Source organism: Phyllobates terribilis, unplaced genomic scaffold (assembly GCF_046119375.1).
Source record: "Phyllobates terribilis strain yellow unplaced genomic scaffold, ASM4611937v1 Scaffold_13__5_contigs__length_258822181, whole genome shotgun sequence".
Taxonomy (NCBI): Eukaryota; Metazoa; Chordata; class Amphibia; order Anura; family Dendrobatidae; genus Phyllobates; species Phyllobates terribilis.
This window is the reverse complement of record NW_027362773.1, coordinates 89,595,028-89,667,116: the sequence shown is the minus strand read 5'-3', so window position 1 is coordinate 89,667,116 and position 72,089 is coordinate 89,595,028.

Sequence of the window (72,089 nt, the reverse complement as noted above, 5' to 3'; positions counted from 1 at the left end):
ATTGTTAAACATCAGCGGAATTCAGAGAACAATGGAAGAGTTCCAAAGCATTTTGAATTTTCAGCGGAATTCCGAGAACAATGGAAGAGTTCCAAAGCATTTTTAAACTTCAGCAGAACTCTGAGAACAATGGAAGAGTTCCAAAGCATTGTTAAACTTCTGCGGAATTCCGAGAACAACGGAAGAGTTCCAAAGCATTTTTAAACTTCAGCAGAATTCCGAGAACAATGGAAGAGTTCCAAAGCATTTTTAAGCTTTAGCAGAATTCCGAGAACAATGGAAGAGTTCCAAAGCTTTTCTAAACATCAGCGAATTCCAAGAACAATGGAAGAGTTCCAAAGCATTGTTAAACATCAGCAGAATTCCGAGAACAATGGAAAACTTCCAAAGCTTTTTCAAACTTCAGCGGAATTGTGAGAACAATGGAATAGTTCCAAAGCATTTTTAAACTTCAACAGAATTCAGAGAACAATGAAAGAGTTCCAAAGCATTGTTAAACATCAACAGAACTCCGTGAACAATGGATGAGTTCCAAAGCATTTTTAAACATCAGCAGAATTCCGAGAACAATTGAAAAGTTCCAAAGAATTTTTAAACTTCAGCAGAATTCCGAGAACAATGGAAGAGTTCCAAAGCATTATTAAACATCAGTGGAATTCCGAGAACAATGGAAGAGTTCCAAATCATTATTAAACTTCAGCAGAATTCCGAGAACAATGGAAGTGTTCCAAATCATTGTTAAACATCAGCGGAATTCCGAGAACAATGAAAGAGTTCCAAAGCGTTATTAAACATCAGCTGTATTCCGAGAACAATGGAAGAATTACAAAGCATTTTTAAACTTCAGCAGAATTCCGAGAACAATGGAAGAGTTCCAAAGCATTGTTAAACAGCAGTAGAATTCCAAAAACAATGGAAGAGTTCCAAAGCATTTTTAAACTTCAGCAGAATTCCGAGAACAATGGAAGAGTTCCAAAGTATTTTTAAACAGCAGTAGAATTCCAAAAACAATGGAAGAGTTCCAAAGCATTTTTAAACTTTACAGAATTCCGAGAACAATGGAAGAGTTGCAAAGCATTGTTAAATATCAGGGAAAATCCATGAACAATGTAAGAGTTCCAAAGCATTTTTAAACTTCAGCAGAATTCCGAGAACAATTGAAAAGTGCCAAAGCATTTTTAAACATCAGCGGAATTCCGAAAACAATGGAAGAGTTCCAAAGCATTTTAAACTTCAGAAGAATCCCAAGAACAATGGAAGAGTTCCAAAGCATTTTTAAACTTCAGCAGAATACTATGAACTATGGTAGAACTCCAAAGCATTTTTAAACTTCAGCAGAATTCCGAGAACAATGGAAGAGTTCCAAAGCATTGTTAAACATCAGTGGATTTCCGAGAACAATGGAAGAGTTCCAAAGCATTATTAAACATTATCGGAATTCCGAGAACAATGGAAGAGTTCCAAAGCATTGTTAAACATCAGCGGAATTCGGAGAACAATCAAAGAGTTCCATATCAATTTTAAACTTCAGCGGAATTCCGAGAACAATGGAAGAGTTCCAAAGCATTGTTAAATTTCAGCAGAATTCTGAGAACAGTGGAATAGTTCCAAAGCATTGTTAAACTTCTGCGGAATTGCGAGAACAATGGAAGAGTTCCAAAGTATTTTTAAACTTCAGCAGAATTCCGAGAACAATGGAAAATTTCCAAAGCATTTTTAAACTTCAGCGGAATTACGTGAACAATGGAATATTTCCAAAGCATTTTTAAACATCAGTGGAATTCCGAAAACAATGGAAGAGTTCCAAAGCATTTTTAAACTTCAGCGGAATTCTGTGAACAATGGAAGAGTTCCAAAGCATTGTTAAACATCAGAGGAATTCCGATAACAATGGATGAGATCCAAAGCATTTTTAAACATCAGCAGAATTCCAAGAACAATGGAAGAGTTCCAAAGCATTTTTAAACTTCACATAAACTCTGAGAAAAATGCAAGAGTTCCAAAGCATTTTTAAACAGCAGTAGAATTCCAAAAACAATGGAAGAGTTCCAAAGCATTTTTAAACTTCAGCAGAATTCCCAGAAAAATGGAAGAGTTCCGAAGCATTTTTAAACTTCAGCAGAATTCCGAGAACAATGGAAGTGTTGAAAAGCATTGTTAAACATCAGCGGAATTCCATGAACAATGGAAGAGTTCCAAAGCATTTTTAAACTTCAGCAGAATTTCGAGAACAATTGAAAAGTTCAAAAGCAATTTTAAACATCAGCGGAATTCCGAAAACAATGGAAAAGTTCCAAAGCATTTTTAAATTTCAGCAGAATTCTGAGAACAATGGAATAGTTCCGAAGCATTGTTAAACATCAGCGGAATTCTGAGAAAAATGGAAGAGTTCCATAGCATTTTTAAACTTCAGCAGAATTCCGAGAACAATGGAAGAGTTCCAAAGCATTGTTAAACATCAGCGGAATTCCGAGAACAATGGAAGTTTTCCATAGCATTTTTAAACTTCAGCAGAATTCCGAGAACAATGGAAGAGTTCCAAAGCATATTTAAACTTCAGCAGAAATCTGTCTGAGAACAATGGAAGAGTTCCAAAGCATTTTTAAACTTCAGCAGAATTCTGAGAACAATGGAATAGTTCCAAAGCATTGTTAAATTTCAGCGGAATTCCGAGAACAATGGAAGAGTTCCAAAGCATTTTTAAACTTCAGCAGAATTCCGAGAACAATGGAAAATTTCCAAAGCATTGTTAAACTTCAGCGGAATTCCGAGAACAATGGAAGATTTCCAAAGCATTTTTAAACTTCAGCAGAACTCGGAGAACTATGGAAGACTTCCAAAGCATTGTTAAACATCAGCGAAATTCTAAGAACAATGGAAGAGTTCCAAAGCATTATTAAACATCATCAGAATTCCGAGAACAATGGAAGAGTTCCAAAGCATTGTTAAACATCAGCGAAATTCCAAGAACAATGGAAGAGTTCCAAAGCATTATTAAACATCAGCAGAATTCCGAGAACAATGGAAGAGTTCCAAAGCATTGTTAAACATCAGCTGAATTCCGAGAACAATGGAAGAGTTCCAAAGCATTATTAAACATCAGTGGAATTCCGAGAACAATGGAAGAGTTCCAAAGCATTATTAAACATCAGCGGAATTCCGATAACAATGGAAGAGTTCCAAGGCATTGTTAAACATCAGCAGAATTCCGAGAACAATGGAAGAGTTCCAAAGCTTTTTTAAACTTCAGCGGAATTCCGAGAACAATGGAAGAGTTCCAAAGCATTTTTAAACTTCAGCAGAATTCTGAGAACAATGGAACAGTTCCAAAGCATTGTTAAACTTCTGCGGAATTCCGAGAAAAATGGAAGAGTTCCAAAGCATATTTAAACTTCAGCAGAAATCTGTCTGAGAACAATGGAAGAGTTCCAAAGCATTTTTAAACTTCAGCAGAATTCTGAGAGCAATGGAATAGTTCCAAATCATTGTTAAATTTCAGCGGAATTCCGAGAACAATGGAAGAGTTCCAAAGCATTTTTAAACTTCAGCAGAATTCCGAGAACAATGGAAAATTTCCAAAGCATTGTTAAACTTCAGCGGAATTCCGAGAACAATGGAAGATTTCCAAAGCATTTTTAAACTTCAGCAGAACTCGGAGAACTATGGAAGACTTCCAAAGCATTGTTAAACATCAGCGAAATTCTAAGAACAATGGAAGAGTTCCAAAGCATTATTAAACATCAGCAGAATTCCGAGAACAATGGAAGAGTTCCAAAGCATTGTTAAACATCAGCGAAATTCCAAGAACAATGGAAGAGTTCCAAAGCATTATTAAACATCAGCAGAATTCCGAGAACAATGGAAGAGTTCCAAAGCATTGTTAAACATCAGCTGAATTCCGAGAACAATGGAAGAGTTCCAAAGCATTATTAAACATCAGTGGAATTCCGAGAACAATGGAAGAGTTCCAAAGCATTATTAAACATCAGCGGAATTCCGATAACAATGGAAGAGTTCCAAGGCATTGTTAAACATCAGCAGAATTCCGAGAACAATGGAAGAGTTCCAAAGCTTTTTTGAACTTCAGCGGAATTCCGAGAACAATGGAAGAGTTCCAAGGCATTGTTAAACATCAGCAGAACTCCGAGAACAATGGAAGAGTTCCAAAGCTTTTTTGAACTTCAGCGGAATTCCGAGAACAATGGAAGAGTTCCAAACCATTTTTAAACTTCAGCAGAATTCCGAGAACAATGGAAGTTTTCCAAAGCATTGCTAAACATCAGCGATATTCCGGGAACAATGGTAGAGTTCCAAAGCATTTTTAAACTTCAGTGGAATTCCGAGTACAATGGAAGAGTTCCAAAGCATTGTTATATATCAGCGTTATTCCGTGAACAATGGAAGTTTACCAAAGCATTGTTAAACATCAGAGGAATACCGATAACAATGGATGAGATCCAAAGCATTTTTAAACATCAGCAGAATTCCAAGAACAATGGAAGAGTTCCAAAGCATTTTTAAACTTCACATAAACTCCGAGAAAAATGGAAGAGTTCCAAAGCATTTTTAAACAGCAGTAGAATTCCAAAAACAATGGAAGAGTTCCAAAGCATTTTTAAACTTCAGCAGAATTCCCAGAAAAATGGAAGAGTTCCGAAGCATTTTTAAACTTCAGCAGAATTCTGAGAACAATTGAAGTGTTGAAAAGCATTGTTAAACATCAGCGGAATTCCATGAACAATGGAAGAATTCCAAAGCATTTTTAAACTTCAGTAGAATTTCGAGAACAATTGAAAAGTTCAAAAGCAATTTTAAACATCAGCGGAATTCCGAAAACAATGGAAAAGTTCCAAAGCATTTTTAAATTTCAGCAGAATTCCAAAAACAATGGAAGAGTTCCAAAGCATTTTTAAACTTCAGCAGAATTCCGAGAACAATGGAAGACTTCCAAAGCATTGTTAAACATCAGCGGAATTCCTTGAACAATGGATGAGTTCCAAAGCATTTTTAAACATCAGCAGAATTCCGAGAACAATGGAAGTGTTCCAAAGCATTTTTAAACTTCAGCAGAATTCCGAGTACAATGGAAGAGTTCCAAAGTATTTTTAAACAGCAGTAGAATTCCAAAAACAATGGAAGAGTTCTAAAGCATTTTTAAACTTCAGCAGAATTCCGAGAACAATGGAAGAGTTCCAAAGTATTTTTAAACAGCAGTAGAATTCCAAAAACAATGGAAGAGTTCCAAAGCATTTTTAAACTTCAGCAGAATTCCGAGAACAATGGAAGAGTTCCAAAGCATTTTTAAACTTCATCGGAATTCCGAGAACAATGGAAGAGTTCCAAAGCATTTTTAAACTTCAGCAGAATTCTGAGAACAATGGAATACTTCCAAAGCATTGTTAAACTTCAGCGGAATTCTGAGAACAATGGAAGAGATCCAAAGCATTTTTAAACTTCAACAGAATTCCGAGAACAATGGAAGAGTTCCAAAGCATTTTTAAACTTCAGCAGAATTCTGAGTACAACGGAATAGTTCCAAAGCATTGTTAAACATCAGCGGAATTCCGAAAATAATGGAAGAGTTCCAAAGCATTTTTAAACTTCAGCAGAATTCCGAGAACAATGGAAGAGTTCCAAAGCATTTTTAAACTTCAGCGGAATTCTGAGAATAATGTAAGAGTTCGAAATCATTTTTAAATTTAGCGGAATTCCGAGAACAATGGAAGAGTTCCAAAGTATTTTTAAACTTCAGCAGAATTCTGAGAAAAATGGAAGAGTTCCAAAGCATTTTTCATCTTCAGAGGAATTCCGTGAACAATGGAAGAGTTCAAAAGCATTGTTAAACATCAGCAAAATTCCGTGATCAATGGTAGAGTTCCATAGCATTTTTAAACTTCAGCGGAATTCCGAGAACAATGGAAGAGTTCCAAAGCATTGTTAAACATTAGCGGAATTCCGAGAACAATGGAAGAATTCCACAGCATTTTTAAACTTTAGCGGAATTCCGAGAATAATGGAAGAGATCCAAAGCATTTTTAAACTTCAGCAGAATTCAGAGAACAATGGAATAGTTTCAAAGCATTGTTAAACTTCAGCGGAATTACGAGAACAATGGAAGAGTTCCAAAGCATTTTTAAACTTCAGCAGAATCCTGAGAACAATGGAATTGTTCCAAAGCATTGTTAAACTACAGCGGAATTCCGAGTACAATGGAAGAGTTCCAAAGCATTTTTAAACTTCAGCGGAATTCAGAGAACAATGGAAGAGTTCCAAAGGATTTTTAAACTTCCGAGGAAATTCCGAGAACAATGGAAGAGTTCCAAAGCATTGTTAAACATCAGCGGCATTCCGAGAACAATGGAAGAATTCCAAAGCTTTTTTAAACTTCAGCAGAATTCCGAGAACAATGGAAGAGTTCCAAAGCATTTTTAAACTTCAGCAGAATTCTCAGAACAATGGAAGAGTTCCAAAGCATTGTTAAACTTCAGCGGAATTCCGAGAACATTGGAATAGTTCCAAAGTATTGTTAAACTTCAGCGGAATTCCGAAAACAATGGTAGAGTTCCAAAGCATTTCACTGAAGTTTAAAAATGCTTTGGAACTCTGCTATTGTTCACAGAATTTCGCTGATGTTTAACAATGCTTTGGATTCATTTTTATGCATTGGATTCATTTGGATGCATTTTTAAACTTCAGCAGAATTCTGAGAACAATGGAATAGTTCCAAAGCATTGTTAAACTTCAGAGAAATTCCGAGAACAATGGAAGAGTTCCAAAGCATTTTTAAACTTCAGCAGAATTCCAAGAACAATGGAAAAGTTCCAAAGCATTGTTAAACATCAACGGAATTCCAAAAACAATGGAAGAGTTCCAAAGCATTTATAAACTTCAGCGGAATTCCGTGAACAGAAAAAGAGTTCAAAAGCTTTGTTAAACATCAGCGGAATTCCGAGAACAATGGAAGAGTTCCAAAGCATTTTTAAACTTTAGCAGAATTTTATGAACAATGGAAGAGTTCCAAAGCATTTTTAAACTTCAGCGGAATTCCGATAATAATGGAAGAGTTCCAAATAATATTTAAACTTCAGCGGAATTCCGAGAACAATGGAAGAGTTCCAAAGCATTTGTAAACTTCAGCAGAATTCTGAGAACAAACGAAGAGTTCCAAAGCATTTTTCAACTTCAGCGGAATTCCGTGAACAATGGAAGAGTTTCAAAGCATTGTTAAACATCACCAGAATTCCGATAACAATGGATGAGATCCAAAGCATTTTTAAACATCAGCAGGATTCCAAGAACAATGGAAGAGTTCCAAAGCATTTTAAACTTTAGCAGAATTCCGAGAAAAATGGAAGAGTTCCAAAGTATTTTTAAACAGCAGTAGAATTCCAAAAACAATGGAAGAGTTGGAAAGTATTTTTAAACTTCAGCAGAATTCCGAGAACAATGGAAGAGTTCCAAAGCATTTTTAAACTTCAGCGGAATTCCGAGAATAATGGAAGAGTTCCAAATCATTTTTAAGCTTCAGCGGAATTCCGAGAACAATGGAAGAGTTCGAAAGTATTTTTAATCTTCAGCAGAATTCTGAGAACAATGGAAGAGTTCCAAAGCATTTTTCATCTTCAGCGGAATTCCGTGAAAAATGGAGAGTTCCAAAGCATTTTTAAACTTCAGCAGAATTCCGAGAAAAATGGAAGAGTTCCATCAGTAGAATTCCGATAACACTGGATGAGATCCAAAGCATTTTTAAACATCAGCAGAATTCCAAGAACAATGGAAGAGTTCCAAAGCATTTTTAAACTTCAGCAGAATTCCGAGAAAAATGGAAGAGTTCCAAAGTATTTTTAAACAGCAGTAGAATTCCAAAAACAATGGAAGAGTTGCAAAGCATTTTTAAACTTCAGCAGAATTCCGATAACAATGGAAGAGTTCCAAAGCATTGTTAAACATCAGCAAAATTCCGTGATCAATGGTAGAGTTCCATAGCATTTTTAAACTTCAGCGGAATTCCGAGAACAATGGAAGAGTTCCATAGCATTTTTAAACTTCAGCGGAATTGCGAGAACAATGGAAGAGTTCCAAAGCATTTTTAAACTTCAGCAGAATTCTGAGAACAATGGAATAGTTCCAAAGCATTGTTAAACTTCAGAGGAATTGCAAGAACAATGGAAGAGTTCCAAAGCATTTTTAAACTTCAGCAGAATTCTGAGGACAATAGAATAGTTACAAAGCATTGTTAAACTTCAGCAGAATTCTGAGAACAATGGAAGAGTTCCAAAGCATTTTTAAACTTTCGCGGAATTCCGAGAACAATGGAAGAGTTCCAAAGCATTTTTAAACTTCAGCAGAATTCAGAGAACAATGGAATAGTTCCAAAGCATTGTTAAACTTCAGTGGAATTACGAGAACAATGGAAGAGTTCCAAAGCATTTTTAAACTTCAGCAGAATTCCGAGAACAAAGGAAAAGTTCCAAAGCATTGTTAAACATCAGCGGAATTCCAAAAACAATGGAAGAGTTCCAAAGCATTTTTAAACTACAGCAGAATTCCATGAACAAAAAATAGTTCAAAAGCATTGTTAAACATCAGCGGAATTCCGAGAACAATGGAAGAGTTCCAAACCATTTTTAAACTTCAGCGGAATTCCGAGAACAATGGAAGAGTTCCAAAGCATTGTTAAACATCAGCGTAATTCCGAGAACAATGGAAGAGTTCCATAGCATTTTTAAACTTCAGCGGAATTGCGAGAACAATGGAAGAGTTCCAAAGCATTTTTAAACTTCAGCAGAATTCTGAGAACAATGGAATAGTTCCAAAGCATTGTTAAACTTCAGAGGAATTCCAAGAACAATGGAAGAGTTCCAAAGCATTTTTAAACTTCAGCAGAATTCTGAGGACAATAGAATAGTTACAAAGCATTGTTAAACTTCAGCAGAATTCTGAGAACAATGGAAGAGTTCCAAAGCATTTTTAAACTTCAGCAGAATTCTGAGGACAATAGAATAGTTACAAAGCATTGTTAAACTTCAGCAGAATTCTGAGAACAATGGAAGAGTTCCAAAGCATTTTTAAACTTTCGCGGAATTCCGAGAACAATGGAAGAGTTCCAAAGCATTTTTAAACTTCAGCAGAAATCAGAGAACAATGGAATAGTTCCAAAGCATTGTTAAACTTCAGTGGAATTACGAGAACAATGGAAGAGTTCCAAAGCATTTTTAAACTTCAGCAGAATTCCGAGAACAAAGGAAGAGTTCCAAAGCATTTTTAAACTTCAGCAGAATTCTGAGAACAATAGAATAGTTCCAAGGCATTTTTAAACTTCAGCGCAATTCCGAGAACAATGGAAGAGTTCCAAAGCATTTTTAAACTTCAGCAGAATTGCGAGAGCAATGGAAAAGTTCCATTGCATTGTTAAACATCAGCGGAAATCCAAAAACAATGGAAGAGTTCCAAAGCATTGTTAAACTTCAGCGGAATTACGAGAACAATGGAAGAGTTCCAAAGCATTTCTAAACTTCAGCAGAATTCCGCGAACAATGGAAGAGTTCCAAAGCATTTTTAAACTTCAGCAGAATTCTGAGAACAATGGAATAGTTCCAAAGCATTGTTAAACATCAGCAAAATTCCGTGATCAATGGTAGAGTTCCATAGCATTTTTAAACTTCAGCGGAATTCCGAGAACAATGGAAGAGTTCCAAAGCATTGTTAAACATCAGCGGAATTCCGAGAACAATGGAAGAATTCCACAGCATTTTTAAACTTTAGCGGAATTCCGAGAATAATGGAAGAGTTCCAAAGCATTTTTAAACTTCAGCAGAATTCAGAGAACAATGGAATAGTTCCAAAGCATTGTTAAACTTCAGCGGAATTCCGAGAACAATGGAAGAGTTCCAAAGCATTTTTAAACTTCAGCAGAATCCTGAGAACAATGGAATTGTTCCAAAGCATTGTTAAACTACAGCGGAATTCCGAGAACAATGGAAGAGATCCAAAGCATTGTTAAACATCAGAGGAATTCCGAGAACAATGGAAGAGTTACAAAGCATTTTTAAACTTCAGAAAAATTACGAGAACAATGGAAGAGTTCCAAAGCATTTTTAAACTTCTGCACAATTCCGAGAACAAGTGAAGATTTCCAAAGCATTTTTAAACTTCATCAGAATTCCGAGAACAATGGAAGAGTTCCAAAGCATTTTTAAACTTCAGCGGAATTCCGAGAATAATGGAAGAGTTCCAAATCATTTTTAAACTTCAGCGGAATTACGAGAACAAGGGAAGAGTTCCAAAGTATTTTTAAACTTCAGCAGAATTCTGAGAACAATGGAAGAGTTCCAAAGCATTTTTCATCTTCAGCGAAATTCCGTGAACAATGGAAGAGTTCCAAAGCATTGTTAGACATCAGTAGAATTCCGATAACATTGGATGAGAGCCAAAGCATTTTTAAACATCAGCAGAATTCCAAGAACAATGGAAGATTTCCAAAGCATTTATAAACTTCAGCAGAATTCCGAGAAAAATGAAAGAGTTCCAAAGTATTTTTAAACAGCAGTAGAATTCCAAAAACAATGGAAGAGTTGCAAAGCATTTTTAAACTTGAGCAGAATTCCGATAACAATGGAAGAGTTCCAAAGCATTGTTAAACATCAGCAAAATTCCGTGATCAATGGTAGAGTTACATAGCATTTTTAAACTTCAGCGGAATTCCGAGAATAATGGAAGAGTTCCAAAGCATTTTTAAACTTCAGCGGAATTCCGAGAACAATGGAAAAGTTCCAAAGCATTGTTAAACATCAGCGGAATTCCAAAAACAATGGAAGAGTTCCAAAGCATTTTTAAACTACAGCAGAATTCCATGAACAAAAAAGAGTTCAAAAGCATTGTTAAACATCAGCGGAATTCCGAGAACAATGGAAGAGTTCCAAACCATTTTTAAACTTCAGCGGAATTCCGAGAACAATGGAAGAGTTCCAAAGCATTGTTAAACATCAGCGTAATTCCGAGAACAATGGAAGAGTTCCATAGCATTTTTAAACTTCAGCGGAATTGCGAGAACAATGGAAGAGTTCCAAAGCATTTTTAAACTTCAGCAGAATTCTGAGAACAATGAAATAGTTCCAAAGCATTGTTAAACTTCAGAGGAATTCCAAGAACAATGGAAGAGTTCCAAAGCATTTTTAAACTTAAGCAGAATTCTGAGAACAATGGAAGAGTTCCAAAGCATTTTTAAACTTTCGCGGAATTCCGAGAACAATGGAAGAGTTCCAAAGCATTTTTAAACTTCAGCAGAATTCAGAGAACAATGGAATAGTTCCAAAGCATTGTTAAACTTCAGCGGAATTACGAGAACAATGGAAGAGTTCCAAAGCATTTTTAAACTTCAGCAGAATTGCGAGAGCAATGGAAAAGTTCCATTGCATTGTTAAACATCAGCGGAATTCCAAAAACAATGGAAGAGTTCCAAAGCATTGTTAAACTTCAGCGGAATTACGAGAACAATGGAAGAGTTCCAAAGCATTTCTAAACTTCAGCAGAATTCCGAGAACAATGGAAGAGTTCCAAAGCATTTTTAAACTTCAGCAGAATTCTGAGAACAATGGAATAGTTCCAAAGCATTGTTAAACTTCAGCGGAATTCTGAGAACAATGGAAGAGTTCCAAAGCATTTTTAAACTTCAGCAGAATTGCGAGAGCAATGGAAAAGTTCCAAAGCATTGTTGCACATCAGCGGAATTCCAAAAACAGTGGAAGAGTTCCAAAGCATTTTTAAACTTCAGGGGAATTCTGTGAACAAAAAAAGAGTTCCAAAGGATTGTTAAACATCAGCAGAATTCCGAGAACAATGGAAGAGTTCCAAAGCATTTTTAAACTTCAACAGAATTCCGAGAACAATGGAAGAGGTCCAAAGCATTTTTAAACTTCAGAGGAATCCCGAGAATAATGTAAGAGTTCCAATTCATTTTTAAACTTCAGCGGAATTCCGAGAACAATGGAAGAGTTCCAAAGCATTTTTAAACTTCAGCAGAATTCCGAGAACAATGGAAGAGTTCCAAAGCATTTTTCAACTTCAGCGGAATTCCGTGAACAAGGGAAGAGTTCCAAAGCATTGTTAAACATCAGCGGAATTCCGATAACAATGGATGAGATCCAAAGCATTTTTAAACATCAGCAGAATTCCAAGAACAATGGAAGAGTTCCAAAGCATTTTTAAACTTCAGCAGAATTCCGAGAACAATGGAAGAGTTCCAAAGCATTTTTAAACATCAGCGGAATTCCCATAACAATGGATGAGTTCCAAAGCATTTTTAAACAGCATTAGAATTCCAAAAACAATGGAAGAGTTCCAAAGCATTTTTAAACTTCAGCAGAATTCCGAGAACAATGGAAGAGTTCCAAAGCATTTTTAAACTTTAGCAGAATTCTGAGAACAATGGAAGAGTTCCAAAGCATTGTTAAACCTCAGCGGAATTCCGAGAACAAAGGAAGAGTTCCAAAGCATTTTTAAACTTCAGCAGAATTCTCAGAACAATGGAAGAGTTCCAAAGCATTGTTAAACATCAGCGAAATTCTGTGAACAATAGCAGAGTTCCAAAGCATTTTTAAACTTCAGTGGAATTCCGAGAACAATGGAAGAGTTCCAAAGCATTGTTAAACATCAGCGAAATTCCGTGAACAATAGAAGAGTTCCAAAGCATTTTTAACTTCAGCGGAATTCCGAGAACAATGGAAGTGTTCCAAAGCATTGTTAAACATCAGCGGAATTTCGAGAACTAAGGAAGAGTTCCATAGCATTTTTAAACTTCAGCAGAATTCCGAGAACAATGGAAGAGTTCCAAAGCATTTTTAAACTTCAGCAGAATTCTGTGAACAATGGAATAGTTCCAACGCATTGTTAAACTTCAGCGGAATTCCGAGAACAATGGAATAGTTCCAAAGTATTGCTAAACTTCAGCGGAATTCCGAGAACAATGGAAGAGTTCCAAAGCATTTTTAAACTTCAGCAGAATTCCAAGAACAATGGAAGAGTTCCAAAGCATTTTTAAACTTCAGCGGAATTCCGAGAACAATGGAAGAGTTCCAAAGCATTTTTAAACTTCAGCAGAATTCTGAGAGCAATGGAATAGTTCCAAAGCATTGTTAAACTTCAGCGGAATCCTGATAACAATGGAAGAGTTCCAAAGCGTTTTTAAACTTCAGCAGAATTCCGAGAACAATGGATGAGTTCCAAAGCATTTTTAAACTTCAGCAGAATTCTGAGGACAATAGAATAGTTACAAAGCATTGTTAAACTTCAGCAGAATTCTGAGAACAATGGAAGAGTTCCAAAGCATTTTTAAACTTTCGCGGAATTCCGAGAACAATGGAAGAGTTCCAAAGCATTTTTAAACTTCAGCAGAATTCAGAGAACAATGGAATAGTTCCAAAGCATTGTTAAACTTCAGCGGAATTACGAGAACAATGGAAGCGTTCCAAAGCATTTTTAAACTTCAGCAGAATTCCGAGAACAAAGGAAGAGTTCCAAAGCATTTTTAAACTTCAGCAGAATTCTGAGAACAATAGAATAGTTCCAAGGCATTTTTAAACTTCAGCGCAATTCCGAGAACAATGGAAGAGTTCCAAAGCATTTTTAAACTTCAGCAGAATTGCGAGAGCAATGGAAAAGTTCCATTGCATTGTTAAACATCAGCGGAATTCCAAAAACAATGGAAGAGTTCCAAAGCATTGTTAAACTTCAGCGGAATTACGAGAACAATGGAAGAGTTCCAAAGCATTTCTAAACTTCAGCAGAATTCCGAGAACAATGGAATAGTTCCAAAGCATTGTTAAACTTCAGCGGAATTCTGAGAACAATGGAAGAGTTCCAAAGCATTTTTAAACTTCAGCAGAATTGCGAGAGCAATGGAAAAGTTCCAAAGCATTGTTACACATCAGCGGAATTCCAAAAACAGTGGAAGAGTTCCAAAGCATTTTTAAACTTCAGGGGAATTCTGTGAACAAAAAAAGAGTTCCAAAGGATTGTTAAACATCAGCAGAATTCCGAGAACAATGGAAGAGTTCCAAAGCATTTTTAAACTTCAACAGAATTCCGAGAACAATGGAAGAGGTCCAAAGCATTTTTAAACTTCAGAGGAATCCCGAGAATAATGTAAGAGTTCCAAATCATTTTTAAACTTCAGCGGAATTCCGAGAACAATGGAAGAGTTCCAAAGCATTTTTAAACTTCAGCAGAATTCCGAGAACAATGGAAGAGTTCCAAAGCATTTTTCAACTTCAGCGGAATTCCGTGAACAAGGGAAGAGTTCCAAAGCATTGTTAAACATCAGCGGAATTCCGATAACAATGGATGAGATCCAAAGCATTTTTAAACATCAGCAGAATTCCAAGAACAATGGAAGAGTTCCAAAGCATTTTTAAACTTCAGCAGAATTCCGAGAACAATGGAAGAGTTCCAAAGCATTTTTAAACATCAGCGGAATTCCCATAACAATGGATGAGTTCCAAAGCATTTTTAAACAGCATTAGAATTCCAAAAACAATGGAAGAGTTCCAAAGCATTTTTAAACTTCAGCAGAATTCCGAGAACAATGGAAGAGTTCCAAAGCATTTTTAAACTTTAGCAGAATTCTGAGAACAATGGAAGAGTTCCAAGGCATTGTTAAACCTCAGCGGAATTCCGAGAACAAAGGAAGAGTTCCAAAGCATTTTTAAACTTCAGCAGAATTCTCAGAACAATGGAAGAGTTCCAAAGCATTGTTAAACATCAGCGAAATTCTGTGAACAATAGCAGAGTTCCAAAGCATTTTTAAACTTCAGTGGAATTCCGAGAACAATGGAAGAGTTCCAAAGCATTGTTAAACATCAGCGAAATTCCGTGAACAATAGAAGAGTTCCAAAGCATTTTTAACTTCAGCGGAATTCCGAGAACAATGGAAGTGTTCCAAAGCATTGTTAAACATCAGCGGAATTTCGAGAACTAAGGAAGAGTTCCATAGCATTTTTAAACTTCAGCAGAATTCCGAGAACAATGGAAGAGTTCCAAAGCATTTTTAAACTTCAGCAGAATTCTGTGAACAATGGAATAGTTCCAACGCATTGTTAAACTTCAGTGGAATTCCGAGAACAATGGAATAGTTCCAAAGTATTGCTAAACTTCAGCGGAATTCTGAGAACAATGGAAGAGTTCCAAAGCATTTTTAAACTTCAGCAGAATTCCAAGAACAATGGAAGAGTTCCAAAGCATTTTTAAACTTCAGCGGAATTCCGAGAACAATGGAAGAGTTCCAAAGCATTTTTAAACTTCAGCAGAATTCTGAGAGCAATGGAATAGTTCCAAAGCATTGTTAAACTTCAGCGGAATCCTGATAACAATGGAAGAGTTCCAAAGCGTTTTTAAACTTCAGCAGAATTCCGAGAACAATGGATGAGTTCCAAAGCATTTTTAAACTTCAGCAGAATACCAAGAACAATGGTAGAGTTCCAAAGCATTTTTAAACTTCAGCAGAACTCCGAGAACAATGGAAGAGTTCCAAAGCATTGATAAACATCAGTGGAATTCCGAGAACAATGGAAGACTTCCAAAGCATTGTTAAACATCAGCGGAATTCCAAAAACAATGGAAGAGTTCCAAAGCATTTTTAAACTACAGCAGAATTCCATGAACAAAATAGAGTTCAAAAGCATTCTTAAACAACAGCGGAATTCCGAGAACAATGGAAGAGTTCCAAAGCATTTTTAAACTTCAGCGGAATTCCGAGAACAATGGAAGAGTTCCAAAGCATTGTTAAACATCAGCGTAATTCCGAGAACAATGGAAGAGTTCCATAGCATTTTTAAACTTCAGCGGAATTCCGAGAACAATGGAAGAGTTCCAAAGCATTTTTAAACTTCAGCAGAATTCTGAGAACAATGGAATAGTTCCAAAGCATTGTTAAACTTCAGCGGAATTCCAAGAACAATGGAAGAGTTCCAAAGCATTTTTAAACTTCAGCAGAATTCCGAGAACAATGGAAGACTTCCAAAGCATTTTTAAACTTTAGCGGAATTCCGAGAACAATGGAAGAGTTCCAATGCATTTTTAAACTTCAGCAGAATTCAGAGAACAATGGAATAGTTCCAAAGCATTGTTAAACTTCAGCGGAATTCCGAGAACAATGGAAGAGTTCCAAAGCATTCTTAAACTTCTGCAGAATTGCGAGAGCAATGGAAAAGTTCCAATGCATTGTTAAACATCAGCGGAATTCCAAAAACAATGGAAGAGTTCCAAAGCATTTTTAAACTTCAGGGGAATTTTGTGAACAAAAAAAGAGTTCCAAAGGATTGTTAAACATCAGCAGAATTCCGAGAACAATGGAAGAGTTCCAAAGCATTTTTAAACTTCAGAAGAATTGCGAGAACAATGGAAGAGTTCCAAAGCATTTTTAAACTTCTGCACAATTCCGAGAACAAGTGAAGAGTTCCAAAGCATTGTTAAACATCAGCGGAATTCAGAGAACAATGGAAGAGTTCCAAAGCATTGTTAAACATCAGCGGAATTCCGAGAACAATGGAAGAGTTCCAAAGCTTTTTTAAACTTCAACGGAATTCTGATAACAATGGAAGATTTCCAAAGCATTTTTAAACTTCAGCAGAATTCCGAGAACAATGGAAGAGTTCCAAAGCATTTTTAAACTTCAGCAGAATTTAGAGAACAATGGAAGAGTTCCAAAGCACTGTTAAACATCAGCGGAATTCTGTGAACAATTGAAGAGTTCCAAAGTATTTTTAAACTTCAGCAGAATTCTGACAACAATGGAAGAGTTCCACAGCATTGTTAAACTTCAGCAGAATTCCGAGAACAATGGAAGAGTTCCAAAGCATTTTTAAACTTCAGCGGAATTCCGAGAACAATGGAAGAGTTCCAAAGCATTTTTAAACTTCGGCAGAATTCTGAGAACAATGGCATAGTTCCAAACCATTGTTAAACCTCAGCGGAATTCCGAGAACAAAGGAAGAGTTCCAAAGCATTTTTAAACTTCAGCAGAATTCTCAGAACAATGGAAGAGTTCCAAAGCATTGTTAAACTTCAGCAGAATTCCGAGAACAATGGAAGAGTTCCAAAGCATTTTTAAACTTCAGCAGAATTCTCAGAACAATGGAAGAGTTCCAAAGCATTGTTAAACATCAGCGAAATTCCGTGAACAATAGCAGAGTTCCAAAGCATTTTTAAACTTCAGCGGAATTCCGAGAACAATGGAAGACTTCCAAAGCATTGTTAAACATCAGCGGAATTCCGAGAACAATGGAAGAATTCCAAAGCTTTTTTAAACTACAGCAGAATTCTGTGAACAATGGAATAGTTCCAAAGCATTGTTAAACTTCAGCGGAATTCCGAGAACAATGGAATAGTTCCAAAGTATAGTTAAACTTCAGCGGAATTCCGAGAACAATGGAAGAGTTCCAAAGCATTTTTAAACTTCAGCAGAATTCCAAGAACAATGGAAGAGTTCCAAAGCATTTTTAAACTTCAGCGGAATTCCGAGAACAATGGAAGAGTTCCAAAGCATTTTTAAACTTCAGCAGAATTCTGAGAGCAATGGAATAGTTCCAAAGCATTGTTAAACTTCAGCGGAATCCTGAGAACAATGGAAGAGTTCCAAAGCGTTTTTAAACTTCAGCAGAATTCCGAGAACAATGGATGAGTTCCAAAGCATTTTTAAACTTCAGCAGAATACCAAGAACAATGGTAGAGTTCCAAAGCATTTTTAAACTTCAGCAGAACTCCGAGAACAATGGAAGAGTTCCAAAGCATTGTTAAACATCAGTGGAATTCCGAGAACAATGGAAGAGTTCGAAAGCATTATTAAACATCAGCAGAATTCCGAGAACAATGGAAGACTTCCAAAGCATTGTTAAACATCAGCGGAATTCCGAGAACAATGGAAGAATTCCAAAGCTTTTTTAAACTTCAGCGGTATTCCGAGAACAATGGAAAAGTTCCAAAGGATTGTTAAACCTCAGCGGAATTACAAAAACAATGGAAGAGTTCCAAAGCATTTTTAAACTACAGCAGAATTCCCTGAACAAAAAAGAGTTCAAAAGCATTGTTAAACAACAGCGGAATTCCGAGAACAATGGAAGAGTTCCAAAGCATTTTTAAACTGCAGCGGAATTCCAAGAACAATGGAAGAGTTCCAAAGCATTGTTAAACATCAGCGTAATTCCGAGAACAATGGAAGAGTTCCATAGCATTTTTAAACTTCAGCGGAATTCCGAGAACAATGGAAGAGTTCCAAAGCATTTTTAAACTTCAGCAGAATTCTGAGAACAATGGAATAGTTCCAAAGCATTGTTAAACTTCAGAGGAATTCCAAGAACAATGGAAGAGTTCCAAAGCATTTTTAAAATTCAGCAGAATTCTGAGAACAATGGAATAGTTACAAAGCATTGTTAAACTTCAGCGTAATTCCAAGAACAATGGAAGAGTTCCAAAGCATTTTTAAACTTCAGCAGAATTCCGAGAACAATGGAAAACTTCCAAAGCATTTTTAAACTTTAGCGGAATTCCGAGAACAATGGAAGAGTTCCAATGCATTTTTAAACTTCAGCAGAATTCAGAGAACAATGGAATAGTTCCAAAGCATTGTTAAACTTCAGCGGAATTCCGAGAACAATGGAAGAGTTCCAAAGCATTCTTAAACTTCTGTAGAATTGCGAAAGCAATGGAAAACTTCCAATGCATTGTTAGACATCAGTAGAATTCCGATAACATTGGATGAGATCAAAAGCATTTTTAAACATCAGCAGAATTCCAAGAACAATGGAAGAGTTCCAAAGCATTTTTAAACTTCAGCAGAATTCCGAGAAAAATTGAAGAGTTCCAAAGTATTTTTAAACAGCAGTAGAATTCCAAAAACAATGGAAGAGTTGTAAAGCATTTTTAAACTTGAGCAGAATTCCGATAACAATGGAAGAGTTCCAAAGCATTGTTAAACATCAGCAAAATTCCGTGATCAATGGTAGAGTTCCATAGCATTTTTAAACTTCAGCTGAATTCCGAGAACAATGGAAGAGTTCCAAAGCATTGTTAAACATCAGCGGAATTCCGTGAACAATGGAAGAATTCCACAGCATTTTTAAACTTTAGCGGAACTCCGAGAATAATGGAAGAGTTCCAAAGGATTTTTAAACTTCAGCAGAATTCCGCGAACAATGGAAAAGTTCCAAAGCATTGTTAAACATCAGCGGAATTCCAAAAACAATGGAAGATTTCCAAAGCATTTTTAAACTACAGCAGAATTCCATGAACAAAAAAGAGTTCAAAAGCATTGTTAAACATCATCGGAATTCCAAGAACAATGGAAGAGTTCCAAAGCATTTTTAAAATTCAGCAGAATTCTGAGAACAATGGAATAGTTACAAAGCATTGTTAAACTTCAGTGTAATTCCAAGAACAATGGAAGAGTTCCAAAGCATTTTTAAACTTCAGCAGAATTCCGAGAACAATGGAAAACTTCCAAAGCATTTTTAAACTTTAGCGGAATTCCGAGAACAATGGAAGAGTTCCAATGCATTTTTAAACTTCAGCAGAATTCAGAGAACAATGGAATAGTTCCAAAGCATTGTTAAACTTCAGCGGAATTCCGAGAACAATGGAAGAGTTCCAAAGCATTCTTAAACTTCTGTAGAATTGCGAAAGCAATGGAAAACTTCCAATGCATTGTTAGACATCAGTAGAATTCCGATAACATTGGATGAGATCAAAACATTTTTAAACATCAGCAGAATTCCAAGAACAATGGAAGAGTTCCAAAGCATTTTTAAACTTCAGCAGAATTCCGAGAAAAATTGAAGAGTTCCAAAGTATTTTTAAACAGCAGTAGAATTCCAAAAACAATGGAAGAGTTGTAAAGCATTTTTAAACTTGAGCAGAATTCCGATAACAATGGAAGAGTTCCAAAGCATTGTTAAACATCAGCAAAATTCCGTGATCAATGGTAGAGTTCCATAGCATTTTTAAACTTCAGCTGAATTCCGAGAACAATGGAAGAGTTCCAAAGCATTGTTAAACATCAGCGGAATTCCGAGAACAATGGAAGAATTCCACAGCATTTTTAAACTTTAGCGGAACTCCGAGAATAATGGAAGAGTTCCAAAGGATTTTTAAACTTCAGCAGAATTCCGCGAACAATGGAAAAGTTCCAAAGCATTGTTAAACATCAGCGGAATTCCAAAAACAATGGAAGATTTCCAAAGCATTTTTAAACTACAGCAGAATTCCATGAACAAAAAAGAGTTCAAAAGCATTGTTAAACATCATCGGAATTCCGAGAACAATGGAAGAATTCCAAAGCATTTTTAAACTTCAGCAGAATTCTGAGAACAATGGAATAGTTCCAAAGCATTGTTAAACTTCAGAGGAATTCCAAGAACAATGGAAGAGTTCCAAGGCATTTTTAAACTTCAGCAGAATTCTGAGAACAATGGAATAGTTACAAAGCATTGTTAAACTTCAGCGGAATTCCGAGAACAATGGAAGAGTTCCAAAGCATTTTTAAACTTCAGCAGAATTCAGAGAACAATGGAAGAGTTCCAAAGCATTGTTAAACTTCAGCGGAATTACGAGAACAATGGAAGAGTTCCAAAGCATTTTTAAACTTCAGCAGAATTCCGAGAACAATGGAAGAGTTCCAAACCATTTTTAAACTTCAGCAGAATTCTGAGAACAATGGAACAGTTCCAAAGCATTGCTAAACTTCAGCGGAATTCTGAGAACAATGGAAGAGTTCCAAAGCATTTTTAAACTTCAGGAGAATTGCGAGAGCAATGGAAAAGTTCCAATTAGAGATGAGCGTTGTTCTACTCGAACTGTTCGCCAATCTCAAATTCGAGCTGTTTTGGCCGGTGTTCGAGCCGTTCGGCGAACACGAACTATTTGAGAAAAATTCGGCTGTTCGAGGTTATGTTCGATAACTGTTCGTGCACCAAAATCATAACTGGATTTTTTCTCAGTAATGATGAAAATTAATGTTAATACGCAGTTTGAGTGTACAGCGGGGTGGGGGGAGGGGCAGGGGATGGATCTCTGCAGGAACAATGAAGATCTCCATTTTTTTTTCTCTTTCCCACATTTGCAGTGGGGAGGTGCAATCTGTCAGCCTATCAGCAGCGCACACACGGAGCGAAGTGCTTTTTTTCACACAAGCATGGGCATGTGTCATTGGCAGTGTATGTCACATGTCCTTGCCCTATAAGACCAAGCCATTTTCCCCGTCGCCACCATTTTCTCACTGCTGCAGCTGCTTGTTAGACGGCACCGCTGTTGCTGTGTGCGCTATACCTTGTTAATTTCAAGCCAATTTTCGCACAAATATACAGATAGCTTGGGAGTAGGGAATAGTTGTGATTGCAGTCCTTTTAAGGACGAGGTTACAGCATTTCCTACGACTTTTATCAGGGAGGTCTGTGCTCTTAAATAGATAGATTGTGGGAGTAAAGACTAATTGTAATTGGAGTCCTTTTCAGGACTAGGTTACATCAGTTCCTATCAGGTTTTGCCAGGCAGGTCTGTGCCAGTGCTGTGCAAGTTTTTTTCACAACATTTGGCTGAATCTAGCAAAGCTAATCCTTTTTGTCCTATTGCAGAGTGTGTTAGTCAGTGGAGTAGCCTATCTGTGTTGCAAGATATACCACCTGTGTATAGAATACCAATTTTTTTACTGCACCTAGTGAAGTAAAATCTTTTGGGCATAGCATCATTCTATTAGTCCATCTATACTGACCTCCATCAGGTTGCAAACTGAATATAATTTTTTTCTGCATCTAGCTCTGAAAAAAATATTTGGCCTTCTAGCAGTGTGTCGGACTTTCTCTATTACTCCATCTATACTGACTTCCATCAGGTTGCAAATTCAAAATAATTTTTATCTGCATCTACAGTACCTCTGAAAAAATATTTGGGCTTCTAGCTGTGTGTGGGACTTGTTGTATTAGTCCATCTATACTGACCTCCATCAGGTTGCAAACTGAATATATTTTTTTCTGCATCTACCTCTGAAAAAATATTGGGCTTCTAGCTGTGTGTGGGTCTTGTTCTATTAATTCATCTATACAGACCTCCATCAGGTTGCAAACTGAATATAATTTTTTTCTGCATCTAGCTCTGAAAAAATATTTGGCCTTCTAGCAGTGTGTGGGACTTTCTCTATTAGTCCACCTATACTGACCTCCATCAGGTTGCAAATTCAAAATAATTTTTTGTATGCATCTAGCTCTGAAAAAATATTTGGCCTTCTAGTAGTGTGTGGGACTTTCTCTGTTAGTCCATCTATACTGACCTCCATCAGGTTGCAAACTGAATATAATTTTTTTCTGCATCTAGCTCTGAAAAAATATTTGGCCTTCTAGCAGTGTGTGGGACTTGTTGTATTAGTCCATCTATACTGACCTCCATCAGGTTGCAAACTGAATATATTTTTTTCTGTATCTACCTCTGAAAAAATATTGGGCTTCTAGCTGTGTGTGGGACTTGTTGTATTAGTCCATCTATACTGACCTCCATCAGGTTGCAAACTGAATATATTTTTTTCTGCATCTACCTCTGCAAAAATATTGGGCTTCTAGCTGTGTGTGGGACTTGTTGTATTAGTCCATCTATACTGACCTCCATCAGGTTGCAAACTGAATATATTTTTTTCTGCATCTACCTCTGAAAAAATATTGGGCTTCTAGCTGTGTGTGGGACTTGTTGTATTAGTCCATCTATACGGACCTCCATCAGGTTGCAAACTGAATATATTTTTTTCTGCATCTACCTCTGAAAAAATATTGGGCTTCTAACTGTGTGTGGGACTTGTTGTATTAGTCCATCTATACTGACCTCCATCAGGTTGCAAACTGAATATATTTTTTTCTGCATCTACCTCTGAAAAAATATTGGGCTTCTAGCTGTGTGGGACTTGTTGTATTAGTCCATCTATACTGACCTCCATCAGGTTGCAAACTGAATATATTTTTTTCTGCATCTACCTCTGCAAAAATATTGGGCTTCTAGCTGTGTGTGGGACTTGTTGTATTAGTCCATCTATACTGACCTCCATCAGGTTGCAAACTGAATATATTTTTCTCTGCATCTACCTCTGAAAAAATATTGGGCTTCTAGCTGTGTGTGGGACTTGTTGTATTAGTCCATCTATACTGACCTCCATCAGGTTGCAAACTGAATATATTTTTTTCTGCCTCTACCTCTGAAAAAATATTGGGCTTCTAGCTGTGTGTGGGACTTGTTGTATTAGTCCATCTATACTGACCTCCATCAGGTTGCAAACTGAATATATTTTTTTCTGCATCTACCTCTGCAAAAATATTGGGCTTCTAGCTGTGTGGGACTTGTTGTATTAGTTCATCTATACTGACCTCCATCAGGTTGCAAACTGAATATATTTTTTTCTGCATCTAGCTCTGAAAAAATATTGGGCTTCTAGCTGTGTGTGGGACTTGTTGTATTAGTCCATCTATACTGACCTCCATCAGGTTGCAAACTGAATATATTTTTTTCTGCATCTACCTCTGCAAAAATATTGGGCTTCTAGCTGTGTGTGGGACTTGTTGTATTAGTCCATCTATACTGACCTCCATCAGGTTGCAAACTGAATATATTTTTTTCTGCATCTACCTCTGAAAAAATATTGGGCTTCTAGCTGTGTGTGGGACTTGTTGTATTAGTCCATCTATACTGACCTCCATCAGGTTGCAAACTGAATATATTTTTTTCTGCATCTACCTCTGAAAAAATATTGGGCTTCTAACTGTGTGTGGGACTTGTTGTATTAGTCCATCTATACTGACCTCCATCAGGTTGCAAACTGAATATATTTTTTTCTGCATCTACCTCTGAAAAAATATTGGGCTTCTAGCTGTGTGGGACTTGTTGTATTAGTCCATCTATACTGACCTCCATCAGGTTGCAAACTGAATATATTTTTTTCTGCATCTACCTCTGAAAAAATATTGGGTTTCTAGCTGTGTGTGGGACTTGTTGTATTAGTCCATCTATACTGACCTCCATCAGGTTGCAAATTCAAAATAATTTTTATCTGCATCTACAGTACCTCTGAAAAAATATTTGGGCTTCTAGCTGTGTGTGGGACTTGTTGTATTAGTCCATCTATACTGACCTCCATCAGGTTGCAAACTGAATATATTTTTTTCTGCATCTACCTCTGAAAAAATTTTGGGCTTCTAGCTGTGTGTGGGTCTTGTTCTATTAATTCATCTATACAGACCTCCATCAGGTTGCAAACTGAATATAATTTTTTTCTGCATCTAGCTCTGAAAAAATATTTGGCCTTCTAGCAGTGTGTGGGACTTTCTCTATTAGTCCACCTATACTGACCTCCATCAGGTTGCAAATTCAAAATAATTTTTTGTATGCATCTAGCTCTGAAAAAATATTTGGCCTTCTAGTAGTGTGTGGGACTTTCTCTGTTAGTCCATCTATACTGACCTCCATCAGGTTGCAAACTGAATATAATTTTTTTCTGCATCTAGCTCTGAAAAAATATTTGGCCTTCTAGCAGTGTGTGGGACTTGTTGTATTAGTCCATCTATACTGACCTCCATCAGGTTGCAAACTGAATATATTTTTTTCTGCATCTACCTCTGAAAAAATATTGGGCTTCTAGCTGTGTGTGGGACTTGTTGTATTAGTCCATCTATACTGACCTCCATCAGGTTGCAAACTGAATATATTTTTTTCTGCATCTACCTCTGCAAAAATATTGGGCTTCTAGCTGTGTGTGGGACTTGTTGTATTAGTCCATCTATACTGACCTCCATCAGGTTGCAAACTGAATATATTTTTTTCTGCATCTACCTCTGAAAAAATATTGGGCTTCTAGCTGTGTGTGGGACTTGTTGTATTAGTCCATCTATACGGACCTCCATCAGGTTGCAAACTGAATATATTTTTTTCTGCATCTACCTCTGAAAAAATATTGGGCTTCTAACTGTGTGTGGGACTTGTTGTATTAGTCCATCTATACTGACCTCCATCAGGTTGCAAACTGAATATATTTTTTTCTGCATCTACCTCTGAAAAAATATTGGGCTTCTAGCTGTGTGGGACTTGTTGTATTAGTCCATCTATACTGACCTCCATCAGGTTGCAAACTGAATATATTTTTTTCTGCATCTACCTCTGAAAAAATATTGGGTTTCTAGCTGTGTGTGGGACTTGTTGTATTAGTCCATCTATACTGACCTCCATCAGGTTGCAAACTGAATATATTTTTTTCTGCATCTACCTCTGCAAAAATATTGGGCTTCTAGCTGTGTGTGGGACTTGTTGTATTAGTCCATCTATACTGACCTCCATCAGGTTGCAAACTGAATATATTTTTTTCTGCATCTACCTCTGAAAAAATATTGGGCTTCTAGCTGTGTGTGGGACTTGTTGTATTAGTCCATCTATACTGACCTCCATCAGGTTGCAAACTGAATATATTTTTTTCTGCATCTACCTCTGAAAAAATATTGGGCTTCTAGCTGTGTGTGGGACTTGTTGTATTAGTCCATCTATACTGACCTCCATCAGGTTGCAAACTGAATATATTTTTTTCTGCATCTACCTCTGCAAAAATATTGGGCTTCTAGCTGTGTGGGACTTGTTGTATTAGTTCATCTATACTGACCTCCATCAGGTTGCAAACTGAATATATTTTTTTCTGCATCTAGCTCTGAAAAAATATTGGGCTTCTAGCTGTGTGTGGGACTTGTTGTATTAGTCCATCTATACTGACCTCCATCAGGTTGCAAACTGAATATATTTTTTTCTGCATCTACCTCTGCAAAAATATTGGGCTTCTAGCTGTGTGTGGGACTTGTTGTATTAGTCCATCTATACTGACCTCCATCAGGTTGCAAACTGAATATATTTTTTTCTGCATCTACCTCTGAAAAAATATTGGGCTTCTAGCTGTGTGTGGGACTTGTTGTATTAGTCCATCTATACTGACCTCCATCAGGTTGCAAACTGAATATATTTTTTTCTGCATCTACCTCTGAAAAAATATTGGGCTTCTAACTGTGTGTGGGACTTGTTGTATTAGTCCATCTATACTGACCTCCATCAGGTTGCAAACTGAATATATTTTTTTCTGCATCTACCTCTGAAAAAATATTGGGCTTCTAGCTGTGTGGGACTTGTTGTATTAGTCCATCTATACTGACCTCCATCAGGTTGCAAACTGAATATATTTTTTTCTGCATCTACCTCTGAAAAAATATTGGGTTTCTAGCTGTGTGTGGGACTTGTTGTATTAGTCCATCTATACTGACCTCCATCAGGTTGCAAACTGAATATATTTTTTTCTGCATCTACCTCTGCAAAAATATTGGGCTTCTAGCTGTGTGTGGGACTTGTTGTATTAGTCCATCTATACTGACCTCCATCAGGTTGCAAACTGAATATATTTTTTTCTGCATCTACCTCTGAAAAAATATTGGGCTTCTAGCTGTGTGTGGGACTTGTTGTATTAGTCCATCTATACTGACCTCCATCAGGTTGCAAACTGAATATATTTTTTTCTGCATCTACCTCTGAAAAAATATTGGGCTTCTAGCTGTGTGTGGGACTTGTTGTATTAGTCCATCTATACTGACCTCCATCAGGTTGCAAACTGAATATATTTTTTTCTGCATCTACCTCTGAAAAAATATTGGGCTTCTAGCTGTGTGGGACTTGTTGTATTAGTCCATCTATACTGACCTCCATCAGGTTGCAAACTGAATATATTTTTTTCTGCATCTACCTCTGAAAAAATATTGGGCTTCTAGCTGTGTGTGGGACTTGTTGTATTAGTCCATCTATACTGACCTCCATCAGGTTGCAAACTGAATATATTTTTTTCTGCATCTACCTCTGCAAAAATATTGGGCTTCTAGCTGTGTGTGGGACTTGTTGTATTAGTCCATCTATACTGACCTCCATCAGGTTGCAAACTGAATATATTTTTTTCTGCATCTACCTCTGAAAAAATATTGGGCTTCTAGCTGTGTGTGGGACTTGTTGTATTAGTCCATCTATACTGACCTCCATCAGGTTGCAAACTGAATATATTTTTTTCTGCATCTACCTCTGAAAAAATATTGGGCTTCTAGCTGTGTGTGGGACTTGTTGTATTAGTCCATTGATACTGACCTCCATCAGGTTGCAAACTGAATATATTTTTTTCTGCATCTACCTCTGAAAAAATATTGGGCTTCTAGCTGTGTGTGGGACTTGTTCTATTAATCCATCTATACAGACCTCCATCAGGTTGCAAACTGAATATATTTTTTTCTGCATCTACCTCTGAAAAAATATTGGGCTTCTAGCTGTGTGTGGGACTTGTTGTATTAGTCCATCTATACTGACCTCCATCAGGTTGCAAACTGAATATATTTTTTTCTGCATCTACCTCTGAAAAAATATTGGGCTTCTAGCTGTGTGTGGGACTTGTTGTATTAGTCCATCTATACTCACCTCCATCAGGTTGCAAATTGAATATAATTTTTTTCTGCATCTAACCCAGCCAATAGTTTTGGCCTAATACCACAATTTGGCCACTCAGCTCTGCTCGGTTACCATCCATTGTTTTTTTGTGCAAACAACTCCAGAGTTGTGAATTAGTTAACCACCAAAATGAGTGGAAAAAGGCCTGCTGCTGGTGGAAAGGGGAATAGGCGTGTTGGGAAGGGGAAAAAAGGTTGTGTCCGTGGGGTAGGTGTTAAAGCAACAGTAACATCTGCAGAAGAAAGACCATCTTCCAGCCAAACTAAAATGTCTACTTCTTTTAGCGGACAATTTGATAAGATCCCTTTCTTACGGCCACGCCAATCGCTACAAATTCCAGATGAGGCACAAAAACAGCAGGTGCTTCAACGGATATCAAGTGCTCCTTTAAGTGGGCTCTCCTCCACATCAACTTCAACATCACAAATACTCCAGTCCTCAAAGGTGTCACCCCAATCGCACTTGCTTCCTCACAGCTCCCAAATCTCCAGCTGCCCGTCTGAGTATGAGGTAGAACAGATGGTTGAGTCTGCAGAGCTGTTTACTCATACTATAGCCTGGGAATCAGAAGTCGACTCCAGCGCTTCTGTGAATCCAGACGAGGAAATGATCTGCACTGATGCCCAGAATCTTTATGAGTCGGATCCAGGACCAGACGCAGAATGTTCTGACCATAATGTAGACCCTCATTCCCAAACTGTAACTCCTGTTGGTGGAGACAATGAGGAAGACGATGATAAGACTCAAATACCTGATTGGAGCGACAACTTTAGTTTTTTGTCAGGGCAGGAACAGGTTGGCTCTGAGGACGACGGGTGTGATAACGCACAGGGTGATGATGATGAGGTTGGAGATCCCACTTACTGTCAACCCACAGTCAGCCAAGAGATGAGGTCAGCAGAGGAGGTGGAGGAAGATGCTAGTGACGACGAGGTCAGGTTGCGCCTTCCTGGACAGAGACGTAGTACTGGAAGCACGTCAACAACTGCATCCTCAAACACAACTCTGCCTCTCACCACAAGTCGTGGTGGCTCTTCAGGTCGCATGGGTGCTAAGCCTTGCATAGCCTGGGCATTTTTTCAGATCGATAAAGATGACCCAACTCGTGTTATCTGTAACATTTGTCAGCAAAAGCTAAGTAGAGGCCAAAAAATACATAGTTTGAGTACTTCATGCATGAACCGGCACATGGACATGAAGCATAAGTTGCAGTGGGAAGCTCAGTGTGCTACAATGCGGCCTAGCCGGCCAGGCCAACCACCGTCTGCCATATCTTGTGCATCCGCGGCCTCTTCATCCTCTGTGACTGGGGGGACAGCAGTCACACCTGTTTTGGGGCGCAGACCTGCCACCTCTTTACCCGCAACAGCCAGCATGATTGTCAGGTCATCATTTTCTTTGGAGGTGGTAACACCAGCTCATGTTGAGCGCTGTCCGACATCGATAGCACCACCTTTGGATCAAGGCAACCTAACATGTCCGCCTGCATCTTCCTCTCAGACCGGCAGTTTGCCGGGGACACCCTTATCAACCCCGTCTAAGCACAATAGCCAGCCCTCGGTCCCTCAGATGTGGACAAGTAAAAGACCATTTCCTCCTAGCCATGAGAAAGCTAAGAGGTTGAATTTCACCATCTGCAAGCTCTTGGCTACAGAAATGCTGCCTTTCCGCCTGGTGGACACAGAGGATTTTCGAGACCTTATGTCCGTCGCAGTGCCCCAGTACCAGATGCCCAGTCGGCACTACTTCTCAAAGAAAGGTGTGCCTGCGCTCCACCAGCATGTCGCACACAACATCACCGCTTCTTTGAGAAACTCTGTGTGTGACAGGGTGCATTTCACCACAGACACTTGGACGAGTAGGCATGGACAGGGGCGTTACATGTCGCTGACTGGGCACTGGGTAACTATGGTGACAGCAGGACAAGGGGCTGCTGTCCAAGTCTTGCCGTCCCCACGAGTTGTGCGTCAATCCTCTTTATGTCAAAGTTCCTCCACTGCTTCTGCCTCCTCAACCTCCTCTCGGTCTTCCACCTGCACCCAAAGCCTGTCTGGTCATGCCACAAGCTTTCTAACTGCGCAGAAGGGATCCTGCACACCTCCTTACTATGCTGGCAGTAGGGCTCAACGTCATCAGGCGGTTTTTACATTGAAATGTCTGGGAAATGTGAGTCACTCAGCTGAGGAGTTGTGGTCAGCTCTGGAGAACCAATTTCATGAATGGTTGTCTCCACTGGACCTGAAACCAGGGAAGGCCGTGTGCGACAATGCTGCAAACCTGGGTGCGGCCCTTCGCCGGGGCAATGTCACACACGTGCCTTGTATGGCTCACGTGTTGAACCTGGTTGTCCAGCAATTTTTAGCCCACTATCCCAGACTAGATGGCCTTCTGCAGAGGGCACGGTCGCTGTGTGCTCACTTCCGCCGTTCGCATCCCGCAGCTCAGCGACTTACATCTCTACAGAAGTCGTTGGGCCTGCCACTTCACCGGCTAAAATGCGATGTGCCTACCCAGTGGAATTCAACTCTGCACATGTTGCAGCGACTGTGGCAGCACCGACAAGCCCTGGTGCAATACGTTCTGACGTATAGCCTGGGCCAACAAGATTCAGAGGTGGGGCAAATCACGCTGGAGGAGTGGTCTCAGATCAGGGACCTATGCACCCTTCTGCACAGTTTTGAAATGGCGACGAAGATGTTTAGTGCTGACGATGCCATTATCAGCATGACTATTCCGGTGATTTACATGCTGGAGCACATGTTAAACAGAATTCGGAGTCAGGTGGTGGCACAAGAGGAGGTGGAGGAAGTAGAGGAGGAGGAGTTGTATGCGGAAGGGCTAACATCTGCAAGGTCCAGACGGTCGGCAGCACCAAGGCGGCAGGCATGTGAGGGTGGGGGAGATGGTTTTACCAGGGCGCATGGTAGCAGCCAAACTAGTGAGGAAGGTGCAGGAGCCCAGGAAGAAGTGGAGGACGAACTGATGGAAGACTCATAAGATGAGGGAGACCTTGATCACATTTCTGTTGTGCGAGGTTGGGGGGAGAGGACAGAGGAAGGAAGCATGATTGTTACCTCGCCACCAACACAACAGGGACTTGGTGCTCCTGGATGCGCAACACACATGAGTGCCTTCTTGCTGCACTACCTGCAACATGACCCTCGAATTGTGAGAATTAGAAATAATCCTGACTACTGGGTTGCCACACTGTTAGATCCGCGGTACAAAAGTAAATTTGCAGAAATTATTCCTGCCATAGAAAGGGATGCACGCATGCAGGAGTATCAGCAGAGACTGTTGCAGAATCTTACATGTGCTTTTCCACAAAATACCAGTGGTGCACGTAGTGAATCTCACAGTTCCAGCTTGCCAACCGTGGGACCGTCAAGTGTTCAGCACTCAAACCGTAACAGAACCACAGTATCTGCTGGTAACATCAATTTTGCGGAATCATTTCACCACTTTTTTAGCCCATCCTTTGCAAGGCCACAGGAGACAAGAAGTCTGACACATAGTCAACGCCTAGAGACGATGGTACAGGAGTATCTCCAAGTAAACATTGAAGCCACGACTGTGTCACTGGACCCTTGCTCTTTTTCGGCTTCCAATCTGGATAAATGGCCGGAGCTAGCCACTTACGCCTTGGAGATCTTGTCATGCCCCGCAGCCAGCGTTCTGTCTGAACGTGTGTTCAGCGCTGCTGGTGGTGTGTTGACAGATAAGCGCACGCGGCTCTCCACTGATAATGTAGACAGACTCACGTTCATAAAGATGAACAAATCATGGATCCGAAACGACTTTTCTACCCCTGTGTCATCCTGGGGAGAGTAAAAGCTTGATGATTGGTTAAAATCACCCTACCAACCATTTTAAGCTTTCAAATTACTAATCATGTTTATCTGTATCTTGACTGGAAAATAATTTGGGCTTTGTAGCAGTGTGCAGCACTGATCCTATTAGGCCATCTATACTAAAGCTTCACCAGATTTAAAATTAAAAATAATTTTTAGCTGCATCTAGCCCGGAAAATAATTTTGGGGCTCCGAGATGCGCAAGGCACATAAGTGCCTTCTTGCTGCACTACCTGCAGCATGACCCTCATATTGTCAGAATTCGAAGTAATCATGACTACTGGGTTGCCACACTCTTAGATCCCCCAAACTTTTCGATCAACCTTTTCATTTTAATAAAGACCAAAAAAATGGTCATTTTTCAAATTATAAGCATTAGCAGGTTGTTAGAAACTGAAATCAAACAGTTTTCAACTCAAAACTTTATTCTAGGTGATGTTACATTTTCACATAGGACCCCTTGTTCGAGAGGAGCTTCTGAACTCTCTCGTCCATTGAATTTGTCAGGTTTTGGATGGTTTCTGCTTCAATTGTTTTGCATGAGGACAGAATACCCTCCCAGAGCTGTTGCTTAGATGTGAACTGCCTCCCGCCATCATAGACACTCCTTTTAATGATGCTCCAAAGGTTCTGAATGGGGTAGAGGTCAGGGGAGCATGGGGGTCACACCATAAGTTTCTCCCCTTTTATGCCCATATCAGCCAGAGATGCAGATGTTTTATGTGCAGCATGAGATGGTGCATTATCATGCAGAAAAGTGATCTTGCTGTGAAATACACGGTTCTTCTTCTTGAACCATGGCAGGAAGTGCTGTTTGAGAAAATCCACATACATTATGGAGTTCATCTTTAGCGCCTTCAGGGATCCTAAAGGGGCCGACAATCTCTCTCCCCATGATTCCAGCCCAAAACATTACTCCACCTCCTCCTTGTTGGCGCTGTAGCCGTGTTTGCGTGGGGTGTCCATCAACCAGCCATCCTCCACTCCATCCATCTGGACCATCGAGCGCTGCACGGCACTCATCCGTGAACAAAACAGTTTTGAAATTAGTCTTCATGTAATGTTTGGCCCACTGGAGCCGTTTCTGCTTGTGTGAAGTGGATAGAGGAGGTCGACAGGATGGCGCATGCACAGCTGCAAACCTCTGAAGGACCCTGCATCTTGTTGTTCGGGGGACGTTGGAGGCACAAGCAGCTTCAAAAACTTGTCTGCTGCTATGACAAGGCTTTTTTGCCGCTGCTCTTTCAACCTGACGTAATTGCCTGTAGGAAAGAGTCCTCAATTTGCCCTTATCAGCACGCACACGTGTGTACTGTGAATCAGCTACATACTTCTTGATTGCCAAGACACTTCATCCTGATCATCGCACAATGTTGATTGTAGTCATGCCTTGACCTAAACACTCCACAATTTGTTGCTTCTCAGCAGCCGACACATCCTTTTTCTTTCCCATTTTGGCAGAAAATGTAGGCTGCTTAATAATGTGAGAGAGCCTTCTTAAGTAGTCTTGCCTTTCATTGGACACACCTGCCAAACTAATTAGCACAGGTGTCTGCAATTGCTTACAGTGATATAAAGAGCCCTGACACACATCACCATCAATGAGTTTAACTGACAAACAAACAAATTCTTCCCTTATCACTCCTAAACACTTTTTGCATAATAATTTGGAACGCAGTGTACATGTGCTTTTCCACAAAACACCAGTGGTTCACGTAGTGAATCTTACAGTTCTAACTTGCCAACCATGGTCTGTATGGAGTTGTTCAATAAAGGGCCCAAAATTAAGATAACATAGATGGGAGAGGTCTCTATGAATAGGAATTCCTAAGTATTTGATACCCTGTGAGGGCCAGGCAAAGGGAAAGTTGGACTGGATGGAATCCTATATGGATTTGGGGAGGGAGACATCGAGGGCCTCAGACTTCGCTGCATTGATTTTAAAATTTTACCATGTAACAAAGTGATCTATTTCAGCCATAACAGCATGGATGGATATATGTGATTGAGTGATATATACTAGGACATCATCAGCAAATAGAGAGCACTTGTATTCGGTGCCTCCCACCTCAATCCACCTAATATTGGGGTTATGACGAATTGATGAGAGCAGGTGCTCTGTCACTAGGATGTATAAGAGAGGGGACAGAGGACATCACTGCCTTGTCCCATTGGTGATTGTGAAAGGTGATGAAAATGTTCTGACGCACCCCCTGGGCCTTGGGACACCCGGAGCCGGACCCTTTTTGGTGGATGCTGGTGGTTGTAGTCTTCGTGGCGGTGACCCGGTTCCGTGGCTCAGGGCGGTCAAACCAGTGGCGGAACTATTTATGTGGTTTTGATGTTTAAATGTCCGACTACGCCACCCGTGGATTGCGGTCAGAGTGAACCGCCGCTACAGGGCAGACCGCTGAGGCTGGTGTTGTGGGTGCAGCAGAGCGTAGCATAACTCCCCACGGGAGGAGTATAGCCTCAGGGCAGTGTATGCGGAGGATGGGGGTGATGGTGCAGGGCAGCAGCAGTAACGACACGGAGTCAGTGATGCAGTTCAGGGCCTTTACTCACAGTTCTTATTATCCAGACCACGTCTGCAGGTAACGGCTGCCCACGTCGTACTGTGCTCACCAGGTGAGGGGCTCAGACAACTCCCAGATAACTTTGGAGCGCTTCACAGGACCCCCTTTGTGTGTCCTTTGTCTGGCCTGTCTTACCAACACTTCTGTCCGGCTGCCTCGGGCCTCCTCTTGGTAAACTTGGCGCCAGTTTCCCTGACCCTATGTGGTGCCTTCCTAGCGGGTGTAGCGAGGGGCTGCACCACATAAAATGTCAGAGCCTCCGGTTTCTAGCTGAGGGTCGTTTCCTGCCTCCACTAGTTCGGGGACCGGTCTCCCCCTTTGGCCTGACCCCTCCACGCAGGTGGATTCGGGCGTGCGGTGGCGACTCGCCCGTCCGCACCCCTGGGATCCCTTCATTCCTCGTTCCTGGAGCCTTCTCCGCTCCTCTTCCTTCTCCCTCTTCCAGGCCTGGGCCTCTGTTACTAGGCCCGCCTCCGGAGCAGAGCTCATGCAGAGCCCCTGCTCCCTGCCACTTCTGCTCAGACTTCTCTGCACTGAACTAAGATGGTGCCCACCTTTTATACTCCCTTCTCAATGCACCCAGGAACTGCTTCCTCCCTGCTCCTGCACTACAGGGTTCCCCTTCCTCAGTGTTCCCTCCCCCCACTCCAGCCAGGGACAGGGACTGTCGTGCCCATCTCAGGGGCATATTGGTCGCCCTGCCCCACGGCAATGTGGTGTAATGCATGCAGGTGTCGGGTCCTGATCCACACTCCATCCTTACCTGAGAGTGAGATATCACACCTCTGGGTGAGGTGCAATACGTCTGTAGCAACCGAGCCCTCAGGGTGCTACAGTTCCATTTATCTTCAGCCTAGGTGACGTATTGTGATACAGGGCCGTGATTTTGGCTATAAAAGGGTCCCCTAGACCCCTACCCCAAGCTTTTTAAGAGAATCATATATGGCGTGCCAGGAGACTCTATGGAATGCTTTCTCAGCATCCAGCGAGAGTATCTAATTACAAATTTTTAACTGCATCTAGCCCAGGAAATACTTTGTGCCTAGTAGCAGTGTCTGCTAGTCAGCGGATTATCCCGGCTGTTAAGCAAGCTACACCACCTGTAGTTTAGACACTTAATTTTTTCAAAGGAAATGCTTCGGGACCATGGGATACTTAGTGAAGAGCATCAGGAGGCACCCCAAGGCATAGGGGCTGGGACTGGCAGTAGGATGCCTTGCGGTGGACAGCCGAGCTCGATCCTTATAAAAGCTTTTTAACTGCAGCAGCTTTAGTGGACGCTACTGGAGCTGGAATTACGCGGCTGCTGGCATGAGACTTGCCCTCCAATAGATCCTTGTAAATGGATTTAAAGTGTATTCATTCAAATTAGAGAGACAATTTAAATTAAAAAGCTTAGAGCTGCCTCCACCACAGGGGGGCTCGCTCGACCCACCAGCGGACAGGCACCAGTATTGGGAGAGGGGGGCTGGCCATCAGGGTTCACAGCGGCTCTGGCACAAACCCGGCGACACGGAGGTGGCACGGGCAGGAGCGGACTGGCCGTGTCGGCTTCTCACTTTTTGGATTTTAGAAGGGCATGACATGCCTATATCTGTGTCTCCCCCTCCTTTTACTCCTCCACCTCTTTTATTTTCGCATGACTATATGTACTTGTCACTTTTCCATGTGTTAGTTATGTCTTCTGAGCAGTTTGTCAGCTTTTGGACACCTTTGAAGGTGTTTTCTATGTGTTTCTATGTGTTTTTGTTTGCCTGCCATTGGTTTTAACGGTGTTCGAAGGTGTTCGACGAACAGTTCGACGAACAGTTCGGCGAACACACGGGTGTTCGATGAACCGAACCGAACTCGAACACTACGGGGGTGGCTCAACACTAGTTCCAATGCATTGTTAAACATCAGCGGAATTCCAAAAACAATGGAAGAATTCCAAAGCATTTTTAAACTTCAGGGGAATTCTGTGAACAAAAAAAGAGCTCCAAAGGATTGTTAAACATCAGCAGAATTCCGAGAACAATGGAAGAGTTCCAAAGCATTTTTAAACTTCAACAGAATTCCGAGAACAATGGAAGAGTTCCAAAGCATTTTTAAACTTCAGCAGAATTCCGAGAACAATGGCAGAGTTCCAAAGCATTTTTCAACTTCAGCGGAATTCCGTGAACAATGGAAGAGTTCCAAAGCATTGTTAAACATCAGCAGAATTCTGAGAACAATGGAAGAGTTCCAAAGCATTGTTAAACAACAGCGGAATTCCGAGAACAATGGAAGAGTTCCAAAGCATTTTTAAACTTCAGCAGAATTCCGAGAACAATGGAAGAGTTCCAAAGCATTGTTAAACATCAGCGGAATTCCCATAATAATGGATGAGTTCCAAAGCATTTTTAAACATCAGCTGAATTCCGTGAACAATGGAAGTGTTCCAAAGCATTTTTAAACAGCAGTAGAATTCCAAAAACAATGGAAGAGTTCCAAAGCATTTTTAAACTTCAGCAGAATTCCGAGAATAATGGAAGAGTTCCAAAGCATTTTTAAACTTTAGCAGAATTCTGAGAACAATGGAAGAGTTCCAAAGCATTGTTAAACAACAGCGGAATTCCGAGAACAATGGAAGATTTCCAAAGCATTTTTAAACTTCAGCAGAATTCTGAGAACAATTAAAAAGTTCCAAAGCATTTTTAAAAATCAGCGGAATTCCGAGAGCAATGGAAGAGCTCCAAAGCATTGTTAAACATCAGCGGAATTCCGAGAACAATGGAAGAGTTCCAAAGCATTTTTAAACTTCAGAAGAATTACGAGAACAATGAAAGAGTTCCAAAGCATTTTTAAACTTCTGCACAATTCCGAGAACAAGTGAAGAGTTCCAAAGCATTGTTAAACATCAGCGGAATTCAGAGAACAATGGAAGAGTTCCAAAGCATTGTTAAACATCAGCGGAATTCCGAGAACAATGGAAGAGTTCCAAAGCTTTTTTAAACTTCAGCGGAATTCTGATAACAATGGAAGATTTTTAAAGCATTTTTAAACTTCAGCAGAATTTCGAGAACAATGGAAGAGTTCCAAAGCATTGTTAAACATCAGCGAAATTCCGTGAACAATGGTAGAGTTCCACAGCATTTTTAAACTTCAGCAGAATTTAGAGAACAATGGAAGAGTTCCTAAGCACTGGTAAACATTAGCGGAATTCTGTGAACAATGGAAGAGTTCCAAAGCATTGTTAAACATCAGTGGAATTGCGAGAACAATGGTAGAGTTCCAAAGCATTGTTAAACATCAGCGGAATTCCGAGAACAACGGAAGAGTTCCAAAGCATTTTTAAACTTCAGTGGAAATCCGAGAACAATGGAAGAGTTCCAAAGCATTTTTAAACTTCAGCAGAATTCTGACAGCAATGGAAGAGTTCCACAGCATTATTAAACTTCAGCGGAATTCCGAGAACAATGGAAGAGTTCCAAAGCATTTTTAAACTTCAGCGGAATTCCGAGAACAATGGAAGAGTTTCAAAGCATTGTTAAACATCAGCGGAATTCCGAGAACAATGGAAGAGTTCCAAAGCATTTTTAAACTTCAGCGGAATTCCGAGAACAATGGAAGAGTTCCAAAGCATTTTTAAACATCAACGGAATTCCGAGAACAATGGAAGAGTTCCAAAGCATTGTTAAACATCAGCGGAATTCCGTAAACAATGGAAGAGTTCCAAAGCATTTTTAAACTTCAGCAGAATTCCGAAAGCAATAGAAGTGTTCCAAAGCATTGTTAAACATCAGCAGAATTCCGAGAACAATGGATGACATCCAAAGCATTGTTAAACATCAGCGGAATTCCATGAACAATGGAAGAGTTCTAAAGCATTTTTAAACTTCAGCAGAATTCCGAGAACAATTGAAAAGTTCAAAAGCATTTTTAAACATCAGCGGAATTTCGAAGACAATGGAAGAGTTCCAAAGCATTTTTAAACTTCAAAAGAATTCCAAGAACAATGGAAGAGTTCCAAAGCATTTTTAAACTTTATCAGATTTCCGAGAACAATGGAAGAGTTACAAAGCATTTTTAAACTTCATCAGAATTCCGAGAACAATGGAAGAGTTCCAAAGCGTTTTAAACTTCAGCAGAATTCCGCGAAAAATGGAAGAGTTCCAAAGCATTTTTAAACTTTAGCAGAATTCCATGAACAATGGTAGATTTCCAAAGCATTTTTAAACTTCAGCAGAACTCCGAGAACAATGGAAGAGTTCCAAAGCATTTTTAAACATCAACGGAATTCCGAGAACAATGGAAGAGTTCCAAAGCATTGTTAAACATCAGCGGAATTCCGTAAACAATGGAAGAGTTCCAAAGCATTTTTAAACTTCAGCAGAATTCCGAGAACAATTTAAAAGTTCCAAAGCATTTGTAAACATCAACGGAATTCCAAAAACAATGGAAGAGTTCCAAAGCATTTTTAAACTTCAGCTGAATTCCAAGAACAATGTAAGAGTTCCAAAGCATTTTTAAACTTCAGCAGAATTCCGAGAACAATGGAAGAGTTCCAAAGCGTTTTTAAACTTCAGCAGAATTCCGAGAACAATGGAAGAGTTCCAAAGCATTTTTAAACTTCAGCAGAATACCATGAACAATGGTAGAGTTCCAAAGCATTTTTAAACTTCAGCAGAATTCCGAGTACAATGGAAGAGTTCCAAAGCATTGTTAAACATCAGTGGAATTCCGAGAACAATGGAAGAGTTCCAAAGCATTATTAAACATTAGCGGAATTCCAAGAACAATGGAAGAGTTCCAAAGCATTGTTAAACATCAGCCTAATTCCGAGAACATTGGAAGAGTTCCAAAGCTTTTTTAAACTTCAGCGGAATTCCAAGAACAATGGAAGAGTTCCAAAGCATTTTTAAACTTCAGCAGAATTCCGAGAACAATGGAAGAGTTACAAAGCATTGTTAAACATCAGCGAAATTCGATGAACAATGGAAGAGTTCCAAAGCATTTTTAAACTTCAGCAGAATTCCGAGAACAATTGAAAAGTTCAAAAGCATTTTTAAACATCAGCGGAATTCCAAAAACAATGGAAGATATCCAAAGCATTTTTAAACTTCAACAGAATTCCAAGAACAATGGAAGTGTTCCAAAGCATTTTTAAACTTCAGCAGAATTCCGAGAACAATGGAAGAGTCCCAAAGCATTTTTAAACTTCATCAGAATTCCGAGAACAATGGATGAGTTCCAAAGCATTATTAAACATCAGCGGAATTCCAAGAACAATGGAAAAGATCCAAAGCATTGTTAAACATCAGTCTAATTCCGAGAACATTGGAAGAGTTCCAAAGCTTTCTTAAACTTCAGCGGAATTCCGAGAACAATGGAAGCGTTACAAAGCATTTTTAAACTTCAGCAGAATTCCGAGAACAATGGAAGAGTTACAAAGCATTTTTAAACTTCAGCAGAATTCTGAGAACAATGGAATAGTTCCAAAGCATTGTTAAACTTCAGTGGAATTCCGAGAACAATGGAAGAGTTCCAAAGCATTTTTAAACTTCAGCAGAATTGCTAGAGCAATGGAAAAGTTCCAATGCATTGTTAAACATCAGCGGAATTCCAAAAACAATGGAAGAGTTCCAAGGCATTTTTAAACTTCAGGGAAATTCTGTGAACAAAAAAAGAGCTCCAAAGGATTATTAAACATCAGCAGAATTCCGAGAACAATGGAAGAGTTCCAAATCATTTTTAAACTTCAGCGGAATTCTGAGAACAATGGAAGAGTTCCAAAGCATTTTAAAACTTCACAGGATTCTAAGAACAATGGAAGAGTTCCAAAGCATTTTTCAACTTCAGCGGAATTCCGTGAACAATGGAAGAGTTCCAAAGCATTTTTAAACATCAGCGGAATAACGATAACAATGTATGAGATCCAAAGCATTTTTAAACATCAGCAGAATTCCAAGAACAATGGAAGAGTTCCAAAGCATTTTTAAACTTCAGCAGAATTCCGAGAACAATGGAAGTTCCAAAGCATTGTTAAACATCAGCGGAATTCCGATAACAATGGAAGAGTTCCAAAGCATTTTTAAACTTCAGCAGAATTCCGAGAACAATGGAAGTTCCAAAGCATTGTTAAACATCAGCGGAATTCCGATAACAATGGATGAGTTCCAAAGCATTTTTAAACATCAGCTGAATTCCGTCAACAATGGAAGTGTTCCAAAGCATTTTTAAACAGCAGTAGAATTCCAAAAACAATGGAAGAGTTCCAAAGCATTTTTAAACTTCAGCAGAATTCCAAGAATAATGGAAGAGTTCCAAAGCATTTTTAAACTTTAGCAGAATTCTGAGAACAATGGAAGAGTTCCAAAGCATTGTTAAACAACAGCGGAATTCCGAGAACAATGGAAGATTTCCAAAGCATTTTTAAACTTCAGCAGAATTCTGAGAACAATTAAAAAGTTCCAAAGCATTTTTAAAAATCAGCGGAATTCCGAGAGCAATGGAAGAGCTCCAAAGCATTGTTAAACATCAGCGGAATTCCGAGAACAATGGAAGAGTTCCAAAGCATTTTTAAACTTCAGAAGAATTACGAGAACAATGAAAGAGTTCCAAAGCATTTTTAAACTTCTGCACAATTCCGAGAACAAGTGAAGAGTTCCAAAGCATTGTTAAACATCAGCGGAATTCAGAGAACAATGGAAGAGTTCCAAAGCATTGTTAAACATCAGCGGAATTCCGAGAACAATGGAAGAGTTCCAAAGCTTTTTTAAACTTCAGCGGAATTCTGATAACAATGGAAGATTTTTAAAGCATTTTTAAACTTCAGCAGAATTTCGAGAACAATGGAAGAGTTCCAAAGCATTGTTAAACATCAGCGAAATTCCGTGAACAATGGTAGAGTTCCACAGCATTTTTAAACTTCAGCAGAATTTAGAGAACAATGGAAGAGTTCCTAAGCACTGGTAAACATTAGCGGAATTCTGTGAACAATGGAAGAGTTCCAAAGCATTGTTAAACATCAGTGGAATTGCGAGAACAATGGTAGAGTTCCAAAGCATTGTTAAACATCAGCGGAATTCCGAGAACAACGGAAGAGTTCCAAAGCATTTTTAAACTTCAGTGGAAATCCGAGAACAATGGAAGAGTTCCAAAGCATTTTTAAACTTCAGCAGAATTCTGACAGCAATGGAAGAGTTCCACAGCATTATTAAACTTCAGCGGAATTCCGAGAACAATGGAAGAGTTCCAAAGCATTTTTAAACTTCAGCGGAATTCCGAGAACAATGGAAGAGTTTCAAAGCATTGTTAAACATCAGCGGAATTCCGAGAACAATGGAAGAGTTCCAAAGCATTTTTAAACTTCAGCGGAATTCCGAGAACAATGGAAGAGTTCCAAAGCATTTTTAAACATCAACGGAATTCCGAGAACAATGGAAGAGTTCCAAAGCATTGTTAAACATCAGCGGAATTCCGTAAACAATGGAAGAGTTCCAAAGCATTTTTAAACTTCAGCAGAATTCCGAAAGCAATAGAAGTGTTCCAAAGCATTGTTAAACATCAGCAGAATTCCGAGAACAATGGATGACATCCAAAGCATTGTTAAACATCAGCGGAATTCCATGAACAATGGAAGAGTTCTAAAGCATTTTTAAACTTCAGCAGAATTCCGAGAACAATTGAAAAGTTCAAAAGCATTTTTAAACATCAGCGGAATTTCGAAGACAATGGAAGAGTTCCAAAGCATTTTTAAACTTCAAAAGAATTCCAAGAACAATGGAAGAGTTCCAAAGCATTTTTAAACTTTATCAGATTTCCGAGAACAATGGAAGAGTTACAAAGCATTTTTAAACTTCATCAGAATTCCGAGAACAATGGAAGAGTTCCAAAGCGTTTTAAACTTCAGCAGAATTCCGCGAAAAATGGAAGAGTTCCAAAGCATTTTTAAACTTTAGCAGAATTCCATGAACAATGGTAGATTTCCAAAGCATTTTTAAACTTCAGCAGAACTCCGAGAACAATGGAAGAGTTCCAAAGCATTTTTAAACATCAACGGAATTCCGAGAACAATGGAAGAGTTCCAAAGCATTGTTAAACATCAGCGGAATTCCGTAAACAATGGAAGAGTTCCAAAGCATTTTTAAACTTCAGCAGAATTCCGAGAACAATTTAAAAGTTCCAAAGCATTTGTAAACATCAACGGAATTCCAAAAACAATGGAAGAGTTCCAAAGCATTTTTAAACTTCAGCTGAATTCCAAGAACAATGTAAGAGTTCCAAAGCATTTTTAAACTTCAGCAGAATTCCGAGAACAATGGAAGAGTTCCAAAGCGTTTTTAAACTTCAGCAGAATTCCGAGAACAATGGAAGAGTTCCAAAGCATTTTTAAACTTCAGCAGAATACCATGAACAATGGTAGAGTTCCAAAGCATTTTTAAACTTCAGCAGAATTCCGAGTACAATGGAAGAGTTCCAAAGCATTGTTAAACATCAGTGGAATTCCGAGAACAATGGAAGAGTTCCAAAGCATTATTAAACATTAGCGGAATTCCAAGAACAATGGAAGAGTTCCAAAGCATTGTTAAACATCAGCCTAATTCCGAGAACATTGGAAGAGTTCCAAAGCTTTTTTAAACTTCAGCGGAATTCCAAGAACAATGGAAGAGTTCCAAAGCATTTTTAAACTTCAGCAGAATTCCGAGAACAATGGAAGAGTTACAAAGCATTGTTAAACATCAGCGAAATTCGATGAACAATGGAAGAGTTCCAAAGCATTTTTAAACTTCAGCAGAATTCCGAGAACAATTGAAAAGTTCAAAAGCATTTTTAAACATCAGCGGAATTCCAAAAACAATGGAAGATTTCCAAAGCATTTTTAAACTTCAACAGAATTCCAAGAACAATGGAAGTGTTCCAAAGCATTTTTAAACTTCAGCAGAATTCCGAGAACAATGGAAGAGTCCCAAAGCATTTTTAAACTTCATCAGAATTCCGAGAACAATGGATGAGTTCCAAAGCATTATTAAACATCAGCGGAATTCCAAGAACAATGGAAAAGATCCAAAGCATTGTTAAACATCAGTCTAATTCCGAGAACATTGGAAGAGTTCCAAAGCTTTCTTAAACTTCAGCGGAATTCCGAGAACAATGGAAGCGTTACAAAGCATTTTTAAACTTCAGCAGAATTCCGAGAACAATGGAAGAGTTACAAAGCATTTTTAAACTTCAGCAGAATTCTGAGAACAATGGAATAGTTCCAAAGCATTGTTAAACTTCAGTGGAATTCCGAGAACAATGGAAGAGTTCCAAAGCATTTTTAAACTTCAGCAGAATTGCTAGAGCAATGGAAAAGTTCCAATGCATTGTTAAACATCAGCGGAATTCCAAAAACAATGGAAGAGTTCCAAAGCATTTTTAAACTTCAGGGAAATTCTGTGAACAAAAAAAGAGCTCCAAAGGATTATTAAACATCAGCAGAATTCCGAGAACAATGGAAGAGTTCCAAATCATTTTTAAACTTCAGCGGAATTCTGAGAACAATGGAAGAGTTCCAAAGCATTTTAAAACTTCACAGGATTCTAAGAACAATGGAAGAGTTCCAAAGCATTTTTCAACTTCAGCGGAATTCCGTGAACAATGGAAGAGTTCCAAAGCATTTTTAAACATCAGCGGAATAACGATAACAATGGATGAGATCCAAAGCATTTTTAAACATCAGCAGAATTCCAAGAACAATGGAAGAGTTCCAAAGCATTTTTAAACTTCAGCAGAATTCCGAGAACAATGGAAGTTCCAAAGCATTGTTAAACATCAGCGGAATTCCGATAACAATGGAAGAGTTCCAAAGCATTTTTAAACTTCAGCAGAATTCCGAGAACAATGGAAGTTCCAAAGCATTGTTAAACATCAGCGGAATTCCGATAACAATGGATGAGTTCCAAAGCATTTTTAAACATCAGCTGAATTCCGTCAACAATGGAAGTGTTCCAAAGCATTTTTAAACAGCAGTAGAATTCCAAAAACAATGGAAGAGTTCCAAAGCATTTTTAAACTTCAGCAGAATTCCAAGAATAATGGAAGAGTTCCAAAGCATTTTTAAACTTTAGCAGAATTCTGAGAACAATGGAAGAGTTCCAAAGCATTGTTAAACAACAGCGGAATTCCGAGAACAATGGAAGATTTCCAAAGCATTTTTAAACTTCAGCAGAATTCTGAGAACAATTAAAAAGTTCCAAAGCATTTTTAAAAATCAGCGGAATTCCGAGAGCAATGGAAGAGCTCCAAAGCATTGTTAAACATCAGCGGAATTCCGAGAACAATGGAAGAGTTCCAAAGCATTTTTAAACTTCAGAAGAATTACGAGAACAATGAAAGAGTTCCAAAGCATTTTTAAACTTCTGCACAATTCCGAGAACAAGTGAAGAGTTCCAAAGCATTGTTAAACATCAGCGGAATTCAGAGAACAATGGAACAGTTCCAAAGCATTGTTAAACATCAGCGGAATTCCGAGAACAATGGAAGAGTTCCAAAGCTTTTTTAAACTTCAGCGGAATTCTGATAACAATGGAAGATTTTTAAAGCATTTTTAAACTTCAGCAGAATTCCGAGAACAATGGAAGAGTTCCAAAGCATTGTTAAACATCAGCGAAATTCCGTGAACAATGGTAGCGTTCCACAGCATTTTTAAACTTCAGCAGAATTTAGAGAACAATGGAAGAGTTCCTAAGCACTGGTAAACATTAGCGGAATTCTGTGAACAATGGAAGAGTTCCAAAGCATTGTTAAACATCAGTGGAATTGCGAGAACAATGGTAGAGTTCCAAAGCATTGTTAAACATCAGCGGAATTCCGAGAACAATGGAAGAGTTCCAAAGCATTTTTAAACTTCAGTGGAAATCCGAGAACAATGGAAGAGTTCCAAAGCATTTTTAAACTTCAGCAGAATTCTGACAGCAATGGAAGAGTTCCACAGCATTATTAAACTTCAGCGGAATTCCGAGAACAATGGAAGAGTTCCAAAGCATTTTTAAACTTCAGCGGAATTCCGAGAACAATGGAAGAGTTTCAAAGCATTGTTAAACATCAGCGGAATTCCGAGAACAATGGAAGAGTTCCAAAGCATTTTTAAACTTCAGCGGAATTCCGAGAACAATGGAAGAGTTCCAATGCATTTTTAAAATTCAGCAGAATTCCGAAAGCAATAGAAGTGTTCCAAAGCATTGTTAAACATCAGCAGAATTCCGAGAACAATGGATGACATCCAAAGCATTGTTAAACATCAGCGGAATTCCATGAACAATGGAAGAGTTCTAAAGCATTTTTAAACTTCAGCAGAATTCCGAGAACAATTGAAAAGTTCAAAAGCATTTTTAAACATCAGCGGAATTTCGAAGACAATGGAAGAGTTCCAAAGCATTTTTAAACTTCAAAAGAATTCCAAGAACAATGGAAGAGTTCCAAAGCATTTTTAAACTTTATCAGATTTCCGAGAACAATGGAAGAGTTACAAAGCATTTTTAAACTTCATCAGAATTCCGAGAACAATGGAAGAGTTCCAAAGCGTTTTAAACTTCAGCAGAATTCCGCGAAAAATGGAAGAGTTCCAAAGCATTTTTAAACTTTAGCAGAATTCCATGAACAATGGTAGATTTCCAAAGCATTTTTAAACTTCAGCAGAACTCCGAGAACAATGGAAGAGTTCCAAAGCATTTTTAAACATCAACGGAATTCCGAGAACAATGGAAGAGTTCCAAAGCATTGTTAAACATCAGCGGAATTCCGTAAACAATGGAAGAGTTCCAAAGCATTTTTAAACTTCAGCAGAATTCCGAGAACAATTTAAAAGTTCCAAAGCATTTGTAAACATCAACGGAATTCCAAAAACAATGGAAGAGTTCCAAAGCATTTTTAAACTTCAGCTGAATTCCAAGAACAATGTAAGAGTTCCAAAGCATTTTTAAACTTCAGCAGAATTCCGAGAACAATGGAAGAGTTCCAAAGCGTTTTTAAACTTCAGCAGAATTCCGAGAACAATGGAAGAGTTCCAAAGCATTTTTAAACTTCAGCAGAATACCATGAACAATGGTAGAGTTCCAAAGCATTTTTAAACTTCAGCAGAATTCCGAGTACAATGGAAGAGTTCCAAAGCATTGTTAAACATCAGTGGAATTCCGAGAACAATGGAAGAGTTCCAAAGCATTATTAAACATCAGCGGAATTCCAAGAACAATGGAAGAGTTCCAAAGCATTGTTAAACATCAGCCTAATTCCGAGAACATTGGAAGAGTTCCAAAGCTTTTTTAAACTTCAGCGGAATTCCAAGAACAATGGAAGAGTTCCAAAGCATTTTTAAACTTCAGCAGAATTCCGAGAACAATGGAAGAGTTACAAAGCATTGTTAAACATCAGCGAAATTCGATGAACAATGGAAGAGATCCAAAGCATTTTTAAACTTCAGCAGAATTCCGAGAACAATTGAAAAGTTCAAAAGCATTTTTAAACATCAGCGGAATTCCAAAAACAATGGAAGATTTCCAAAGCATTTTTAAACTTCAACAGAATTCCAAGAACAATGGAAGTGTTCCAAAGCATTTTTAAACTTCAGCAGAATTCCGAGAACAATGGAAGAGTCCCAAAGCATTTTTAAACTTCATCAGAATTCCGAGAACAATGGAAGAGTTCCAAAGCATTATTAAACATCAGCGGAATTCCAAGAACAATGGAAAAGATCCAAAGCATTGTTAAACATCAGTCTAATTCCGAGAACATTGGAAGAGTTCCAAAGCTTTCTTAAACTTCAGCGGAATTCCGAGAACAATGGAAGCGTTACAAAGCATTTTTAAACTTCAGCAGAATTCCGAGAACAATGGAAGAGTTACAAAGCATTTTTAAGCTTCAGCAGAATTCTGAGAACAATGGAATAGTTCCAAAGCATTGTTAAACTTCAGTGGAATTCCGAGAACAATGGAAGAGTTCCAAAGCATTTTTAAACTTCAGCAGAATTGCTAGAGCAATGGAAAAGTTCCAATGCATTGTTAAACATCAGCGGAATTCCAAAAACAATGGAAGAGTTCCAAAGCATTTTTAAACTTCAGGGAAATTCTGTGAACAAAAAAAGAGCTCCAAAGGATTATTAAACATCAGCAGAATTCCGAGAACAATGGAAGAGTTCCAAATCATTTTTAAACTTCAGCGGAATTCTGAGAACAATGGAAGAGTTCCAAAGCATTTTAAAACTTCACAGGATTCTAAGAACAATGGAAGAGTTCCAAAGCATTTTTCAACTTCAGCGGAATTCCGTGAACAATGGAAGAGTTCCAAAGCATTTTTAAACATCAGCGGAATAACGATAACAATGGATGAGATCCAAAGCATTTTTAAACATCAGCAGAATTCCAAGAACAATGGAAGAGTTCCAAAGCATTTTTAAACTTCAGCAGAATTCCGAGAACAATGGAAGTTCCAAAGCATTGTTAAACATCAGCGGAATTCCGATAACAATGGAAGAGTTCCAAAGCATTTTTAAACTTCAGCAGAATTCCGAGAACAATGGAAGTTCCAAAGCATTGTTAAACATCAGCGAAATTCCGATAACAATGGATGAGTTCCAAAGCATTTTTAAACATCAGCTGAATTCCGTCAACAATGGAAGTGTTCCAAAGCATTTTTAAACAGCAGTAGAATTCCAAAAACAATGGAAGAGTTCCAAAGCATTTTTAAACTTCAGCAGAATTCCAAGAATAATGGAAGAGTTCCAAAGCATTTTTAAACTTTAGCAGAATTCTGAGAACAATGGAAGAGTTCCAAAGCATTGTTAAACAACAGCGGAATTCCGAGAACAATGGAAGATTTCCAAAGCATTTTTAAACTTCAGCAGAATTCTGAGAACAATTAAAAAGTTCCAAAGCATTTTTAAAAATCAGCGGAATTCCGAGAGCAATGGAAGAGCTCCAAAGCATTGTTAAACATCAGCGGAATTCCGAGAACAATGGAAGAGTTCCAAAGCATTTTTAAACTTCAGAAGAATTACGAGAACAATGAAAGAGTTCCAAAGCATTTTTAAACTTCTGCACAATTCCGAGAACAAGTGAAGAGTTCCAAAGCATTGTTAAACATCAGCGGAATTCAGAGAACAATGGAAGAGTTCCAAAGCATTGTTAAACATCAGCGGAATTCCGAGAACAATGGAAGAGTTCCAAAGCTTTTTTAAACTTCAGCGGAATTCTGATAACAATGGAAGATTTTTAAAGCATTTTTAAAATTCAGCAGAATTCCAAGAACAATGGAAGAGTTCCAAAGCATTGTTAAATATCAGCGAAATTCCGTGAACAATGGTAGAGTTCCACAGCATTTTTAAACTTCAGCAGAATTTAGAGAACAATGGAAGAGTTCCTAAGCACTGTTAAACATTAGCGGAATTCTGTGAACAATGGAAGAGTTCCAAAGCATTGTTAAACATCAGTGGAATTCCGAGAACAATGGTAGAGTTCCAAAGCATTGTTCAACATCAGCGGAATTCCGAGAACAATGGAAGAGTTCCAAAGCATTTTTAAACTTCAGTGGAAATCCGAGAACAATGGAAGAGTTCCAAAGCATTTTTAAACTTCAGCAGAATTCTGACAACAATGGAAGAGTTCCACAGCATTATTAAACTTCAGCGGAATTCCGAGAACAATGGAAGAGTTCCAAAGCATTTTTAAACTTCAGCGGAATTCCGAGAACAATGGAAGAGTTTCAAAGCATTGTTAAACATCAGCGGAATTCCGAGAACAATGGAAGAGTTCCAATGCATTTTTAAAATTCAGCAGAATTCCGAAAGCAATAGAAGTGTTCCAAAGCATTGTTAAACATCAGCAGAATTCCGAGAACAATGGATGACATCCAAAGCATTGCTAAACATCAGCGGAATTCCATGAACAATGGAAGAGTTCTAAAGCATTTTTAAACTTCAGCAGAATTCCGAGAACAATTGAAAAGTTCAAAAGCATTTTTAAACATCAGCGGAATTCCGAAGACAATGGAAGAGTTCCAAAGCAGTTTTAAACTTCAAAAGAATTCCAAGAACAATGGAAGAGTTCCAAAGCATTTTTAAACTTTAGCAGATTTCCGAGAACAAAGGAAGAGTTACAAAGCATTTTTAAACTTCATCAGAATTCCGAGAACAATGGAAGAGTTCCAAAGCGTTTTAAACTTCAGCAGAATTCCGCGAACAATGGAAGAGTTCCAAAGCATTTTTAAACTTTAGGAGAATTCCATGAACAATGGTAGATTTCCAAAGCATTTTTAAACTTTAGCAGAACTCCGAGAACAATGGTAGAGTTCCAAAGCATTTTTAAACTTCAGCAGAATTCCGAGTACAATGGAAGAGTTCCAAAGCATTGTTAAACATCAGTGGAATTCCGAGAACAATGGAAGAGTTCCAAAGCATTATTAAACATTAGCGGAATTCCAAGAACAATGGAAGAGTTCCAAAGCATTGTTAAACATCAGCCTAATTCCGAGAACATTGGAAGAGTTCCAAAGCTTTTTTAAACTTCAGCGGAATTCCAAGAACAATGGAAGAGTTCCAAAGCATTTTTAAACTTCAGCAGAATTCCGAGAACAATGGAAGAGTTACAAAGCATTGTTAAACATCAGCGAAATTCGATGAACAATGGAAGAGTTCCAAAGCATTTTTAAACTTCAGCAGAATTCCGAGAACAATTGAAAAGTTCAAAAGCATTTTTAAACATCAGCGGAATTCCAAAAACAATGGAAGATTTCCAAAGCATTTTTAAACTTCAACAGAATTCCAAGAACAATGGAAGTGTTCCAAAGCATTTTTAAACTTCAGCAGAATTCCGAGAACAATGGAAGAGTCCCAAAGCATTTTTAAACTTCATCAGAATTCCGAGAACAATGGATGAGTTCCAAAGCATTATTAAACATCAGCGGAATTCCAAGAACAATGGAAAAGATCCAAAGCATTGTTAAACATCAGTCTAATTCCGAGAACATTGGAAGAGTTCCAAAGCTTTCTTAAACTTCAGCGGAATTCCGAGAACAATGGAAGCATTACAAAGCATTTTTAAACTTCAGCAGAATTCCGAGAACAATGGAAGAGTTACAAAGCATTTTTAAACTTCAGCAGAATTCTGAGAACAATGGAATAGTTCCAAAGCATTGTTAAACTTCAGTGGAATTCCGAGAACAATGGAAGAGTTCCAAAGCATTTTTAAACTTCAGCAGAATTGCTAGAGCAATGGAAAAGTTCCAATGCATTGTTAAACATCAGCGGAATTCCAAAAACAATGGAAGAGTTCCAAAGCATTTTTAAACTTCAGGGAAATTCTGTGAACAAAAAAAGAGCTCCAAAGGATTATTAAACATCAGCAGAATTCCGAGAACAATGGAAGAGTTCCAAATCATTTTTAAACTTCAGCGGAATTCTGAGAACAATGGAAGAGTTCCAAAGCATTTTAAAACTTCACAGGATTCTAAGAACAATGGAAGAGTTCCAAAGCATTTTTCAACTTCAGCGGAATTCCGTGAACAATGGAAGAGTTCCAAAGCATTTTTAAACATCAGCGGAATAACGATAACAATGGATGAGATCCAAAGCATTTTTAAACATCAGCAGAATTCCAAGAACAATGGAAGAGTTCCAAAGCATTTTTAAACTTCAGCAGAATTCCGAGAACAATGGAAGTTCCAAAGCATTGTTAAACATCAGCGGAATTCCGATAACAATGGAAGAGTTCCAAAGCATTTTTAAACTTCAGCAGAATTCCGAGAACAATGGAAGTTCCAAAGCATTGTTAAACATCAGCGGAATTCCGATAACAATGGATGAGTTCCAAAGCATTTTTAAACATCAGCTGAATTCCGTCAACAATGGAAGTGTTCCAAAGCATTTTTAAACAGCAGTAGAATTCCAAAAACAATGGAAGAGTTCCAAAGCATTTTTAAACTTCAGCAGAATTCCAAGAATAATGGAAGAGTTCCAAAGCATTTTTAAACTTTAGCAGAATTCTGAGAACAATGGAAGAGTTCCAAAGCATTGTTAAACAACAGAGGAATTCCGAGAACAATGGAAGATTTCCAAAGCATTTTTAAACTTCAGCAGAATTCTGAGAACAATTAAAAAGTTCCAAAGCATTTTTAAAAATCAGCGGAATTCCGAGAGCAATGGAAGAGCTCCAAAGCATTGTTAAACATCAGCGGAATTCCGAGAACAATGGAAGAGTTCCAAAGCATTTTTAAACTTCAGAAGAATTACGAGAACAATGAAAGAGTTCCAAAGCATTTTTAAACTTCTGCACAATTCCGAGAACAAGTGAAGAGTTCCAAAGCATTGTTAAACATCAGCGGAATTCAGAGAACAATGGAAGAGTTCCAAAGCATTGTTAAACATCAGCGGAATTCCGAGAACAATGGAAGAGTTCCAAAGCTTTTTTAAACTTCAGCGGAATTCTGATAACAATGGAAGATTTTTAAAGCATTTTTAAACTTCAGCAGAATTCCGAGAACAATGGAAGAGTTCCAAAGCATTGTTAAACATCAGCGAAATTCCGTGAACAATGGTAGCGTTCCACAGCATTTTTAAACTGCAGCAGAATTTAGAGAACAATGGAAGAGTTCCTAAGCACTGGTAAACATTAGCGGAATTCTGTGAACAATGGAAGAGTTCCAAAGCATTGTTAAACATCAGTGGAATTGCGAGAACAATGGTAGAGTTCCAAAGCATTGTTAAACATCAGCGGAATTCCGAGAACAATGGAAGAGTTCCAAAGCATTTTTAAACTTCAGTGGAAATCCGAGAACAATGGAAGAGTTCCAAAGCATTTTTAAACTTCAGCAGAATTCTGACAGCAATGGAAGAGTTCCACAGCATTATTAAACTTCAGCGGAATTCCGAGAACAATGGAAGAGTTCCAAAGCATTTTTAAACTTCAGCGGAATTCCGAGAACAATGGAAGAGTTTCAAAGCATTGTTAAACATCAGCGGAATTCCGAGAACAATGGAAGAGTTCCAAAGCATTTTTAAACTTCAGCGGAATTCCGAGAACAATGGAAGAGTTCCAATGCATTTTTAAAATTCAGCAGAATTCCGAAAGCAATAGAAGTGTTCCAAAGCATTGTTAAACATCAGCAGAATTCCGAGAACAATGGATGACATCCAAAGCATTGTTAAACATCAGCGGAATTCCATGAACAATGGAAGAGTTCTAAAGCATTTTTAAACTTCAGCAGAATTCCGAGAACAATTGAAAAGTTCAAAAGCATTTTTAAACATCAGCGGAATTTCGAAGACAATGGAAGAGTTCCAAAGCATTTTTAAACTTCAAAAGAATTCCAAGAACAATGGAAGAGTTCCAAAGCATTTTTAAACTTTATCAGATTTCCGAGAACAATGGAAGAGTTACAAAGCATTTTTAAACTTCATCAGAATTCCGAGAACAATGGAAGAGTTCCAAAGCGTTTTAAACTTCAGCAGAATTCCGCGAAAAATGGAAGAGTTCCAAAGCATTTTTAAACTTTAGCAGAATTCCATGAACAATGGTAGATTTCCAAAGCATTTTTAAACTTCAGCAGAACTCCGAGAACAATGGAAGAGTTCCAAAGCATTTTTAAACATCAACGGAATTCCGAGAACAATGGAAGAGTTCCAAAGCATTGTTAAACATCAGCGGAATTCCGTAAACAATGGAAGAGTTCCAAAGCATTTTTAAACTTCAGCAGAATTCCGAGAACAATTTAAAAGTTCCAAAGCATTTGTAAACATCAACGGAATTCCAAAAACAATGGAAGAGTTCCAAAGCATTTTTAAACTTCAGCTGAATTCCAAGAACAATGTAAGAGTTCCAAAGCATTTTTAAACTTCAGCAGAATTCCGAGAACAATGGAAGAGTTCCAAAGCGTTTTTAAACTTCAGCAGAATTCCGAGAACAATGGAAGAGTTCCAAAGCATTTTTAAACTTCAGCAGAATACCATGAACAATGGTAGAGTTCCAAAGCATTTTTAAACTTCAGCAGAATTCCGAGTACAATGGAAGAGTTCCAAAGCATTGTTAAACATCAGTGGAATTCCGAGAACAATGGAAGAGTTCCAAAGCATTATTAAACATCAGCGGAATTCCAAGAACAATGGAAGAGTTCCAAAGCATTGTTAAACATCAGCCTAATTCCGAGAACATTGGAAGAGTTCCAAAGCTTTTTTAAACTTCAGCGGAATTCCAAGAACAATGGAAGAGTTCCAAAGCATTTTTAAACTTCAGCAGAATTCCGAGAACAATGGAAGAGTTACAAAGCATTGTTAAACATCAGCGAAATTCGATGAACAATGGAAGAGTTCCAAAGCATTTTTAAACTTCAGCAGAATTCCGAGAACAATTGAAAAGTTCAAAAGCATTTTTAAACATCAGCGGAATTCCAAAAACAATGGAAGATTTCCAAAGCATTTTTAAACTTCAACAGAATTCCAAGAACAATGGAAGTGTTCCAAAGCATTTTTAAACTTCAGCAGAATTCCGAGAACAATGGAAGAGTCCCAAAGCATTTTTAAACTTCATCAGAATTCCGAGAACAATGGATGAGTTCCAAAGCATTATTAAACATCAGCGGAATTCCAAGAACAATGGAAAAGATCCAAAGCATTGTTAAACATCAGTCTAATTCCGAGAACATTGGAAGAGTTCCAAAGCTTTCTTAAACTTCAGCGGAATTCCGAGAACAATGGAAGCATTACAAAGCATTTTTAAACTTCAGCAGAATTCCGAGAACAATGGAAGAGTTACAAAGCATTTTTAAACTTCAGCAGAATTCTGAGAACAATGGAATAGTTCCAAAGCATTGTTAAACTTCAGTGGAATTCCGAGAACAATGGAAGAGTTCCAAAGCATTTTTAAACTTCAGCAGAATTGCTAGAGCAATGGAAAAGTTCCAATGCATTGTTAAACATCAGCGGAATTCCAAAAACAATGGAAGAGTTCCAAAGCATTTTTAAACTTCAGGGAAATTCTGTGAACAAAAAAAGAGCTCCAAAGGATTATTAAACATCAGCAGAATTCCGAGAACAATGGAAGAGTTCCAAATCATTTTTAAACTTCAGCGGAATTCTGAGAACAATGGAAGAGTTCCAAAGCATTTTAAAACTTCACAGGATTCTAAGAACAATGGAAGAGTTCCAAAGCATTTTTCAACTTCAGCGGAATTCCGTGAACAATGGAAGAGTTCCAAAGCATTTTTAAACATCAGCGGAATAACGATAACAATGGATGAGATCCAAAGCATTTTTAAACATCAGCAGAATTCCAAGAACAATGGAAGAGTTCCAAAGCATTTTTAAACTTCAGCAGAATTCCGAGAACAATGGAAGTTCCAAAGCATTGTTAAACATCAGCGGAATTCCGATAACAATGGAAGAGTTCCAAAGCATTTTTAAACTTCAGCAGAATTCCGAGAACAATGGAAGTTCCAAAGCATTGTTAAACATCAGCGGAATTCCGATAACAATGGATGAGTTCCAAAGCATTTTTAAACATCAGCTGAATTCCGTCAACAATGGAAGTGTTCCAAAGCATTTTTAAACAGCAGTAGAATTCCAAAAACAATGGAAGAGTTCCAAAGCATTTTTAAACTTCAGCAGAATTCCAAGAATAATGGAAGAGTTCCAAAGCATTTTTAAACTTTAGCAGAATTCTGAGAACAATGGAAGAGTTCCAAAGCATTGTTAAACAACAGAGGAATTCCGAGAACAATGGAAGATTTCCAAAGCATTTTTAAACTTCAGCAGAATTCTGAGAACAATTAAAAAGTTCCAAAGCATTTTTAAAAATCAGCGGAATTCCGAGAGCAATGGAAGAGCTCCAAAGCATTGTTAAACATCAGCGGAATTCCGAGAACAATGGAAGAGTTCCAAAGCATTTTTAAACTTCAGAAGAATTACGAGAACAATGAAAGAGTTCCAAAGCATTTTTAAACTTCTGCACAATTCCGAGAACAAGTGAAGAGTTCCAAAGCATTGTTAAACATCAGCGGAATTCAGAGAACAATGGAAGAGTTCCAAAGCATTGTTAAACATCAGCGGAATTCCGAGAACAATGGAAGAGTTCCAAAGCTTTTTTAAACTTCAGCGGAATTCTGATAACAATGGAAGATTTTTAAAGCATTTTTAAACTTCAGCAGAATTCCGAGAACAATGGAAGAGTTCCAAAGCATTGTTAAACATCAGCGAAATTCCGTGAACAATGGTAGCGTTCCACAGCATTTTTAAACTGCAGCAGAATTTAGAGAACAATGGAAGAGTTCCTAAGCACTGGTAAACATTAGCGGAATTCTGTGAACAATGGAAGAGTTCCAAAGCATTGTTAAACATCAGTGGAATTGCGAGAACAATGGTAGAGTTCCAAAGCATTGTTAAACATCAGCGGAATTCCGAGAACAATGGAAGAGTTCCAAAGCATTTTTAAACTTCAGTGGAAATCCGAGAACAATGGAAGAGTTCCAAAGCATTTTTAAACTTCAGCAGAATTCTGACAGCAATGGAAGAGTTCCACAGCATTATTAAACTTCAGCGGAATTCCGAGAACAATGGAAGAGTTCCAAAGCATTTTTAAACTTCAGCGGAATTCCGAGAACAATGGAAGAGTTTCAAAGCATTGTTAAACATCAGCGGAATTCCGAGAACAATGGAAGAGTTCCAAAGCATTTTTAAACTTCAGCGGAATTCCGAGAACAATGGAAGAGTTCCAATGCATTTTTAAAATTCAGCAGAATTCCGAAAGCAATAGAAGTGTTCCAAAGCATTGTTAAACATCAGCAGAATTCCGAGAACAATGGATGACATCCAAAGCATTGTTAAACATCAGCGGAATTCCATGAACAATGGAAGAGTTCTAAAGCATTTTTAAACTTCAGCAGAATTCCGAGAACAATTGAAAAGTTCAAAAGCATTTTTAAACATCAGCGGAATTTCGAAGACAATGGAAGAGTTCCAAAGCATTTTTAAACTTCAAAAGAATTCCAAGAACAATGGAAGAGTTCCAAAGCATTTTTAAACTTTATCAGATTTCCGAGAACAATGGAAGAGTTACAAAGCATTTTTAAACTTCATCAGAATTCCGAGAACAATGGAAGAGTTCCAAAGCGTTTTAAACTTCAGCAGAATTCCGCGAAAAATGGAAGAGTTCCAAAGCATTTTTAAACTTTAGCAGAATTCCATGAACAATGGTAGATTTCCAAAGCATTTTTAAACTTCAGCAGAACTCCGAGAACAATGGAAGAGTTCCAAAGCATTTTTAAACATCAACGGAATTCCGAGAACAATGGAAGAGTTCCAAAGCATTGTTAAACATCAGCGGAATTCCGTAAACAATGGAAGAGTTCCAAAGCATTTTTAAACTTCAGCAGAATTCCGAGAACAATTTAAAAGTTCCAAAGCATTTGTAAACATCAACGGAATTCCAAAAACAATGGAAGAGTTCCAAAGCATTTTTAAACTTCAGCTGAATTCCAAGAACAATGTAAGAGTTCCAAAGCATTTTTAAACTTCAGCAGAATTCCGAGAACAATGGAAGAGTTCCAAAGCGTTTTTAAACTTCAGCAGAATTCCGAGAACAATGGAAGAGTTCCAAAGCATTTTTAAACTTCAGCAGAATACCATGAACAATGGTAGAGTTCCAAAGCATTTTTAAACTTCAGCAGAATTCCGAGTACAATGGAAGAGTTCCAAAGCATTGTTAAACATCAGTGGAATTCCGAGAACAATGGAAGAGTTCCAAAGCATTATTAAACATCAGCGGAATTCCAAGAACAATGGAAGAGTTCCAAAGCATTGTTAAACATCAGCCTAATTCCGAGAACATTGGAAGAGTTCCAAAGCTTTTTTAAACTTCAGCGGAATTCCAAGAACAATGGAAGAGTTCCAAAGCATTTTTAAACTTCAGCAGAATTCCGAGAACAATGGAAGAGTTACAAAGCATTGTTAAACATCAGCGAAATTCGATGAACAATGGAAGAGTTCCAAAGCATTTTTAAACTTCAGCAGAATTCCGAGAACAATTGAAAAGTTCAAAAGCATTTTTAAACATCAGCGGAATTCCAAAAACAATGGAAGATTTCCAAAGCATTTTTAAACTTCAACAGAATTCCAAGAACAATGGAAGTGTTCCAAAGCATTTTTAAACTTCAGCAGAATTCCGAGAACAATGGAAGAGTCCCAAAGCATTTTTAAACTTCATCAGAATTCCGAGAACAATGGAAGAGTTCCAAAGCATTATTAAACATCAGCGGAATTCCAAGAACAATGGAAAAGATCCAAAGCATTGTTAAACATCAGTCTAATTCCGAGAACATTGGAAGAGTTCCAAAGCTTTCTTAAACTTCAGCGGAATTCCGAGAACAATGGAAGCGTTACAAAGCATTTTTAAACTTCAGCAGAATTCCGAGAACAATGGAAGAGTTACAAAGCATTTTTAAGCTTCAGCAGAATTCTGAGAACAATGGAATAGTTCCAAAGCATTGTTAAACTTCAGTGGAATTCCGAGAACAATGGAAGAGTTCCAAAGCTTTTTTAAACTTCAGCAGAATTGCTAGAGCAATGGAAAAGTTCCAATGCATTGTTAAACATCAGCGGAATTCCAAAAACAATGGAAGAGTTCCAAAGCATTTTTAAACTTCAGGGAAATTCTGTGAACAAAAAAAGAGCTCCAAAGGATTATTAAACATCAGCAGAATTCCGAGAACAATGGAAGAGTTCCAAATCATTTTTAAACTTCAGCGGAATTCTGAGAACAATGGAAGAGTTCCAAAGCATTTTAAAACTTCACAGGATTCTAAGAACAATGGAAGAGTTCCAAAGCATTTTTCAACTTCAGCGGAATTCCGTGAACAATGGAAGAGTTCCTAAGCATTTTTAAACATCAGCGGAATAACGATAACAATGGATGAGATCCAAAGCATTTTTAAACATCAGCAGAATTCCAAGAACAATGGAAGAGTTCCAAAGCATTTTTAAACTTCAGCAGAATTCCGAGAACAATGGAAGTTCCAAAGCATTGTTAAACATCAGCGGAATTCCGATAACAATGGAAGAGTTCCAAAGCATTTTTAAACTTCAGCAGAATTCCGAGAACAATGGAAGTTCCAAAGCATTGTTAAACATCAGCGGAATTCCGATAACAATGGATGAGTTCCAAAGCATTTTTAAACATCAGCTGAATTCCGTCAACAATGGAAGTGTTCCAAAGCATTTTTAAACAGCAGTAGAATTCCAAAAACAATGGAAGAGTTCCAAAGCATTTTTAAACTTCAGCAGAATTCCAAGAATAATGGAAGAGTTCCAAAGCATTTTTAAACTTTAGCAGAATTCTGAGAACAATGGAAGAGTTCCAAAGCATTGTTAAACAACAGCGGAATTCCGAGAACAATGGAAGATTTCCAAAGCATTTTTAAACTTCAGCAGAATTCTGAGAACAATTAAAAAGTTCCAAAGCATTTTTAAAAATCAGCGGAATTCCGAGAGCAATGGAAGAGCTCCAAAGCATTGTTAAACATCAGCGGAATTCCGAGAACAATGGAAGAGTTCCAAAGCATTTTTAAACTTCAGAAGAATTACGAGAACAATGAAAGAGTTCCAAAGCATTTTTAAACTTCTGCACAATTCCGAGAACAAGTGAAGAGTTCCAAAGCATTGTTAAGCATCAGCGGAATTCAGAGAACAATGGAAGAGTTCCAAAGCATTGTTAAACATCAGCGGAATTCCGAGAACAATGGAAGAGTTCCAAAGCTTTTTTAAACTTCAGCGGAATTCTGATAACAATGGAAGATTTTTAAAGCATTTTTAAAATTCAGCAGAATTCCAAGAACAATGGAAGAGTTCCAAAGCATTGTTAAATATCAGCGAAATTCCGTGAACAATGGTAGAGTTCCACAGCATTTTTAAACTTCAGCAGAATTTAGAGAACAATGGAAGAGTTCCTAAGCACTGTTAAACATTAGCGGAATTCTGTGAACAATGGAAGAGTTCCAAAGCATTGTTAAACATCAGTGGAATTCCGAGAACAATGGTAGAGTTCCAAAGCATTGTTCAACATCAGCGGAATTCCGAGAACAATGGAAGAGTTCCAAAGCATTTTTAAACTTCAGTGGAAATCCGAGAACAATGGAAGAGTTCCAAAGCATTTTTAAACTTCAGCAGAATTCTGACAACAATGGAAGAGTTCCACAGCATTATTAAACTTCAGCGGAATTCCGAGAACAATGGAAGAGTTCCAAAGCATTTTTAAACTTCAGCGGAATTCCGAGAACAATGGAAGAGTTTCAAAGCATTGTTAAACATCAGCGGAATTCCGAGAACAATGGAAGAGTTCCAATGCATTTTTAAAATTCAGCAGAATTCCGAAAGCAATAGAAGTGTTCCAAAGCATTGTTAAACATCAGCAGAATTCCGAGAACAATGGATGACATCCAAAGCATTGTTAAACATCAGCGGAATTCCATGAACAATGGAAGAGTTCTAAAGCATTTTTAAACTTCAGCAGAATTCCGAGAACAATTGAAAAGTTCAAAAGCATTTTTAAACATCAGCGGAATTCCGAAGACAATGGAAGAGTTCCAAAGCAGTTTTAAACTTCAAAAGAATTCCAAGAACAATGGAAGAGTTCCAAAGCATTTTTAAACTTTAGCAGATTTCCGAGAACAAAGGAAGAGTTACAAAGCATTTTTAAACTTCATCAGAATTCCGAGAACAATGGAAGAGTTCCAAAGCGTTTTAAACTTCAGCAGAATTCCGCGAACAATGGAAGAGTTCCAAAACATTTTTAAACTTTAGGAGAATTCCATGAACAATGGTAGATTTCCAAAGCATTTTTAAACTTTAGCAGAACTCCGAGAACAATGGAAGAGTTCCAAAGCATTTTTAAACATCAGCGGAATTCCGAGAATAATGGAAGAGTTCCAAAGCATTGTTAAATATCAGCAGAATTCCGAGAGCAATGGAAGAGTTCCAAAGCATTGTTAAACATCAGCGGAATTCCGTGAACAATGGATGAGTTCCAAAGCATTTTTAAACATCAGCAGAATTCCGAGAACAATGGAAGAGTTCCAAAGCATTTTTAAACTTCAGCAGAATTCCAAGAACAATGGAAGAGTTCCAAAGCATTTTTAAACTTCAGCAGAATTCCGAGAACAATGGAAGAGTTCCAAAGCATTTTTAAACTTTAGCAGAATTCCGAGAACAATGGAAGAGTTGCAAAGCATTGTTAAACATCAGCGGAATTCCGTAAACAATGGAAGAGTTCCAAAGCATTTTTAAACTTCAGCAGAATTCCGAGAACAATTTAAAAGTTCCAATGCATTTGTAAACATCAATGGAATTCCAAAAACAATGGAAGAGTTCCAAAGCATTTTTAAACTTCAGCTGATTTCCAAGAACAATGTAAGAGTTCCAAAGCATTTTTAAACTTCAGCAGAATTCCGAGAACAATGGAAGAGTTCCAAAGCGTTTTTAAACTTCAGCAGAATTCCGAGAACAATGGAAGAGTTCCAAAGCATTTTTAAACTTCAGCAGAATTCCATGAACAATGGTAGGGTTCCAAAGCATTTTTAAACTTCAGCAGATTTCCGAGTACAATGGAAGAGTTCCAAAGCATTGTTAAACATCAGTGGAATTCCGAGAACAATGGAAGAGTTCCAAAGCATTATTAAACATCAGCGGAATTCCAAGAACAATGGAAGAGTTCCAAAGCATTGTTAAACATCAGCCTAATTCCGAGAACATTGGAAGAGTTCCAAAGCTTTTTTAAACTTCAGCGGAATTCCAAGAACAATGGAAGAGTTCCAAAGCATTTTTAAACTTCAGCAGAATTCCGAGAACAATGGAAGAGTTACAAAGCATTGTTAAACATCAGCGAAATTCGATGAACAATGGAAGAGTTCCAAAGCATTTTTAAACTTCAGCAGAATTCCGAGAACAATTGAAAAGTTCAAAAGCATTTTTAAACATCAGCGGAATTCCGAAAACAATGGAAGATTTCCAAAGCATTTTTAAACTTCAACAGAATTCCAAGAACAATGGAAGTGTTCCAAAGCATTTTTAAACTTCAGCAGAATTCCGAGAACAATGGAAGAGTCCCAAAGCATTTTTAAACCTCATCAGAATTCCGAGAACAATGGATGAGTTCCAAAGCATTATTAAACATCAGCGGAATTCCAAGAACAATGGAAAAGATCCAAAGCATTGTTAAACATCAGTCTAATTTCGAGAACATTGGAAGAGTTCCAAAGCTTTTTTAAACTTCAGCGGAATTCCGAGAACAATGGAAGCGTTACAAAGCATTTTTAAACTTCAGCAGAATTCCGAGAACAATGGAAGAGTTACAAAGCATTTTTAAACTTCAGCAGAATTCTGAGAACAATGAAATAGTTCCAAAGCATTGTTAAACTTCAGTGGAATTCCGAGAACAATGGAAGAGTTCCAAAGCATTTTTAAACTTCAGCAGAATTGCGAGAGCAATGGAAAAGTTCCAATGCATTGTTAAACATCAGCGGAATTCCAAAAACAATGGAAGAGTTCCAAAGCATTTTTAAACTTCAGGGGAATTCTGTGAACAAAAAAAGAGCTCCAAAGGATTGTTAAACATCAGCAGAATTCCGAGAACAATGGAAGAGTTCCAAAGCATTTTTAAACTTCAACAGAATTCCGAGAACAATGGAAGAGTTCCAAAGCATTTTTAAACTTCAGCGGAATTCCAAGAATAATGGAAGAGTTCCAAATCATTTTTAAACTTCAGCGGAATTCTGAGAACAATGGAAGAGTTCCAAAGCATTTTAAAACTTCACCAGAATTCCGAGAACAATGGAAGAGTTCCAAAGCATTTTTCAACTTCAGCGGAATTCCGTGAACAATTGAAGAGTTCCAAAGCATTGTTAAACATCAGCGGAATAACGATAACAATGGATGAGATCCAAAGCATTTTTAAACATCAGCAGAATTCCAAGAACAATGGAAGAGTTCTAAAGCATTTTTAAACTTCAGCAGAATTCCGAGAACAATGGAAGTTCCAAAGCATTGTTAAACATCAGCGGAATTCCGATAACAATGGATGAGTTCCAAAGCATTTTTAAACATCAGCTGAATTCCGTGAACAATGGAAGTGTTCCAAAGCATTTTTAAACAGCAGTAGAATTTCAAAAACAATGGAAGAGTTCCAAAGCATTTTTAAACTTCAGCAGAATTCCGAGAACAATGGAAGAGTTACAAAGCATTGTTAAACATCAGCGAAATTCGATGAACAATGGAAGAGTTCCAAAGCATTTTTAAACTTCAGAAGAATTACGAGAACAATGAAAGAGTTCCAAAGCATTTTTAAACTTCTGCACAATTCCGAGAACAAGTGAAGAGTTCCAAAGCATTGTTAAACATCAGCGGAATTCAGAGAACAATGGAAGAGTTCCAAAGCATTGTTAAACATCAGCGGAATTCCGAGAACAATGGAAGAGTTCCAAAGCTTTTTTAAACTTCAGCGGAATTCTGATAACAATGGAAGATTTTTAAAGCATTTTTAAAATTCAGCAGAATTCCAAGAACAATGGAAGAGTACCAAAGCATTGTTAAATATCAGCGAAATTCCGTGAACAATGGTAGAGTTCCACAGCATTTTTAAACTTCAGCAGAATTTAGAGAACAATGGAAGAGTTCCTAAGCACTGTTAAACATTAGCGGAATTCTGTGAACAATGGAAGAGTTCCAAAGCATTGTTAAACATCAGTGGAATTCCGAGAACAATGGTAGAGTTCCAAAGCATTGTTAAACATCAGCGGAATTCCGAGAACAATGGAAGAGTTCCAAAGCATTTTTAAACTTCAGTGGAAATCCGAGAACAATGGAAGAGTTCCAAAGCATTTTTAAACTTCAGCAGAATTCTGACAACAATGGAAGAGTTCCACAGCATTATTAAACTTCAGCGGAATTCCGAGAACAATGGAAGAGTTCCAAAGCATTTTTAAACTTCAGCGGAATTCCGAGAACAATGGAAGAGTTTCAAAGCATTGTTAAACATCAGCGGAATTCCGAGAACAATGGAAGAGTTCCAATGCATTTTTAAAATTCAGCAGAATTCCGAAAGCAATAGAAGTGTTCCAAAGCATTGTTAAACATCAGCAGAATTCCGAGAACAATGGATGACATCCAAAGCATTGTTGAACATCAGCGGAATTCCATGAACAATGGAAGAGTTCTAAAGCATTTTTAAACTTCAGCAGAATTCCGAGAACAATTGAAAAGTTCAAAAGCATTTTTAAACATCAGCGGAATTCCGAAGACAATGGAAGAGTTCCAAAGCAGTTTTAAACTTCAAAAGAATTCCAAGAACAATGGAAGAGTTCCAAAGCATTTTTAAACTTTAGCAGATTACCGAGAACAAAGGAAGAGTTACAAAGCATTTTTAAACTTCATCAGAATTCCGAGAACAATGGAAGAGTTCCAAAGCGTTTTAAACTTCAGCAGAATTCCGCGAACAATGGAAGAGTTCCAAAGCATTTTTAAACTTTAGCAGAATTCCATGAACAATGGTAGATTTCCAAAGCATTTTTAAACTTTAGCAGAACTCCGAGAACAATGGAAGAGTTCCAAAGCATTTTTAAACATCAGCGGAATTCCGAGAATAATGGAAGAGTTCCAAAGCATTGTTAAATATCAGCAGAATTCCGAGAGCAATGGAAGAGTTCCAAAGCATTGTTAAACATCGGCGGAATTCCGTGAACAATGGATGAGTTCCAAAGCATTTTTAAACATCAGCAGAATTCCGAGAACAATGGAAGAGTTCCAAAGCATTTTTAAACTTCAGCAGAATTCCAAGAACAATGGAAGAGTTCCAAAGCATTTTTAAACTTCAGCAGAATTCCGAGAACAATGGAAGAGTTCCAAAGCATTTTTAAACTTTAGCAGAATTCCGAGAACAATGGAAGAGTTGCAAAGCATTGTTAAACATCAGCGGAATTCCGTAAACAATGGAAGAGTTCCAAAGCATTTTTAAACTTCAGCAGAATTCCGAGAACAATTTAAAAGTTCCAATGCATTTGTAAACATCAACGGAATTCCAAAAACAATGGAAGAGTTCCAAAGCATTTTTAAACTTCAGCTGATTTCCAAGAACAATGTAAGAGTTCCAAAGCATTTTTAAACTTCAGCAGAATTCCGAGAACAATGGAAGAGTTCCAAAGCGTTTTTAAACTTCAGCAGAATTCCGAGAACAATGGAAGAGTTCCAAAGCATTTTTAAACTTCAGCAGAATTCCGTGAACAATGGTAGGGTTGCAAAGCATTTTTAAACTTCAGCAGATTTCCGAGTACAATGGAAGAGTTCCAAAGCATTGTTAAACATCAGTGGAATTCCGAGAACAATGGAAGAGTTCCAAAGCATTATTAAACATCAGCGGAATTCCAAGAACAATGGAAGAGTTCCAAAGCATTGTTAAACATCAGCCTAATTCCGAGAACATTGGAAGAGTTCCAAAGCTTTTTTAAACTTCAGCGGAATTCCAAGAACAATGGAAGAGTTCCAAAGCATTTTTAAACTTCAGCAGAATTCCGAGAACAATGGAAGAGTTACAAAGCATTGTTAAACATCAGCGAAATTCGATGAACAATGGAAGAGTTCCAAAGCATTTTTAAACTTCAGCAGAATTCCGAGAAAAATTGAAAAGTTCAAAAGCATTTTTAAACATCAGCGGAATTCCGAAAACAATGGAAGATTTCCAAAGCATTTTTAAACTTCAACAGAATTCCAAGAACAATGGAAGTGTTCCAAAGCATTTTTAAACTTCAGCAGAATTCCGAGAACAATGGAAGAGTCCCAAAGCATTTTTAAACTTCATCAGAATTCCAAAAACAATGGAAGAGTTCCAAAGCATTTTTAAACTTCAGGGGAATTCTGTGAACAAAAAAAGAGCTCCAAAGGATTGTTAAACATCAGCAGAATTCCGAGAACAATGGAAGAGTTCCAAAGCATTTTTAAACTTCAACAGAATTCCGAGAACAATGGAAGAGTTCCAAAGCATTTTTAAACTTCAGCGGAATTCCAAGAATAATGGAAGAGTTCCAAATCATTTTTAAACTTCAGCGGAATTCTGAGAACAATGGAAGAGTTCCAAAGCATTTTAAAACTTCACCAGAATTCCGAGAACAATGGAAGAGTTCCAAAGCATTTTTCAACTTCAGCGGAATTCCGTGAACAATTGAAGAGTTCCAAAGCATTGTTAAACATCAGCGGAATAACGATAACAATGGATGAGATCCAAAGCATTTTTAAACATCAGCAGAATTCCAAGAACAATGGAAGAGTTCTAAAGCATTTTTAAACTTCAGCAGAATTCCGAGAACAATGGAAGTTCCAAAGCATTGTTAAACATCAGCGGAATTCCGATAACAATGGATGAGTTCCAAAGCATTTTTAAACATCAGCTGAATTCCGTGAACAATGGAAGTGTTCCAAAGCATTTTTAAACAGCAGTAGAATTCCAAAAACAATGGAAGAGTTCCAAAGCATTTTTAAACATCAGCAGAATTCCGAGAACAATGGAAGAGTTACAAAGCATTGTTAAACATCAGCGAAATTCGATGAACAATGGAAGAGTTCCAAAGCATTTTTAAACTTCAGCAGAATTCCGAGAACAATTGAAAAGTTCAAAAGCATTTTTAAACATCAGCGGAATTCCGAAAACAATGGAAGATTTCCAAAGCATTTTTAAACTTCAACAGAATTCCAAGAACAATGGAAGTGTTCCAAAGCATTTTTAAACTTCAGCAGAATTCCGATAACAATGGAAGAGTCCCAAAGCATTTTTAAACTTCATCAGAATTCCGAGAACAATGGATGAGTTCCAAAGCATTATTAAACATCAGCGGAATTCCAAGAACAATGGAAAAGATCCAAAGCATTGTTAAACATCAGTCTAATTCCGAGAACATTGGAAGAGTTCCAAAGCTTTTTTAAACTTCAGCGGAATTCAGAGAACAATGGAAGCGTTACAAAGCATTTTTAAACTTCAGCAGAATTCCGAGAACAATGGAAGAGTTACAAAGCATTTTTAAACTTCAGCAGAATTCTGAGAACAATGGAATAGTTCCAAAGCATTGTTAAACTTCAGTGGAATTCCGAGAACAATGGAAGAGTTCCAAAGCATTTTTAAACTTCAGCAGAATTGCGAGAGCAATGGAAAAGTTCCAATGCATTGTTAAACATCAGCGGAATTCCAAAAACAATGGAAGAGTTCCAAAGCATTTTTAAACTTCAGGGGAATTCTGTGAACAAAAAAAGAGCTCCAAAGGATTGTTAAACATCAGCAGAATTCCGAGAACAATGGAAGAGTTCCAAAGCATTTTTAAACTTCAACAGAATTCCGAGAACAATGGAAGAGTTCCAAAGCATTTTTAAACTTCAGCGGAATTCCAAGAATAATGGAAGAGTTCCAAATCATTTTTAAACTTCAGCGGAATTCTGAGAACAATGGAAGAGTTCCAAAGCATTTTAAAACTTCACCAGAATTCCGAGAACAATGGAAGAGTTCCAAAGCATTTTTCAACTTCAGCGGAATTCCGTGAACAATTGAAGAGTTCCAAAGCATTGTTAAACATCAGCGGAATAACGATAACAATGGATGAGATCCAAAGCATTTTTAAACATCAGCAGAATTCCAAGAACAATGGAAGAGTTCCAAAGCATTTTTAAACTTCAGCAGAATTCCGAGAACAATGGAAGTTCCAAAGCATTGTTAAACATCAGCGGAATTCCGATAACAATGGATGAGTTCCAAAGCATTTTTAAACATCAGCTGAATTCCGTGAACAATGGAAGTGTTCCAAAGCATTTTTAAACAGCAGCAGAATTCCAAAAACAATGGAAGAGTTTCAAAGCATTTTTAAACTTCAGCAGAATTCCAAGAATAATGGAAGAGTTCCAAAGCATTTTTAAACTTTAGCAGAATTCTGAGAACAATGGAAGAGTTCCAAAGCATTGCTAAACAACAGCAAAATTCCGAGAACAATGGAAGATTTCCAAAGCATTTTTAAACTTCAGCAGAATTCTGAGAACAATTAAAAAGTTCCAAAGCATTTTTAAAAATCAGCGGAATTCCGAGAGCAATGGAAGAGATCCAAAGCATTGTTAAACATCTGCGGAATTCCGAGAACAATGGAAGAGTTCCAAAGCATTTTTAAACTTCAAAAGAATTACGAGAACAATGGAAGAGTTCCAAAGCATTTTTAAACTTGTGCACAATTCCGAGAACAAGTGAAGAGTTCCAAAGCATTGTTAAACATCAGCAGAATTCAGAGAACAATGGAAGAGTTCCAAAGCATTGTTAAACATCAGCGGAATTCCGAGAACAATGGAAGAGTTCCAAAGCTTTTTTAAACTTCAGCGGAATTCTGATAACAATGGAAGAGTTACAAAGCATTGTTAAACATCAGCGAAATTCGATGAACAATGGAAGAGTTCCAAAGCATTTTTAAACATCAGCAGAATTCCGAGAACAATGGATGACATCCAAAGCATTGTTAAACATCAGCGGAATTCCATGAACAATGGATGAGTTCTAAAGCATTTTTAAACTTCAGCAGAATTCTGAGAACAATTGAAAAGTTCCAAAGCATTTGTAAACATCAACGGAATTCCAAAAACAATGGAAGAGTTCCAAAGCATTTTTAAACTTCAGCTGAATTCCACGAACAATGTAAGAGTTCCAAAGCATTTTTAAACTTCAGCAGAATTCCGAGAACAATGGAAGAGTTCCAAAGCATTTTTAAACTTCAGCAGAATACCATGAACAATAGTAGAGTTCCAAAGCATTTTTAAACTTCAGCAGAATTCCGAGTACAATGGAAGAGTTCCAAAGCATTGTTAAACATCAGTGAAATTCCGAGAACAATGGAAGAGTTCCAAAGCATTATTAAACATCAGCGGAATTCCAAGAACAATGGAAGAGTTCCAAAGCATTGTTAAACATCAGCCTAATTCCGAGAACATTGGAAGAGTTCCAAAGCTTTTTTAAACTTCAGCGGAATTCCGAGAACAATGGAAGAGTTCCAAAGCATTTTTAAACTTCAGCAGAATTCCGAGAACAATGGAAGAGTTACAAAGCATTGTTAAACATCAGCGAAATTCGATGAACAATGGAAGATTTCCAAAGCATTTTTAAACTTCAGCAGAATTCCGAGAACAATTGAAAAGTTCAAAAGCATTTTTAAACATCAGCGGAATTCCGAAAACAATGGAAGAGTTCCAAAGCATTTTTAAACTTCAACAGAATTCCAAGAACAATGGAAGTGTTCCAAAGCATTTTTAAACTTTAGCAGAATTCCGAGAACAATGGAAGAGTTCCAAAGCATTTTTAAACTTCATCAGAATTCCAAGAACAATGGATGAGTTCCAAAGCATTATTAAACATCAGCGGAATTCCAAGAACAATGGAAAAGATCCAAAGCATTGTTAAACATCAGCCTAATTCCGAGAACATTGGAAGAGTTCCAAAGCTTTTTTAAATTTCAGCGGAATTCCGAGAACAATGGAAGAGTTACAAAGCATTTTTAAACTTCAGCAGAATTACGAGAACAATGGAAGAGTTACAAAGCATTTTTAAACTTCAGCAGAATTCTGAGAACAATGGAATAGTTCCAAAGCATTGTTAAACTTCAGCGGAATTCCGAGAACAATGGAAGAGTTCCAAAGCATTTTTAAACTTCAGCAGAATTGCGAGAGCAATGGAAAAGTTCCAATGCATTGTTAAACATCAGCGGAATTCCAGAAACAATGGAAGAGTTCCAAAGCATTTTTAAACTTCAGCAGAATTCCAAGAACAATGGAAGAGTTCCAAAGCATTTTTAATCTTCAGCAGAATTCCGAGAACAATGGAAGTTCCAAAGCATTGTTAAACATCAGCGGAATTCCGATAACAAAGGATGAGTTCCAAAACATTTTTAAACATCAGCTGAATTCCGTGAACAATGGAAGTGTTCCAAAGCATTTTTAGACAGCAGTAGAATTCCAAAAACAATGGAAGAGTTCCAAAGCATTTTTAAACTTCAGCAGAATTCCAAGAATAATGGAAGAGTTCCAAAGCATTTTTAAACTTTAGCAGAATTCTGAGAACAATGGAATAGTTCCAAAGCATTGATAAACTTCAGCGGAATTCCGAGAACAATGGAAGAGTTCCAAAGCATTTTTAAACTTCAGCAGAATTGTGAGAGCAATGGAAAAGTTCCAATGCATTGTTAAACATCAGCGGAATTCCAAAAACAATGGAAGAGTTCCAAAGCATTTTTAAACTTCAGGGGAATTCTGTGAACAAAAAAAGAGCTCCAAAGGATTGTTAAACATCAGCAGAATTTCGAGAACAATGGAAGAGTTCCAAAGCATTTTTAAACTTCAACAGAATTCCGAGAACAATTGAAGAGTTCCAAAGCTTTTTTAAACTTCAGCGGAATTCCGAGAATAATGGAAGAGTTCCAAATAATTTTTAAACTTCAGCGGAATTCTGAGAACAATGGAAGAGTTCCAAAGCATTTTTAAACTTCAGCAGAATTCCGAGAACAATGGAAGAGTTCCAAAGCATTTTTCAACTTCAGCGGAATTCCGTGAACAATGGAAGAGTTCCAAAGCATTGTTAAACATCAGCGGAATAACCATAACAATGGATGAGATCCAAAGCATTTTTAAACATCAGCAGAATTCCAAGAACAATGGAAGAGTTCCAAAGCATTTTTAATCTTCAGCAGAATTCCGAGAACAATGGAAGTTCCAAAGCATTGTTAAACATCAGCGGAATTCCGATAACAAAGGATGAGTTCCAAAGCATTTTTAAACATCAGCTGAATTCCGTGAACAATGGAAGTGTTCCAAAGCATTTTTAGACAGCAGTAGAATTCCAAAAACAATGGAAGAGTTCCAAAGCATTTTTAAACTTCAGCAGAATTCCAAGAATAATGGAAGAGTTCCAAAGCATTTTTAAACTTTAGCAGAATTCTGAGAACAATGGAAGAGTTCCAAAGCATTGTTAAACAACAGCGGAGTTCCGAGAACAATGGAAGATTTCCAAAGCATTTTTAAACTTTAGCAGAATTCTGAGAACAATTAAAAAGTTCCAAAGCATTTTTAAAAATCAGCGGTATTCCGAGAGCAATGGAAGAGATCCAAAGCATTGTTAAACATCTGCGGAATTCCGAGAACAATGGAAGAGTTCCAAAGCATTTTTAAACTTCAGAAGAATTACGAGAACAATGGAAGAGTTCCAAAGCATTTTTAAACTTCTGCACAATTCCGAGAACAAGTGAAGAGTTCCAAAGCATTGTTAAACATCAGCGGAATTCAGAGAACAATGGAAGAGTTCCAAAGCATTGTTAAACATCAGCGGAATTCCGAGAACAATGGAAGAGTTCCAAAGCTTTTTTAAACTTCAGCAGAATTCTGATAACAATGGAAGATTTCCAAAGCATTTTTAAACTTCAGCAGAATTCCGAGAACAATGGAAGAGTTCCAAAGCATTGTTAAACATCAGCGAAATTCCGTGAACAATGATAGAGTTCCACAGCATTTTTAAACGTCAGCAGAATTTAGAGAACAATGGAAGAGTTCCAAAGCACTGTTAAACATCAGCGGAATTCTGTGAACAATGGAAGAGTTCCAAAGCATTGTTAAACATCAGTGGAATTCCGAGAACAATGGTAGAGTTCCAAAGCATTGTTAAACATCAGCGGAATTCCGAGAACAATGGAAGAGTTCCAAAGCATTTTTAAACTTCAGTGGAAATCTGAGAACAATGGAAGAGTTCCAAAGCATTTTTAAACTTCAGCAGAATTCTGACAACAATGGAAGAGTTCCACAGCATTGTTAAACTTCAGCGGAATTCCGAGAACAATGGAAGAGTTCCAAAGCATTTTAAACTTCAGCGGAATTCTGATAACAATGGAAGATTTCTAAAGCATTTTTAAACTTCAGCAGAATTCCGAGAACAATGGAAGAGTTCCAAAGCATTGTTAAACATCAGCGAAATTCCGTGAACAATGGTAGAGTTCCACAGCATTTTTAAACTTCAGCAGAATTTAGAGAACAATGGAAGAGTTCCAAAGCACTGTTAAACATCAGCGGAATTCTGTGAACAATGGAAGAGTTCCAAAGCATTGTTAAACATCAGTGGAATTCCGAGAACAATGGTAGAGTTCCAAAGCATTGTTAAACATCAGCGGAATTCCGAGAACAATGGATGAGTTCACAAGCATTTTTAAACTTCAGTTTAAATCCGAGAACAATGGAAGAGTTCCAAAGCATTTTTAAACTTCAGCAGAATTCTGACAACAATGGAAGAGTTCCACAGCATTGTTAAACTTCAGCAGAATTCCGAGAACAATGGAAGAGTTCCAAAGCATTTTTAAACTTCAGCGGAATTCCGAGAACAATGGAAGAGTTTCAAAGCATTGTTAAACATCAGTGGAATTCCGAGAACAATGGAAGAGTTCCAAAGCATTTTTAAACTTCAACGGAATTCCGAGAACAATGGAAGAGTTCCAATCCATTTCTAAACTTCAGCAGAAATCCGAGAGCAATAGAAGTGTTCCAAAGCATTGTTAAACATCAGCAGAATTCCGAGAACAATGGATGACATCCAAAGCATTGTTAAACATCAGCGGAATTCCATGAACAATGGAAGAGTTCTAAAGCATTTTTAAACTTCAGCAGAATTCTGAGAACAATTGAAAAGTTCCAAAGCATTTGTAAACATCAACGGAATTCCAAAAACAATGGAAGAGTTCCAAAGCATTTTTAAACTTCAGCTGAATTCCAAGAACAATGTAAGAGTTCCAAAGCATTTTTAAACTTCAGCAGAATTCCGAGAACAATGGAAGAGTTCCAAAGCATTTTTAAACTTCAGCACAATAACATGAACAATGGTAGAGTTCCAAAGCATTTTTAAACTTCAGCAGAATTCCGAGTACAATGGAAGAGTTCCAAAGCATTGTTAAACATCAGTGAAATTCCGAGAACAATGGAAGAGTTCCAAAGCATTATTAAACATCAGCGTAATTCCAAGAACAATGGAAGAGTTCCAAAGCATTGTTAAACATCAGCCTAATTCCGAGAACATTGGAAGAGTTCCAAAGCTTTTTTAAACTTCAGCGGAATTCCGAGAACAATGGAAGA